At 33.2% G+C, this 72,089-nt stretch overlaps 4 protein-coding genes across 13 annotated transcripts; 1 reads left to right on the plus strand and 3 right to left on the minus strand.

Annotated features, from left to right (window-relative positions):
• Positions 1-745: 745 nt before the first annotated feature.
• On the minus strand, positions 746-16,355 carry LOC114717572 (elongation factor-like GTPase 1). Of its 8 annotated transcripts, none has more exons than XM_028902779.1 (5): positions 7,253-7,446; positions 5,978-6,124; positions 4,866-4,902; positions 4,683-4,782; positions 746-4,086 (listed from the first exon to the last, which is right to left on the minus strand). In XM_028902779.1, the coding sequence occupies exon 5, from the start codon at positions 4,078-4,080 to the stop codon at positions 979-981; it is 3,102 nt and encodes a 1,033-aa protein (XP_028758612.1). In that variant the 5' UTR covers positions 4,081-4,086; positions 4,683-4,782; positions 4,866-4,902; positions 5,978-6,124; positions 7,253-7,446; the 3' UTR covers positions 746-978. The 8 variants fall into 8 exon arrangements, with proteins under 8 accessions (XP_028758612.1, XP_028758609.1, XP_028758611.1 ...); XM_028902776.1 differs by adding an exon at positions 4,479-4,547 and having other exon boundaries at positions 4,866-6,124; XM_028902778.1 differs by adding an exon at positions 4,479-4,595 and having other exon boundaries at positions 4,866-6,124.
• Positions 12,744-18,587, minus strand: LOC114717574 (pre-mRNA-splicing factor SYF1). 3 transcript variants are annotated; one of them, XM_028902782.1, is made up of 6 exons: positions 18,459-18,587; positions 16,429-17,926; positions 15,104-15,288; positions 14,841-15,011; positions 13,528-13,980; positions 12,744-13,421 (listed from the first exon to the last, which is right to left on the minus strand). In XM_028902782.1, exons 2-6 carry the CDS (start codon positions 17,918-17,920, stop codon positions 13,050-13,052), a joined length of 2,673 nt encoding a protein of 890 aa, XP_028758615.1. In that variant the 5' UTR covers positions 17,921-17,926; positions 18,459-18,587; the 3' UTR covers positions 12,744-13,049. The 3 variants fall into 3 exon arrangements, with proteins under 3 accessions (XP_028758615.1, XP_028758613.1, XP_028758614.1); XM_028902780.1 differs by lacking the exon at positions 18,459-18,587 and adding an exon at positions 18,125-18,313; XM_028902781.1 differs by lacking the exon at positions 18,459-18,587 and adding an exon at positions 18,125-18,313 and having other exon boundaries at positions 16,429-17,942.
• Positions 18,588-27,438: 8,851 nt separating this feature from the next.
• LOC114717616 (uncharacterized mitochondrial protein AtMg00810-like) lies at positions 27,439-27,834 on the minus strand. Its single transcript, XM_028902825.1, has one exon. The coding sequence runs from the start codon at positions 27,832-27,834 to the stop codon at positions 27,439-27,441; it is 396 nt and encodes a 131-aa protein (XP_028758658.1).
• A 35,809-nt stretch (positions 27,835-63,643) lies between these two features.
• On the plus strand, positions 63,644-67,486 carry LOC114717617 (cytochrome P450 CYP72A219-like). Its single transcript, XM_028902826.1, has 5 exons — positions 63,644-63,896; positions 64,016-64,236; positions 65,258-65,505; positions 66,056-66,422; positions 67,061-67,486. The coding sequence occupies exons 1-5, from the start codon at positions 63,644-63,646 to the stop codon at positions 67,484-67,486; spliced, it is 1,515 nt and encodes a 504-aa protein (XP_028758659.1).
• Positions 67,487-72,089: the final 4,603 nt, after the last annotated feature.

A 72,089-nucleotide genomic window follows, 5' to 3' on the forward strand; every position in this document is an offset into this window, starting at 1 on the left:
TACCGTATAACGCCAAACTGGATCTTATATAGATAAGAGGGGGAAAAAAAAAGAAGAGAAGAAATTTGTATAAAAAATAGGGGAAAAAACAGGTCCTCAAAATGCAACTCAAAAGACAATTATACATGAAGGAATGAGTTATCAAACTACAATATAGTGGATAGCTTCTGAAACAAACAAGAAAGAAAAAACCGTTGGAGGTGGAGGAGGGACTAAAAAGCAACATTTTGAAAACCTATTCTTTTTTATTCCCCCCTTATGTCATCCACATAAGATTCAGCTAAATACCATTTAGTAATTCCATATCACTACTTTAATACCATTTGACACTTTAATAGATTTTAGCACTACCATACCTTCAGGAATTAACATTTTAACATGAACCAAATTTCAAGAACTAAAATTACGAGGTTTAAAATTTGAAAAACCAAAACTAAAATAAATCCAAATGTCAGAAAGCAAAACATATGTTAACCCCAAATATTTGTGTATAAATGCTTCAATTCTTACAATAGTGTTAACCGATCCCTCTCTTTGTGTCCAGAGCCGATAATATACACTTCTCTCAACTCATGTAATGCACATCCTTCCACTTTAACTAACGAAAATGCCTAAATATGTCGTTTGCATGCAGTATCATTAGAATTTTCCCCTGCTAGATGCTAACCATGGATGTACTAACACAGTATTTGTTGACATCTCTCAAGAAGAGAGTCAATTGAGGATATGGCATGAAATCAAATGGTTTCGCCGGGGAAAAAATATATATTAATCATTATTGAAGTTATGTGTACAACATCCTGTCATCATGAAACTAATTGTAATTGACAAAATTGTAATGAGGCAGTATAAATCAAACTCAACCAAAACTTGCCCCTAATGGTACATTGTACAAAATGTTACAATTGTAGAAGATCTCATACAATGTCTAGCAATTCTTTTTTCAACAGTCGATGACCCAACAAAAAACCAAGAACATCAGACCTTACGAGCTCGTGTCCTCTGCTTTGTTCCATGCTGTACTATTTTTTCCTCCACATGAAGGCCCTTACGGCGTCTGACTGCATTAACTAACTTTCTTGCTGTATTAGGAAGCACGCTGGAGCCGTCTCCAAACTCTTCTATTTCCTCTTCAGTTTTAGGTACAAAGAAAGGGTCCTCATTAAGTGCTTCCCAGTGACTGAGTACAAGAAGCACACTAGCAGCTCCAGAAGTCCACCTCCTAAGCTCATCAGCAAAACCGAAACTTTCGGAAACAGGCAAATATGCATGCACAGTGAAGAAAGGGGAACCTTCCTGCATCTCTTCCTTTAGAACTCTGGCCCGTCTTCGGGCAAGTACAGCATACATGGGACCCAAATATTCAGTAGGGGTATTCAACTCACAAAAGTACATTGCTTCCACAAGCCGTGGCCTATTCTGAAGCACAGCTGCTCTACAAGCATCTTTCACAGTTGTGATTATTTGTCCAGCAAATATGCCATATTGCTCAGATTGTTGGTGTGCTTCAGGTTCATCATTCTGCCCTAAATGGGGATAAATGTATGCCTCAATGACAAATGCCAAACCCCACATAGGTTCATCACATAAGGGTCCAGCTGCAGTGGCCAGTTGGAATCCAGATATGACACTACTCTCAAGACGCTTAGCCTCCATGTCTAATGCTTCATTCACATTTGAGGGTGTCTCAGCCTCTGCATTAGAAGTACTAGAATCATCAGCAAAACCCACTCTTTCAGACACATGACAATCACCACTTATTAGAATAGAGCCGTCACTACTCTCAGCTTTGACGTCAGGAGTGAAGAGAATGTTGGGACCAATTTGCCTAGGTCCAAGTGCCCATATCCTTCTCAAAAGTTTTAACCACTTTGTCTTGCATTTGTCAACATAATCCTCGTCATTCTCATTCTTGCTCAAAATTTCACTCTCCAAAGCATCCATTATGCGTTTTTTTAGCAGTGCAGTTGGATTATCAATTTCATGAATACCTGACCTCTGAGAATCCAAATTTTTAACAGGATGGCCAGACTTTATTCCAATGACATCCCCCAATACATCAGAACTATCATCAAGTACCTTTGTTAGAGAAGATGGAAGTTTCATCACATGCACACGTACAACACATCTACCATTTGGTGTTGTTTTTTCAACATAATCTGAGTTCTTACTAAGAGCTTTCAAATTTTCAAGCATGCTAGACACTTCTCCTTCAATGGTCTCTTTGTAAGACACAAGAGGTGGAGAGACTTCTAAGCTTACCTTAGCAAATCTTTCCTTTAAATCTTTTACACATCTTTCAAGATGAACTTCTCCTGCTGCAGCTAAGACATGTTCCCCTCTTGCAGATACAGTGACCTCAACAAATGGGTCTGCTCTATTTAGAAGCCTCAAGCCTTTCAATAATGCACTGATTTCCGCAGGGTCAGATGGCTCAATTGCAACTCTTAAAGTTGGGGCAACCTGGAAAGCCATGCCAGAGAAAGGCCAACAATTCTTGCTAGATGAGAGCGTAGCACTTTTCAGGATATGTTGGCCAAGGCCTCGAATAGCAACAATATTTCCTGCTTTAGCAGACGTCACTACTTTCAAGCCTTGGCCCATCATTAGATACAAAGATTGTAGTTCAGCCTCTTGAACATGCTTTTGCATTTGTTCCCCTTTTAGCGGATCATACAAAGCTGAAAGGACAAAAACTTTCTGTCTTGCAGACAAAGTTCCACTAAATATCCTAGCAAATGCCAAGAAACACTCATCAGATTCACCCTCTCCATCACCAGAATAGTTCACGACCTCCGTGTATGAACCCCTATCAGGAAGCATTTTAATTGGCACGGCAAACATTTTCGAGACAAAAGCAACACATGGAGCTTCAGGTTTCCAATCACATTCCTCCACTGATTTTCTAACAAGCTCTGCCTCAGCAAGCACATTCTGATCAACCCCATTATCAAGAACCTCTCTCTTTGGGAGAAGACGTGAGATACGAAACGACTGGGCAGATGCTGGATCTGGCATACACTTTACCACCATTGATAAGATTGTATCTGAAAGAGGAAGCCACCGACTCATAACAGCTTGAAGCACAAGCTTAGGGTCTTTATTTTGCAATTCACGAGATGGTATAGACAAATTGAATGACTTAATGACTTTCTCAAGCATTCCTTTGTCACCATCACCCTCTAGAGCTCCCTGGTATACCTGCCATAGTGGTTCAAGAACAAATTGGACAAACATTGGCCTCGCCTTACTTCCCCCACCTACACCTTTCTTACCAACAATCATTTTAGTTTTGGAATTGAAATACCGAGGACCCCACAAGGCTTTTTGCAATGCGGTAACACTAGCCCCCAATTTTGAAGCATAAAATTCAGCAAACTCATGAACTCTGAATCCCCAACCATCTAGTGCGCACACAAATCCCACATTCCCTTTCTGCGGTTGAAACATATCTTCATCGTCATCTTCTATGAGGTCAATGTTTTCATCAACAGTCACATCGCCTGAAGGTCCTGCAAGTATGGAATCTACATCTGACAAATATTTCTCAGACTTATATGTACTAATTATCCCATTGACCTCATGCACAATCCGTAATAACCGAATATAGGCTTCCATGGGACTTAACTTCAATTCACTAATCAACCTATCAATCTTGTTAAGAACCAAGCATGGTGAGAGCTTCTCAATCCAACACTGCCGCAACACAGCGTGGGTTTGAATATGCACGCCTTCAACAGCATCAACCAAAATTAATGCACCATCACTTAATCTAGCAGCTGTGGACACCTCACTACAAAAGTCCATATGACCAGGGGAATCTATGAGGTTAATAGAGTAGTCTTTATAATGAAGAGCAATGGAAGAGCTCTTCATGGTGATGGCCCTCCTTTGTTCCTCATCAAGATAGTCCATGAACCTAATTCGTCCAGCCAATTTTGGATGAAGTAGGCCACCCCCTGAAGCAGCAATCAAATGATCAGCCAGTGTAGTCTTTCCATGATCAACATGTGCCAATATACATATGTTTCTGATTTTCCCGGTATCAAAATCATCCTCCATTCTGCACAACTTTTGCATTCAAGCCTGTTATTGAAAGTACAAATAGAAAGAGAAAGATGAATAAACAGAAAAAGATATGAGCAATATATACACTTACAATCTGCGTTAAAACAGAACAAGACGTAAGAAAGAAATAAAGTTGTGTTCAATGAACCTCCAGCATCTAAAATACCTGTTGTATAATTTTTTGGTCATTTTGTATTATCATGTAACTTAAACAGTATGTTTTGGCTATATCAGTTTTGAGCTTGTTCACTCCATTGACAGCGTTCCTTCACCCCAAGTCAAATATTTGGAGTCAATTAAACCGATTTATTTGATCTTTTATAGTTACTTATCAGAACTTCCTCCATTCCGGTCTAACAACTCATAATCACAGTGAACCAGATAAAATGCATAACAGCTTGAAATCATACATTCATGGCTGTCATCAATATTCTCAAAAGAACACCCTGAGCCCAAGTCATACCAACCATTATTTGTTACTGAACAGTAGAATAGAGGATGACACAGTGCATAATAAATTCCCATCTCTAGCAAAATTTTAGTTTGCAGATAGGCAAGGGAAATGAAGAACAAGGAAGACTATATAAACATTTAAGATTACAAAAGTCTCTTACCCCCTTCAATAGTAGAATGGACAGGAAGTCACGCAGATGGAAAGGGACAAACTCTTCTCTGACAAAGGGTTTTCAGGCTCCAAAATGGTCAAAAGTGCCTCTGGTACAAGAATCAAAAGGCATCAATAAAGGAGGAATGAAAATACAATGCAAATGGATTTGAAGCTCTTACGGGCCTGACACCTGACTGGACATCCTCTGGGTTCAGAATTTGAACCCACTGCCCCCATCCAACCAGGGATAACCCAGCATATGATCGGGCCGGGTTATCATGCACAGGTTTGGCCAGTTTCCGTCCAACAGCAAAATGACAAGACACAAAATTAAGAACCACGAGAATCAAATGCTTATTGGCTAGAAAATCATGCATTTCACTAGTTGTCTTTTTTTACAAGAACCAATTATTCAGTTCATCATGTCAACAATGTCATAATACTGACTTCCCTTACACAGCTAGCCCACTATCAGATAAGAGACAAAATGCATCTTTAGCAATTACACTATTCATATCATTATAGGCACATACAAGCATCACATCACTTTCACATGGTAAAGAAAAAAAAGACATCAATCATCATCCAGAAAGTCCTAATAATCAGCAAGTAAACTACTCAGGAGTTCTGTTACAAAATGCAGCTAAGTTCATGAATCACATACAAATCGTCAATAATGGTAATTAAAAAAAAAATTGCATATTTAGGGATAAAACTGTAATTTCTCCTTAAGGTTTTCTGTAGGACAAAATAGGCTCAATTTAATAAAAACTATTGGTAAGACATTAAGAAATGCACAAGCAAAGTGAAATTAAAATGAGACGTTCTTAACTGGTAAGATGAATGATATACTGCATGACACTATCTTAAGCACAGTTGAATGTAAGAAATATGTTTATATATATGCAAGGAATATATATTTATAGCCATAAGTAAGTCTTGACCAAATTAGGCAGCATAAACTGAATTATCTTTTGGGTTTCATAAGTTGTTTTCCTATTCCTCTCCCACATTTGGTCATACTAAACAATTTTAAATTACCAAAGGATCAGTTATTTCAACTGCCACTGCCAAGTATCAATCCATGTAAATAATCATATCAACACAGACTATGCTAATTTCAAAAACATCCCCTGATTTTTCACATTGATTTTCACTTAAGGACTGTCATTCTCAAGAAGCCATAACATTATCCTAACATAAAAAGAGTGCACATGAAAAGCCAACACAAATATATTGGTCTGAAATATTTGTAAAAAACGACAAATCTGCCAAAGCATAAAAAGAGCCCTTAATATGTACCTGACTTTGATGAGCAAGAACAGATTGGACAGGCTTGCCGATTGATGGAGTCTGAAGATCCCATATAAGCAAGTATTGATCATCACCAACAGAGCCAAATAAGTATTCATGCCTGAAATGCCATGCTACATCAACGCCCTCATGAACCTGGTACAAATCAATAAGCCACTGAGTTTACAAGATAGATTGTGCAGTAGAATTAGAGAATAAGGAAAATGATTTATTTACGATTTATGTTCACAGAAGGTTTAAATACAGTACAAGGAAAATGCCTAGTATAATATTAATATGCACCGGACTCTTTTGTAACAAATTAAGGCATATAGATGGAATTAACATAAACTAATCCATTCGGTAAGCAAATATCTTTAGATATTTAGGTTCAAGTTAGCTCTTCCATAAGCCTCGTCAAACAAAACACATCAAATGCGTCTTCCAAGATTGAGTGGCTTAGAACCCCCTCCTACATATATATACTTATATATCCTATATGTACACACAATTTAAAATCAGATATCACAGTACAAGTCAAAATTGTGTTTTTCATCCCCCATCAACATGGCAAGGTCGTATCTTATTAGTAAGGGATAAAAACACTCACATTTTAAAATTTGAGTTGGTTGGGAAAAGGTAGTTAAAAAGGCACACCCCTTCGTGGAGGGTAGGGGTAGCTCCTTGAGGCCAGAAGTGCTATAAGGTCACTTGCATGAGTGAAGTAAAGTGCATTTAATTTAGGAAAAAAAGAAGAGAATGATATATAATGAATTAAGCAAATCCAATCATATAGCATATTTTGGATTTTGGCGTGTACAACCGTCCAGGGAGTCTGATAAATAGGGTCTGGAAAGGTAAGAGATAATTCCTCCTGTTAATAGCCAAACAACATTATTTTCTGCTTTTTCATAGTAAAAGAACAGCTTATTAAAATAGGCGATGAGTCACCAAAAGGAAGAAGAAAATGAAAACTATGCAATATATTCATAAAGTAACATTCACTCATTCAGACAAAGAAAAAAGCAGATAATTGAAAATATTTACGCAGGGTGTGAGAAGAGAAAATGGCATGTCAGAATCATCAATTCATCAATCATCATGCATGCTTCAATCAGTCATCAAATCACAAAATAAAGAAAGAAAGAAATTAAAACACTTGAGTAAAAGAAACTAAGAAACCAAAATCACCAAAGAAAGATACTAAAAGAGACAAGCCACAATCAGTCACCAAATAGCAATAGCACGGGTAACTGAAGCTTACAAAAGGAAGAAATCACAGACCGTAAGTGAAGAGACGAAGTCGAGACGAGAGACGGAGACGAGAGAGACCGAGTGAATTAGCGAGCACTGAGCAGTGTTCGCCTGCGGCCTTTTCGACTTTGAATTCGCACTTCGCAGATGAGAGATCAGCGAGACAAAGACGGAGTTGCGGAGTCAGAGAGACCTTCGCGACAGAGACAGTAAGCGGTGCCGTATTAGGGCTTTTGAAAAGTAACTCCTTTTAAAATCATAACGACATATGGACAAACCTCGATGATTCTCGTTCTGAGACTAACTTCCATCCATTCTTGACTGTTCAATATTAGTGAAAGTTAGAGCCCACTTTAATCCCATTATATCCCTCCAATCCAATGCAATGAGAATATAATGTAATATCAATTACACAATCCTCTTATAATTCTATTTATAAGTAACTTTTAACATGTTTTATATTAAGAAAAACTTTAAATTTTATTAACTCTAATTTAAAATTCAATAACTTTTCAATAGTATCCTTAATTAATATAGATTATACTTGTATAAATAAAATTAATACAATAATAATTATTTAAATTGAATAAATAGCAAAAGATAATTTTATCCTTACAATGGCAACAACACGCTCTCTCTAGACGAGAAGAGACAATGAAGACGTTTCTTGTTTTCACTGCATTACTGTACTACTTCCTCGCTCCTCCTAATGGAAAATAAAAACTCTCTAATGCAACACTAAAAAACGTACAAATCAAGAAGTTTGGGTGCTCATATATGAAGAGGTGGAAGTACAAGGGACCATGGAGATGGGTCGTAAGTTCTCCTTGTCTTCAGATTTGAAGAGGGCGACATTGGTGATGCTCAGGCTCACAAAAAATTAGGATGGAGGAGATCTCTTGTGTGAACAATGGTGGACATGGTGCTTAGACCTAAAGAAATGCGATAGGTGTGAATGACGAGAAAGTTTGTTGAGGATGGAGGTGGGGTCACGGGTTTTGGTAGTGCTCAAATTCACTCAGGAGAAAGGTTAACTGCAGAGAATGAAGACCAGACGTTACGTTGCCGACAATGGTACCTTTTGTGTTTGTCTCATCGTCCGTCAAAAAGCCACATCTTGTGAGTCTCGATGTGCTTCTGTAAATATGGGTTGAGGGTTTGATGGTGGTGGAGCAGGAGAAGGTGGAGGGGCAGGAAGGGGCATCGCTAGTGGTGAGGGTGGTGGTGATGTTAACGGCGGGTGAATTCCATGGAGGGCGAAAATTGACAGACAAAGGTGGGAAAATGCACAAGTAGATGGGGGGTATTTTTGGCATAAGGCAATGGTAATGAAGATTCACAGTTTCATCTATGACACTCTAATAGTTGGAAAGGATGGTTGGCAGTGAAGGTGGATCTTGAGAAAGCATATGACAGATTGGAGTGGAGTTTCATCTATGACACTGTGATAGCTGCAGGTTACCAAACTTCTGTGTAACTGTTATCATGACTTGTATTGCAAGTCCCTCATTTAGAGTTCTTTTGAACGGAGACCCCACGGAACAATTTAAAGCCTCAAGGGGTATTAAGCAAGGGGATCCTATCTCTCCCTACATTTTTACCTTCTGTATAGAGCGACTCAACCATCTAATCAGAGATTAAGTGGGTGAAGGAGAGTGAACACCAATACAGATCAATAGAAGAGGGCAACTTTTATATCATCTGTTCTTTGTCGATGATCTAGTCTTGTTTGGTGAAGCTTCTAAGACACAGATTGAGGTGATGATGAAATGCTTAGACAAATTTTGTGAAGCATTGGGACAAAAGGCAAATAAAGGCAAAACAAAAATTTGTTTTCTGAAAATATCCATTTCTCTAGAGCACTATCTATGAGTTAGAAGATGGGAGTTGGACTAACCGGAGAAATAGGGAAATATCTAGGCATACCTCTCATATACCAGAGAGCCTCTTACAATATGTTTACTCCAATTCTGGAAAAAACAAACAAGAAACTAGGGGGTTGGAAGAGGAAGCTTTTGAACTTGGTAGGAAGGGTGACTCTGATGAAATATGTGATAACAGCACTACCATCTTATCATATGTAAACAATACTCCTACCCAAAAAACTGTTAGGGAAATCGAGAAGAAAAGCAGGCAATTCTTTTAGGGAGGCAATGATGATGAAAGAAAGATGCACCTTGTCTCCTAGGATGTGATCACAATAAAGAAACAGAATGGAGGCTTTGGTATGAAGGATCTACATAAACAGAATAAAGCTTTCATAATGAAATTGTGTTGGGGTATGATTTGCAGATGTGATGCATTTTGGGTACATGTCCTCCATGTAAATTATAAATGTGGGGAGGAAGAGGTGCCCCGAGTTAGAAGGAAGGTTAATTCATCCGTGACTTGGAGAAGCATTTGTAGTGTTTGGGACCATTTCACTATTGCTTTGGGCAAGAAAATAAGAAATAGAAAAGAGTCATCCTTTTGGTTCGACAACTGGTCAAAGATAAACGTTCCCTTAATTGAACTTGTTTCAGGAGCTAAGGGTTTGATTGATACCAATGAAAGAGTTAATGACTATGTGATACATAATGGAGAATGGAATAAGGAGAAGATGAAAGTTTGGTTTCAACCAAATATTGTTGACCGTATCACCTGTGTGCATCCACCTCGTGAGGAGAGAGGAGAGGATAAACACTTTTGGAAGCCGGCCCCTAATGGCCGGTTTTCTGTTAAATCTGCATACTCTTTTCTTTTTTCAGGTACCACAAGGAGGGAGGATAGCATATGGAAGAGGCTATGGTGTTGGCAGGTACTAGAGAAGATCAAATCTTTCATGTGGTTCTTTTGTCATGACAAGATTCACATAGGCCAACTGAGGAGAAGAAGGGGAATTATGGACTTAACATCATGCCTGTTTGGTTGTGAAGAGGAAGAGAACACAATGCATTTACTATGAGATTGTGTAAATTCAAGGGAGAGATGGAAATCAGTTTTGCAACCCCATATGTGGGGAGAGTTCTTTTCCTTACAAGGTACATAATGGCTGAAGTGGAACCTACAGAAAGAAGCCGGAAAGGACTTTACGCAGAAAGTCCATTGGCACAATCTGATTGGGAAAGTCCATTGGGACAATCTGTTTGGATATCTCTGTGGGGATATCTAGTTGTCAAGGTGCTAGAAATTGTTCGGGGAAGCTGTTAATTCAGAGTATTTAACGGCTGAATCAAGCTTCTTTAGAGCTTGCTCAGACTATGACCTCCGCAAAAGTTGTGAGAGACTGAATGACAAACACCCTAGGGGGCTAGACTACCAAGATACACTGGAAGATTTTATCAAGCTAGAGGTTGATGACTTGGTTTTAGAAAAAGGTAAGAGTTGATGTGGAGGAGTAATCAGAAGCAAGGGTAGGGATTGGATCATGGGATTTAGCTGTAAACTCTCTAAAGTTTTCTCAATCATTGCAGAACTCATTGGTATCACTTGGGGATTTTATCTCAGTTGGGCTAGGGGATTCAGAAAGGTCCACCTCATGTCTAATTATTTGGAGGCACTTAATCTTGAGACTAGGGTTTGTGATAGAAGTCACCCTTTTTATGATGTGGTAGAAGAGAATAGAGTGCTACTATGCAAGAATTGGCAAGTAGTTGTTAACTATTAAGACCGAGAGGAGATGTCCAGTGCAAATCAATTGGCTAAACTAGCCTATGGGATGTTAGGAAGCTACAAAATCTTTGATCAACCACCATGTCTAAACCTGCAGGGAGATGGGGGATGATGAGAGGGCTATCTTAATCTGAAGCTGTTAGCCTTCATTTTGATTTTGTGTATTTTGTAATTAATATCTTGAATTCAGTTTCTTTCAACAAAAAAAAAAAAAGAAGATTCATAGTGGGGATCCTATGCATCCTCATTGCTTCTCCTTCATCTTTCTTTATAAGCAATAACCATCATCTCTTTTTTATTCCTAAATATAAACAATATTTATAAGTTATCTTAAATTTTTGAAGCAAATTTTCTAGTTTGTCCCCATTAATTATTTATTCTAATATTTAATATATTTATTATCTCATTTCCCAAACCATCATCTTTCTCTATTACACATTCTCTCTCTTTCATAATTCTCTTTATTATAATAATTTTCTTATTCTCTTTCTTTATATAAGGGTATTTTAGAGAAAAAAATTTCTATTTTTTTCCAATTTATTATCTTTAATTAACTTTTTAATTTATGTAATGATGTCCTATATTACTTATAATAAGGGACAGAGGGAATATTTTTTTGGTAATCATGATTACCGTTACCAATATCAAATGTCAACCAAAACGCACACTTATATGGCAATGGGATCTAAATTGCCATTCATTACCATTACAACTCTGTAATGCGGTTGAACCAAACGGGCCTTAATCTCTTGTGGTACGATTCTAATTTCAAATTTGTTTAAGCTGGAAATATATAATTACTAATTAAATATTACTACACCCAGTTAACTAAATTGGGAGAATAAGAAAATATTCAAAGTATTTTAAAATATTTGTATTGATATTTTTTTAAATTAATTTGTCTCGTTTATAAATTGACATATAATTTAATAATATATAAGTATTTTAGAAAGATTATATAATGTATATTATAATTTAGTAACTTTTTTAACATCTCCAAATTAATCAACCGTATTTTACATTAAGGTTCAGATAATAGTTTCCATCCAAAGGATTTAGATCTTCTGAAGTTATGAAATTTACAGAAAATCATGAGGTGAAAAGTAACAAGCGAAGCCAACAATTGAGACTTATTTTGAAGCGTATTTCTTGGTCCTATATATAGGAGGACCCTTTGATTGACTGTTGAACGGGAATTGAGAAATTTAATTAATTTAGGTAATTGAATTAGATTTGTCAACAGTTTGTTTTAATTTTTCTTTACATTCTTTACTTTTTGGAAGGAATTGATATGGCCATCTTTGTGGGAGTATTCAGCTAACCTCTTGAATCAAGCTCCCACAACCGCAAAAGAGACACCCCACGAGACGGCTAACCAACCAGTGAATGATTAAAATCATCTTGCAATTATGTGATTGAATTTGCATATTCATTCGTTCTAACCCTCAACTGATACTCTTTTAATTTTATTTATAAGTATTTTCAGCATTTTTCATATAGATTAAGAAAAACTTTAAAATGCATTAATCCTTCATTAAAATATAATAACTTTTTAATTTTACTCATATTTAATATATACACTATTTAAGAAAATAACTATTTATACTATAATAAATGAAAGACAAAATAGTATATTCTTAATAAAAATTTAATAAAATGATTTATAAATAAAACGAAAAAATCTCCTCCCTCCCGTTGTGAATAGAACCGCAAGAGCATTTTATTTTATTGAAGTAGAATTTTAGCTTCTTGTTTTTTAAATGCTTTCAGTTTTACAGTTGAACTCACTTTCAAATAAATGTTGGTTTCACCTGTGTTATGTACTTTTCTTCTGTCACGATCCCAAAACATTTCAAAACCAGTAATCCAGTATAGAATAGTCAAGTTTAATTCAGTAACCTCTTGATTACAACACTCACATAACAGGGTAAGAGGATTTTTCCCCCCAGATAGTATTCCTTCCTGGTTTTCTTCAAACATAAGTTACAGACAATTCAAACATTTGTCGAGTGGCTTTTCCCCCCATGTGACTCTCTCTAAATTGCATGTTGCCTCTTAACAAATGTGGAACTAAGAAGCCAGGAGAGAAATTGGTTTCCTATTAAAAAGATGAAGATTACAAAACTCTACAAAATTCATTAGTGCAGAAGAAATACACGATCGCTGAGCACAAAATTCAGTTAGCCTTCTGCCTCTTTATTCTCTCCAAAGCACCAAGACGTGTTCCTTCTTCATTCTTTTCACCCTCTTCCCTCTTTCGTACTAAACCTCCAAAAACAGCCGATGGGACATCCTTTTGAGCAATTTCAATTTTCTCATCATCCTCAGAGTCACTCCCTTCTGGTAAGTCAATATCCTCATTATTTGCATTTGCTTTAATCCCTCCATCAGTCTGGGACTCTACTCCAGCACTGACAAACCCAACTTTCTTTTCCAGTGAGGCCATTTGGTCCTCAGGTACACCAGCCTGTTTCAATGTTTCTTTGGCCTCATCCAGAGAGACAGTTTGGTCCTTTTGCATTAGGTACTCAGGCAATATAAAATGGGTCTGCAAAAACAATGAAGCATTACAGGTAAGATTTATGATGAGTATGAACTTAAATTAAATCAGGAGTGAAGGGGGAAAAGAAACAAAATAGTTAAACTAAACCAACCTGGCTGTAGCTTGCGGAGACACTGCGCTTAATGCGAAGCATTTCTCTGAAGGTATCTTCATTACCATGCTTCACCTCAAATTCATGCCACTTGTTCCAAAATTCAGCGTCTGATCGTGGATCTGCAAACTGCGAGGCAAAGACATATATTCCACGGGCCCTATCAATTTCTCCCAAGCTTTTCTCCAACTCAGCATACCTCAAGCACATGGTTTTGACATCCTTGTCCGGAAGACCAGACTCAATTGCCTGCTCATAGATTTCCCTTGTTTTGGGTACACCAAATATCTCAGCAGCACGGGCAATGTATATTTCGTACATGCTTAATTTCTCATTATTAGGAACAGCCTTCGTTGCTTGATCATAAACCTTCATAGCTCGTTTTGCTAGCCCATAGTCCTCCTCCAACTTTGCATATTGCAGGTATAAAGGCTTTACTTGGTCAGCAGGAGCCTGTTTTCAAAGCATGCACCCAATACAAGGACAAGGTTAGCGCCGTATGCATTATTAGCAAATGTAAGTTACATTTCAATAGAAGCTAAACTTTGGTGGCCAAAAGAAAACGAAAACAAGAGAAACCAAACTGTTCATCAGAAAACAAACGTCCGCAGCATCAATCATAAGACCAGGATTCATCATGTGTTTTTTTTCCCCCAGGGCACATAATTCCCATGTTCATGGAAGCTAACGTCAGTTTTAGTTACAAAAAAAAATTGTAACAAGATAAAATTTAAACACTTCTAGTCTTTTAATTTTACTTACAGCCTTCACCCCTTATAAGAGAAAGCGTTAGTTTTGTTTTTATATTGTCAGACGAAAGTATCAAAGTCTCCGTACCATATGTAATAATGTAAGGATATATAAAATCAGCAAAAGACTTGTCAAGAACTTTAATGAATGAGAGACAATTTACATGGTTCAAAACCTGGACTCAACCGTTGGTAAAGTTCACTCTAATGCATTCAAAACTTCACGTATATGGTGCCCTAAAACAAATCCTAAGGTTGATCTACGCTCATAAGTCATATCACACATGCATGAAAGTCCATTGATATGACACAGACTGTCATTTACGCTATGGACATAGCAAACCATACTACATTTAAAAGATAAGAAACATAATTTCTCAAGTAGTATGACTGCTATCTAGACTTTCAACCTTCGCTTTCCCTTCATTTGACATCTACCCTCGTCCCCTCCCAACAGTCTTAAAACTCAAATCTTATGATTGATCTGAAACATAAATAAATCCCCAGGGAGAGAAATTTAAACTTAAAATGAAAATGTAGCATCATTTGGAAACAAGTGCGTACCGTTTCAACAGCATTCTCAAACAGCTCTCTTGCTCTCTCCAATTTTGTTTTCCCATATCTCTTCACAAATTTCGAGAGATATGTAATCCATATGTCTTTAACATGTGGGTACTTGAATATCTTCACGCCTCTTTCATAAACCTTAAATGCATCTTCGAAGTATTTGTGCTCCTGTGAAATTAAATGGAGATTTGTCAGTCAACCAGAACCAGATCAAGTAAAAACTGAAAAAGATGCATTAAAATGTAGGAATAGTTCCATACCTCCAGAAAATATGCATAGTTAATTATAATTTGCGGTGTTGCAATTCTCAAATCCAATATTCGCTCATACACAGCCCGAGTAGACTCCAAAGTACCCAGACTTTCCTCTAAGTCAACATAAAATGTCCACAATCTCAAGGATTTATGCAACTTCATTTGAACTGGTTCATTTCCATCAGCAGCCACTAAAAGTATTGAATAAGCAAAAACCTAAAGTTAGTTCACTCCCTGCACAACCACAATGATACTCTCTCTTTATAAGTTCACATCATTCCGTCTCAACAAACACAAAAGATGATCATCCTAGGGTAAACAAAAGCATGTGTTTGGTAGATGGCTAAGACAACACAGGGTATGAACAGAGAAATAAATCAACACGGTAATCTTTCAAGAAGTATTTCACTCAAAAAATAACTAATAGCTAAGAGGAATGTCCAGGAAAACAATGAAATTCTAGTTATAACTTAAGATGCAAGATGCTTCCTACATGCTGACATGTGAATTATTTATAAGTAAAAGAATTCACCTAACTTCCTAAAATATCTGGACTGCTAAGGAATTGACTATGAAAGTGGCATAACAGCCCTGAACATGCTCAATAAAAATTAAAAAAAAAAAAAAAGTCTGCAAATAAGATATGGACTCAACCAATAAACATAACAAACTCCTAAACTTGAGGAACACTCAAAACAAGCAAATAATATTTTAAATAAAGAAACAAATTCAGCTAACTTATGACTGGACTTGTGACTTGTCAACAGTGGTTTTTCAGTATGATAAGTGGTTTATTAGTGTTCAATGTTATCAGCTCATAATGACTAGCATAATAAAGAATATCATTACAAACGGAAAAGCCCATAAATGTCTGTGCCTAAAGTAAATTTTTTCCCCACAGTTAATGGGTGTTACATCATCAGTGATATAACCCCAGAACTGTATTTGAATAACATAAGACATGTAAAATTGGCATGAATGTCCATATCACAAGAGAAATTTATTGGATGTTTAAGTCTCGGGGATCCCCAGTTTTTCCATGAAGCCAAGGGCAAATTTCAAATCCAAATACTTTGAATGAATCATGAACTAAATCATAATCCATAGTTTCTTTAACTGCTCAAAACCATGAGCCCAACTAAGATTGCCAACTGTTCAACAGGTCAAAATCATCTTAAATGATCGTACATACAACATTAACAGCTGTTACATTTTGTATACATACAATAACCAAAAAGAAGAGGGACTCAGACCAATAGACAGTTACACTACAAAGTAGATTAGTAAAAAGGAAAACAAAAATAATGCTGAGAAAATACAATCAAGATTACCTCTTCGCTTGACCTCAACTGATGGCTCTGCCGTGGCCCGCCTCATAAGCTCAAGGGCACCCTTGAAATTCTTATGCCTCAATTCCATTTCTGCCCACTCACACCAGACACTAGCTAGATGAACTACACTCTTGTAGTTGACTTGCACTGCCTTATCAAATATAACTCTGGCATTGGCAAGGTCTTTGTGATCTTCATACAGTTTTGCAAAAGCAACCCACAATGTGTGAGGCTTTCCCACAGCTTTCATCGGATCGACAGTCCTAACAGCCTCAGTGTAGGTCAATATCTGCCTAGTGGGATTTCCTTCAAACAGCTTCACCCTACGGTGCCACTGTTCTACATTATGAGGATTTTGACGTAAAAGAACACTGTTAGCCAATTCTGGTCTCCGGTCCATGAGATGTTCCAATCTGGCCAATCTCAAATCTATGTCATTTTTATCACTCAACCAAAACCCATGAAGAATCTTCTTCTCAAAGTCCTCCAGAGACAATCTTCCCAAGAATCGAACATCTTCATCTTCAAAGCCATTTTCCCGATCATTATCTTCATCTTCGTCGCTTAAACCCATCTCCTCCATCTTATAGGAAAGCATGCTCTCCTCAAACTGTGAGTAAGAATCAAATATCACACTAAAATCTCTCACTGTGACAACAGTTGACATCCCCTCCTCAAAAATATCCCTAGCCTTTTCATGCAAACCCCTCCTAATATAATACTCTGCCAGTGATGTCCAGAGTCTCCCTACCTCATCCGTAAACTTCCTAATCCCCCCTCTAATTATGGCATCGACGTTTAACCCCGAGACCTCATTGGCGTGTCTAGTAAGCAAATCACACAACTCCAACCATAGCCTGTGCTTTGTTTTCCCCTTTATTGAATAAAACTGATCATCATTTAATACTGAAGCCAATCTTTCCGCAGCCTCTTGCCAGAGACTAGAGTTAATCAAGAATTCAATAAAATCTTCAATATGAGTAGGGTCATATTTTAAATACCTCCGATAAACCCGAAGAGAAGTCTCGATAGGAATTCCTTTCTGGCTAACGAAAATGAGATACGGCTCCCATATCCGATCATGCTGGGTCACTGGAAGCGCACAGAGCGCCCTATCGAACGTTCTTCTCGTCCGTGTTATCAACTTCTGCTCAGTCAGACTTTGAAGGTACATAATCCATATTCTGGGCATTTTGTGCATTGTGACAAGCGCGCGCTCAAATGTATTGTTCAGGGTGTCATATTGGGAGTGAGTGATTGGCAGGTTTCGAACAAGGTCAAGTCGTTCACGAAGGTAAGCGTGCCAAATCTTGTAGCTTCCAGGGAGAGCTTTGAGGGCTCGCTCGTAAATAACAAAGCGCTTTTTGAATGGAGCTTCTGATCGAGCAACAAGATAACGCCACCATAGCTTCAGGCCAAAAGGGTTCCGCAAGAGCTCTTCTTCGTAGAGAAGGTCATCTTGAGAAGGGTATAGTTCTTGTGAAATCGACATTGATATCTGCAGGAGAGCAAACCTGTAAATTAAGCAAATGCAAAAACCAGAAAGGATAAAATTTTCAAATAAGTAGCATAACCCTAATCCTCTCCCAAGAATTATAGCACAACCTACTCTAATAAGAGAATTCGGGTAGAGAGAGAAAAGGGATCCAGAGAGTTCAATTTCTATTCAAGTAGCAGCCTATAGATGAATGCTTACAAGGAGGACGACACACAACAAGTAACGGATGAAGAGGCGAACTAGAATGCGAAACGCAGGTAGCTCTACCAAATCTCTTCTCCGAGGATTCTCAAGCTCAATCACTACCTATATCAAGCTCTGAAATCTCTTCTGCGCCTCATCCCAAAACACAAGCCGCTTGATGGCCGAAACTGAGGTTTAGGGCAGAAGGGTCTGAAAGGGAAGGACTTGTTTGGCAAACGGGTTTGGGAGTTATGGACAAGAAAAATTAAATTTACAAAAAAAAGAAAAAGAAAAAGAAAAAACAACAACAACAACATCTCTTCAACAGTAGTCCAAAATCCAAACACACCTTTAACTGAGAATGAGATTTGAAAGTGAATTTCAAATTCGAGACAAGATGAAATTGAAGGCTGGAGGCAAAATGAGAGGTACAGACGACGGCGAACGCTGGTTTCTCGATCTGAGGGTGGTAACGGCAACTCGGCGAGGGCGTGACGCGAGGCTGAGGTGTTCGCTTGGGAGGGGATGTTGCGCCGCCGCGCTTTGTTTGGTTTGGACGGGAGGGAATTCATAAAAAATTGGTAAATACTAGCATACTATATCCTTAATTAGATTTCTTACTTTTTTAAAAAAAATTATTTATATTAAAATTATTAGTATTATTTTCAAAATTTTTATCTAAAAACCTTGATACGCCACTTATATAGAATAAAATGTTTTTATATAATGTTAAAGGATGATTTCATTGCTAGTATATATATAAAAAAAAAAGAGAGGATGATTTCATTAATTTTAATAGAAAAAAAATACTAAAATACCCTCAAAAATGCTAAAAGACAAATTAAGGTAGGTGAATTTTAAAATCCTAAATCAAATCTTTGTATTTCTCTGGTCTTTAATATAAAACCTATTTAACTAATTTGATTAGATTAAAGAAATTAGGTAAATTAGTTAATTATAAAAAATATAACATATTTTTCCTACCATAATCATCTTTTTTAATATCCTTCCTCTCTCTTTTATTTGATTAAGGTTGATGGAGTATCCATATATTTTAAAAGAATTTATAAATATAAAAAATAGGTCTTATATTTAGAACCAAAATCAACTCAATAATTAGGTCCTATATTAATGACCGAAGGAGTACTATTTTGGAATTTTAAAATATTATGAAATGAAAACACTATCTTTATTCTCAGTAACTACTTTCATATAACTATTGACTACTCTAGTTTAACTATTAACTACTTTTATTTTCAAAATTCCGGCGATTACTTTTATATAACTATTGATTATACAAGAGTAATAAATAACTAAATAAAAAGTAGTCATTCGATTTTCAGAAACACTTAATGCATTTTTTGAATTTTTAAAATAAAAATAGTTAATAGTAAAACTAGAGTAGTCAATAACTAAACAAAAATAGTTACCAAAATCTTAAAAATGAAAATAGTCAATCGTAATACTAAAATAATCAATAACTAAACAAGAGTACTCCTTGGAGTTCTAAAAATAAATGTAGTTAATAGGTAAAAAAAAAGTTAATACATAAAAAAAAAAATCATTGGAGCTCCGACGACCAGTCACTGAAGTTCTAGTGACATGTTGCCAGAGCTTTAGTAGCTGGCCACCAGCAAGGTCGCCAATGTTGGAACTCCAGTGGCCAGAAGTACTGAGATGGTAATATATAAAAAAAAAAAAGTAAAAGGTATTTGCATAATTTTACAAAATTTAAAAATTCTAAAATGGCACAAATAGTCTAAGGGTGTGTTTGGGTGACACCCCAAACCATGGTTTGGGGTGTCAATCACCCAAACACCTCCTCTAAAAACCAAAACCATGGTTTTGGGTCAAAACCATGGTTTTGACTCCAAAACCATGGTTTTGGAAAAAGCAAAAAATTTTTGCTTTTGGAGATAAAAGGGAGAGTGTGAGAGCCTATATGATATGTATCTTGTTTTTTTTTTATAAACATATTTTTTGATAAACATATTTAATCTTATATTTTATAAATATATATACACATTAATTATTTATTAATTATATTATCTTATGTATTATTAATTATGTTGGTAAAAAATATATTATTAACAATTTTATTCCTTCAAATTAAAATATATCATAAAATCTATTTTTTCTGTAATTATCATATTAACTTATGTCATTTTTTTAGTAATTTGTATATATAAAAAGTGCTTCTGATAACAACTATCCAAACACTCTCACTTTTCAGAATCACTTTTTTACAAAATCTATTCTTCACAGAATCTATTCTTTCCAGAATCTATTCTCCAGAATTACTTTTCCAAACCACGGATTGGTTTCATCCAAACACACCCTAAATTGAAATTTTGAAATTCACCCACACTGGTTCATCTTTTAGCAATTTCTAAGATATTTTATTGTCTTTTACATTTCTAACGATTATAAGAGAGATATATATATATATATCTATATGTATGTATATAAAGTTGGAAAAAGTAAGATAGATATATATATATATATATAAATATATATAATATACTAATTATAAGATAATCTTACACTAAGCCGAAGTGATTAACTGAAAGTTCTTATTAGAGTTTTTAACCAAATCTCATCCTATCCGCTCATTGGCAACAGAGCAGAAGTTGAAGGGTATGGGATATTTTTCTCTTTTGTTGTCGTCCGTGCAACCTCTCTGCTGCAGTCACGTACTAATGCCTTGTTTGGTACGCTGGAATTGGAACTAGAATCAATGTTTTGACACGTTTGGCAGGTTGTAACCAGCTTCCGTGGAGCTCTCGGTTCCATCAAAAACAATAGAACTGGGTTCCACCGGCTGCCCCATGAAAATGGGTTCCACTTCCGGTTTCATGTTCATATTTTCCCCTTTACCCTTCCCTCTTCCATATCCTTCGTCCTCCTCTACCTTCGTCGCTACTAACCCTTGTTGCCTCCTATCTCCGTCGCCCTCATTTATCTTCTTCTCCAACCAGTGAATGTTGTCACAGAGTTGGATCTCGGAAGCCTCTCTAGCACACTCCATTATGATCTTCAATTTCGACTTTGCTTAGCTGTCAACCTTCACGGAGTCTTCCAGTCATGCCACAATGCTTCGCTGAGGGAGATCAAGTCAACGAGGGTGCAACCAGACTCAGCTTCAACGTCTTCTCCTTCTCCCTCCTTGATTTACGACCTTCTCCCACTTCATCTTCCCCTTTTCCTTCTTTACTTGTTTATTTTGATTATTGATGATGAGCTTTTGATTGATGAATTATCTTTCGGTCTTCCTCATTTTCTGGTTTTTTTTTTTTCCGGCGACGATAGTGAGGCTATGGATGGCGATCTGCCAGCATGAGAAGATGGAATTTTTTTGTTAAGGGGCATTTTGGTATTTTTATATTATAAACACATATTTTAATTAAAAATTAAAGTAAAATACTATAACATCCCTTACATTTCATCTTAATTACATAGACTTCCCTTCTATTTTAAAAACATACACTTAAATCCAAACTATTAACTCTGTTAAGAATATTTCAAAAAGATTTTTTTTAATTCAAATTTATATTGAAATACTTTCTATTTACTAAATTACTTTTTATAATACTAAATCCCTAAATCTTGGTTAAAATTATATTGAATAATTTAAGATTTTCTCTTTTACCTTAAATTTATTTTTTTATTTTTGAAAATTATTGTTTGTTTAATGTTTTTATCGTATTGGGCCAAAAAATTAAATAATTTAGTTAATGTAAACATGAATTTAAATGATTTATATAAGCTTTCAAACTCGCATAATTTATATTATGTGATAAGAAAATAAACATTCAAAATATTTTCTAGTCATTTAAAAAAAATTTTAAGTTTCAATATTTCATGAGGAACTAAAACTATATAATTCTATAATATAATTGAAATTAAAAATTTTGTAACATATTAAAAAGTTTGAAAATACATGTATTATAATTATTTTTTGTTGTATCAAAAAGTTTTTTTATAGATATAAATGTTTAAATAATATTTATGTTAAAGAGAGATATTTTGGTCAAAATAAAAATTTAAAAATCAAACTTAATGGTCAACCAATGGTTAGATAGATGGAAATTGAATTTTAAAAATATAAAGGAGGTTTGTATAACATACATTTTAATTTGAAGGAAAGCTTATATACATTTTCAAAATAGAAGGGAGTTCCTGTAATTTAAATAAAATAGAGAGGTGGTCAATGTATTTTACTCTAAAAATTATATCCCACTTCCATAGCCCTAGCTTTTTTAAAAGCCTATTTCGCCTAACAGGCCAAGCTCAGGCTCCATGAGAAGCCTGTAAGACCTATTAGACTAGCCTGGGCCAGTTATGCTTTTTGACATATTATGTGGATTATGAAAAACATAGGCTTTGAACTCAGGTCCTATGAGTGGGTGAGAAGTTCCTTCACCACTACACCATTACGTTTTGTTGTTACTTTTTTAGCATGATATATAATTTTAAAACCTGTAAGTAAATTGGCTAAAAAATTATTTACTCCACAATCCCTCAGGTTTTTGTTTCCCCCTCTTTTCATTTCAGTCTTCATTTCAATTTTCAACCGCCGGCGCTCTCACTTTCACTGTCTCACCTCTCGGCTCTTGGACTCTCGGTGTCTGCCTCCCTGATCTCCTTCTCCTACCTCAGTCTCACGGTCTGACCTCTCAGCTTGTGCTTTCCAGTCTCCATATCCTCAGCGGCGTCGACTCTGAAGCCCAAGCCATAGCAGTGGAGGCGTCGAGTCATCCTCCTCCTCAGTCCTCGCAGTCACAGTCACAAGCCACATCGACTCTCAAGCCACAGCTCGGAGGTTGAAGCTTGAACCATCACCGATGTTGACAACTCTTCCTCATCAGTCCTTATTGATCATCTAGCCAGTTAAGCTTCCTACAAGCCACAGCTATTCAAACGAGTATCATGGCGTTGGCCGCGTGAATACAGAACCATAGATGTAACTCTATCACCGTGGAGAATTTGTAATGTTTGCTACCGAATTTACCATAGATGTAACTCTATCACCGTGGAGAATTTGTAATGTTTGCTACCGAATTTTGTTTTAGTGATGTAGAAATGATGATAAATTCTGAATTAGGTTTGGGATATACAACGCAAATTTCTTTTATTTTTGTGTGATAGGCTGTTGAAATTACTGAATTCAAATGGTTTAGAAGAGTGAATTAGCAAATAATAGGGTCTACAAGAATGAAGAATCTGTATGTATGTAATTACAGGATTAATTAGGAAATGATAGGGGGTTAAATTTTTCTCTGTTGGTGCTTTTAGAGTTTAGATAGTTTTTTAAAGAATACAGACATGTTAACAGGCCTCAAGTCAAACTAAATCTTTGTAAAGGCCATGTTTAGGCTAAGAAGGAAGCCTTTGACAGACCAGACTCTGGCCTATTTGATACAAATCAGGCCTAACCTGTTAAGACGATAACTTGACCTGGCCTAGCCTGTTTTTATCCCTATTAGTAACCCAAGTTCCCTTAAAATTCTTCGGAAGTTGCTTCATCTATTTCCCACATGAATTTAACTCGAGGGATAACATAAATAAAATAAGTCAACATCGTAGAAATATACCCCTAAAAAAAAAAAATAAATAGCAAAAAAAAAATTCAAATCAAATAATCAAATTTTAATAATTTCAAACCAGTCTGGTAAACAGACTTGAAATTTTAAAATGTTGTGAAAAACGTATTAGTGTCATTAGGACGGGAAAAAAAACCTATTAAAAAATCCCTCATCGGCAGCCCCGCACAAGCTCCAATAAAAAACCCTATTTTATTAAAGATTAGTATATTAGTTAATATTTCATTCCAGAAATTAATTTAAATAATTAATCTCGGTAAACTCAAGTCAATATCAATGATTATTTATTACTTTTAATTTTATGTTCTTTTAATAAATGATAATTTAATATCTAAAAAAAATATTTGGGATCTAATTAACTTGATTAGGATCATCTTCTTCAGTTTTCAACCATATTTCATTATTTTTTTCAATTCTATCTTTCCTAACTTCAAATAATGGATTTATCTACTTTATTTTTAAGTTAGTTAATAAATCATATCAGAATGTTATTCAAATCATTAAAATAAAAGAACTGAGATGTTACAAGGTGAAGTGTCAAACTAGGTTAGATAATAGTCTTAAGAGACTAAGACTAAGAGGGTGTTTGGATTATCTTTTTAACAGTGATTTTATGAAATTCGAAATGATTATGTTAAAAAAGTTTTGTCTTAACTTGTATAGAATTATTTTTTAAAAAAAGTGATTCTGATTTCTGAGGGATACCAAACACTCCTTGAGAGAGAGAGAGAAAGAAAGCAGCTGATGGAGTGTACTAAAGCAACAAGCAATGTGAAAGCGAATGTCCCTTGTTCCCTATTTGATGCCATGAAAGAGTTTTTATGAAACCAGAACTGAAAGTGGAATTGGAAGGAGGAGTGTGTTTTAAGACATGTTTGGACGGAAAATGAAAGAGGAATATAATTTTTAATTAAAAATATGTTTATAATATAGAAATACTAAAATGCCCTCTATCAAAATTTATTATCCCTTCCATGCATCCACAGCCAGTGGAAATTGTCCAGACATCAAGTAGAAGCAGATCGATCAAAGACCACAAAATAATAATAATAAAAAAAAAACACATTATCAATCTAAACAACCAAAGAAAGAAGAGTGGATGTGGGGGAGACTGGGTCGAGAATCGAAAAGAGAGAAAGAGTTGCAGATCGAAACCATCGCCATCACCATCATGAGAAGGAGAAGACTAGTTGTGCTGAGATTGTTAAGCAGTGGCTTTCATGAGCAATAGTCCGCGAAGTCGAGGTTAGAGAAGAAGATAAAGCAAAGAAGTTGAAGCCCAAGATTTGAAAATGGAGACAACGAAGTGAACCATGGTCATTGTTGGTGAGTGCCATTGACGATAATTATAGTTGAATGGAAGAACCTCTTGCTTCTCGTTTTGACAGGGCTGAGCAAGTCGCTCGTAACCTGATGAACCTGCTTTAGCCCAGGGGAAAATTTGCCTGTTTGGGTTTGCCCATAACAGGCTTGTAACATGTGAGTTCATGCATTAAGTAGGCCGCTACAAGCTGCCCGTGCTCACCCATAGATATATTTATTATATGTATAACTTTTTTATAATATATTATTTTTTTATGCTTCCAACATTAGGTACACCAGTGAAGGAGCTATTTTTTAATCAACAAATCTTTAGTTTGATTCTCCTCTCAGCCTCACATGAAACTTATATTATCTATTTCTTCTCTCTTTATGTTCGATTAATACGGGTAGAACTGTGAAAGTTTGTGGCAAGCATAAATTAGTTAGATTAATTTATTAATATATGAAAATCATGTAATTTTTTTTTTATGGAGCCCAGGGTGTCCACCATCGATAGTAGTGACTAATTCTCTTGTATTGTAGAGTTTTTGGAGACGTTTTAGTGCTGGTCATGAGACATTCTCCATACACGCTATCAGGAATTCAACCCCTAACTAGATGCTTAAAGAATTCAACTTACTGCTAAGTGTGCTAGATCTCATGGCTGAAAATCATGTAATTTTATGAACAAAGAAATTGTGATTAAGCTTTGGCCAAAAAAAACAAAGAAAATTGTGATAAGCGATATGAAAGATCAAGATTTTGAGTGTCTTTCATTTTTTTTAAAAACAACGCACAAAAAGCTAGTGAATTGAACTTTACTTATTCTTCTCTTTTTAAATAAAATTTCTGCTAGTCTAATAATAATAATAATATGTTTTATTATTGAAGAAGTTTAATTCATATACATTTGTTATAATTCTATCCGAGGCTATCAAACTAAATAGAGAGAATTAAAATAAAATCTTAAGAAAAGAAAAAAATTTATAAAATAAGTATTAGAAGTTATCATTCTCCCCTCTAAAATTAATTATTACATACTAAATGCTGATGAGTATTGAAATGCGGTGTTCCGAGAAGCCAATTATTCCTTCTTTGAATGAAAAAAACAACAGCATTTAAACGGTTCCCCATAATCATTTAACCTCCCCATTTATTTCATCACAAGCACAGTCTAGCCCGTACCCGTCTAACTCTAAACAGACAGGCCATGGACTACTCGTCCTGTCCATTACAGGGCCCTACAGTCCCAATTTGATGGTGAATACCTTCATTGTGGAAGAATGATTCCAAATCCGGTTGTGGGGCTTACACAATTTCCAACGTTTACGCCAAAAAGGCAGGCTGTTGCTGGTCAAAAAGAAAAGGGGAGGCCGTTAGAACTTGGAGTTAGATGCCGGCCGGAGATTCATTATAACCCAATTCCATCAATTGGCATTTATGGAAATGGCTTTTTGGGATACACCGGAAAGCTTTATGTAAATGGTTTCCAATAAAACAAACGGGCCAAATGTGGATTGCACTTCTAGTTCTAATGTGCCGGATAGGGCATTAAAGTTAAGTTGAAACCAAAAGAAAAAAGGAAAAACATATACACATACATATATATAATTAAGAAAAAATTAATTGACTCAAAAATATCATTTCAAACTATAGTTATGATTAGGGGATTGGAAAGATACTTTATAAAATTAAAGAGTGAAACTAAAATACTGTATTACTATAAAATTAGAGGATCAAAAATAAAATTTTGTCAAATTATAAAATTATAGTAATAGATCAAATAGAGAACTAATTAATCATAAAATATACCTGAAATTTAGTGAGTAGAAAATAGTCTACTTTTTTTATTATTCACTGGAATGTTGCGGCAGTAAATATATAGAGAGAATTAGGGTTTAAACAGATACCCTATCTCAGCAAAATTATTACAATCTAATCAAATCCCTAAACTTAATTCAAATATGCGAAAATCATGGAAAGATAGAATCTGAATTCAAAATTCAAAAAACTAACATTAAACAACAAAGATTGCATATAAACTATCTAACTTAAGTGGACTTGGGCCTAGCAACTTCTAACACTCCCCCTCAAGCTGGAGAATAGATATCCATCATTCCCAGCTTGCTTGTAAGATCTTCAAATTTTGGCCCAGCTATAAGTTTGGTTAGAATATCTGCCACTTGATGCTTTGAAGGCACATAGATTACTTCAACAGTTTTTCCTTCAATCTTTTCATTTATAAATGGCGATCAATTTCAACATGCTTTGTCCGGTCATGATGAACAGGGTTTTTTACAATCCTGATTGTGGCCATATTGTCACATAGTACTCTCATTGAGCCTTCATAGCTTAAATTTAGCTCTTTGAATAATCGGTCCAGCCATAGACCTTCACATAATCCTAGAGCTAAGGCTCTTAATTCTACTTCAGCACTACTTCAAGAACTACAGGTTGTTTCTTGCTCCTCCAAGTAACCAGATTTCCCCAAACAAAGGTACAATAACCTGTAGTAGACCTTCTATCAACAATTGAACCTGCCCAATCTGCATCTGTAAAAACTTCAATTCCCCTGTTAGCCTCCTTTTTAAAATAGAGACCTTTTCCAGGTGAGGATTTGAGGTACATGAGTATTCTGAACACTGCCGCCATATGCTCTTTATTGGGTTGGCTAGAGAACTGGCTTACAACAGTGACAGCATGAGTAATGTCAGGTCTAGTATGTGTGAGATAGATTAGCTTGCCAACTAACCTTTGGTATCGTTCTCTGTCAACCAACGGACTATTTTTATTCAAGCCCAGCTTTTTATTTAGTTCCATTGGAGTAGTGCATGGCCTACATCCTAACATTCCTGTCTCATGCAATAAATCAAGTGTATACTTTCTTTATGATACAACAATTCCAGTTTTAGATCTGGCCACTTCGATCCCAAGGAAGTATCGCAAGTCTCTTAGAGCTTTCACTTCAAACTCAGTTGTGAGAAACCCTTTTAATTTCTCAATTTCACTATCATCATTTCCAGTAAGGATAATGTCATCAACATAGACAATTAAAATAGATATTTTCGCCTCACTATGTTTAATAAAAAGTGTATGATTTGATTGACCTTGAGAGTAACCATACCTTTTAGCTACCTGTGAGAATCTTTCAAACCATGCTCTTGGTGATTGCTTCAAGCCATACAAGGATTTCTTAAGCTTGCATACCTTTCCTCTAGTCTGCTCATTCCGAAAGCCACGAGGGATTTCCATATATACCTCCTCCCTAAGATTGCCATTTAGAAAGGCATTCTTGACATCCAACTGGTGTAGACCCCAATCTAGGTTAGCTGCTAGGGAGAGTAGTACATTAATAGTATTGAATTTGGCAATTGGAGCAAATGTCTCCTGGTAGTCAATGCCGTGGGTTTGGCTGAATCCCCTTGCCACCAGTCTCGCTTTGTGTTTATTAAGGCTTCCATCAGGGTTGTATTTATTTGTGAGTACCCACTTGCAGCTTACAGTAGTCTTTCCTTTGGTAGTCTTGTTAGCTCCCATGTTCCATTCTTCTTTAGAGCTTCCATTTCTTCATGAACTGCTTTGATCCATGCTAGAATTTTTAAGGCCTCATAAACTTCCCTTGGGATCCTTTCCATTGATACATTAGCTGTAAAAGCCTTCATGGTAGGAGACAATTTTTCACATCAGACAAAATTAGCAATAGGATGCTTAGTGTAGGACCTTACCCCTTTTCTTAGCGCTATTGGCCACCATAGATCACCTTCTTGAGGATTTGAGGCTAGGAGAGATGATTAGTGTGATGTGAGTTGTTCGGTTCCCCTTGCTGGTTGCTCAATCTCCTGCTGGGCTGGCTGTTGTGCCTGTTCTGGTTTTGTTTCAGCATGCTGTTCAGTTTCCAAATGTTCCTCACTAATCCTTTCTTGTCCCATAGATGATTTAGGTGGCTGTTCAGGGTTTGTTTGGTCTGTTTCAGGTTCGGCTAATGGCTGGAAGTAGGAGGGCTGGATGTATGTGTTTATATCTGGTAGGTTTAATGGTGTAGATTGGATGGTGTCATAAAAAATAGGCCATTCATAGCTCTCTCTCCCCCCCTGAATGGGCATTTTTGGGTAATATGGTTGGTGTTCAACAAAAGACACATCATAGGAAACAAAATACCTTCAGTTAGGAGGATGGTAACACTTGTACCCTTTTTGTGTGTGTGAATACCCAACAAACATGCACTTGGTGGCTCTTGCCTCTAGTTTTGATATGTTGTGGTTATGGACAAAGGTAGTACATCCAAACACCTTAAGTGGTAGAGAGTTTGAGAGGCTATTGGAAGGATAGGTTTCAAGGAGAACTTGGTATGGTGTTCAGAATTGAAGGGTTTTGGAAGGTGTGCGATTTATGAGGTAGATTGAGATCAACACAGCATCCCCCCCGAATTGACTAGGTGCATTTGAGGCTATTAAGAGTGATCTGGTTATGTTGAGTATTTGTCTATTTTTCCTCTCGGAAACCCCATTCTGTTGAGGTGTGTGAGGGTAAGAGCTTTGGTGGTAAATTCCACGAGTGTTCAAGAAATCTTTCAAGGTTGTGTTGAAATATTCTCAGCCATTATCAGTTCGAAGGGTTTTGATTTTTGTTTGAAACTGATTTTCAATGAGTGTATAAAAGTTTTTAAAGATTGTGGGAACTTCAGATTTTTCTTTGAGGAGATATACCCATGTGAGTCGTGTGTGATCGTCAATAAAGATGACAAACCATCGTGTACCATTTGTGCTGGGAATTTTGGATGGCCCCCAGACATCACTATGGATAAGTTGGAAAGGATGGGTTGGCTTATAAGGACGAGAAGAATAGGTGTTTTTTACATGTTTGGCCAAAGAACAAGTTTCACAATTAAAATGGGATAAATCTTTATTAGAAAACTGAGGATACAATCTCTTGAAGTACTCAATACTTGGATGACCAAAACGAAAATGTAACACTTTATTTCATTTGAAACAGAATCAGACACTAATTGGCTTGATAAGGCACTAGTAGCAGATGCCCTTCGTTTTTCAACAGTATTCTCCCGATAGTAGTATAGGTCTCCATCCTTCTCACACCAACCAATCATCACTCCTGACCTCGCCTCCTGAAATACACAATCACGTGATCCAAAATTAGCATTACAAGAATTTTGTGTGGTAAGTTTACCAACTGAAATTAAGCTGCAAGCTAGCTTAGGAACATAGAGTACATCCTGCTGAACAATATTTTCATATAAAAATGACTGTTCCAATTTTAGCTACATCAACATGAGATGAATTACCAATTCTAACAACCCACTTCTCTTGACATGGTCGAATATTATGAAATAGAGAAATCTCTCCAGTCATATGGTCCGTGGCTCTTGAATCAACTATCCATGTTTTTGAGTCAAGTTGCATTGAGGGGAAAGCAACGGAGATAATACTTGTTTTGGTTGCTACTAAACCAGTGGCAGTGCTCACTTTAGGTGGTTTTTCATAGAGATTGATAAGTCTTTGAACCTGATCCTTGAGTTCATCTATATCTGATTTTTACTCCCCCTTTACTGCATAACTGTGACTTTCTCTCTTTCCCTTCTGCTTATCCTGAGGGTGGCCATGGATCTTCCAGCATGTCTCTCAGGTATGACCCTTCCTATTGCAATGATCATAGAAGAGTCTACCCTTGCCTTCACTCCGGGCAGGCATTGCCACTGGTTCACTAGAATTCAGGCTTGGAGGGTTAATGGTCACCTTCTTTCTGCTTTCTTCTCTCTTCACCATCAAGAAAATTTCTCTAAGGGAAGGCATAGGTGATAGATTCAAGATTCTGCTTCTGACCTCCTTGAATTCTTGGTTTAGGCCAAGGAGGAATTTGTATATTCTTTCTGTTTCAATCCACTTTCAAAAGATGATTATATTTGCATTGCACTTAAGAGCAATTGTATCATAAAGATCAATTTGTTGCCATAATTGAGTCAAAGTATTATAATATACTGTGACTGTCATACTCCCCTGTTTTATCATATGAAGCTTTCCTTTAATCTCAAACAATACAGCAGTATTGGAAGCTGAGGAGTATAGTTCACGAGCGGCCTCCCAAATCTCTCAAGCAGTCTCATAGAACATGAAATTTTTACTAATGTCTAGCGTCATTGAGTTGATCAGCCATGACATAACTTGATTATTCTCAGCTCTCCAATTGACGTATTTAGCATCAACTACAGCAGGACAAGGTGATTCGCTGTTGATATAATCCTCCTTTCCACGTCCATGAATAAACATAAGGAAGGAGAGGGACCATTGAAGGTAGTTCTCTCCATCTAACTTGTGTGTTGTAATCAGATTGGCTAGGTCTTGCGATTGTGATCACAAGTTAGGGTTAGGACCTACTTCAGAAGAGGCGCTGGCCTCTCTTTGTGTGTTTAAAGCCTGGAACCTGCCGAATTTGAGATTTTCGGCAGCCATGGCTCTGATACCATGAAATTTAGTGAGTAGAAAATAGTCTACTTTTCTTATTATTCACTAGAATGTTGCGGCAGTACATATATAGAGAGAATTAGGGTTTAAACAAATACCCTATCTAAGCAAAATTATTACAATCTAATCAAATCCCTAAACTTAATTTAGATATGTGAAAATCATGGAAAGATAGAATCTAAATTCAAAATTCAAAAAACTAACATTAAATAACAAAGATTGCATATAAACTATCTAACTTAAGTGGGCTTGGGCCTAGCGACTTCCAACAATACCCTATCGTATATTTAATCCAAAAATCATAATTCATGGAAATTCAAAACATATGAAAATAGGCCAGTAATAAGATTGCAAAATACAATTTTTGAAACCTACCTTCTTATAAACAATGGTTGTTCTATATCAATGATGTACTATGTAACATCCTGAAAATTTTAACCCTGAAGATAAGGGAATAAACTAGACAGAAGGTTAGTTAGTGTAGAGGGGACATAGATCTGACAAGTTTTGAATTGAAATCCGGGCAGACTAATATTTTTGAAATATTAATTAAAGAAAGATTTGATTGAAAAGTTAGGTTAGAAATTCTCAAAAATTCTCAGAAAATCATGTAAAATAAAATTAACAATCAAGAAGCAGTATTTGAGGCCTTAGAGGAATTATGGAAAGGAAAGTAAATTAATATAGAATTTTTTATATTTTCATAAATTTTTGGTTACACTGAGAAATAGTAAACAAAGTTAATTATTTAAAATATCTAGAGGCATCAATAATTTTGGAAAAAAATATGAAAAATTTTCAGGATTATCATAATTTATAAAATTGTTTCTAACTTCAAATGGTAAGGAGGTTAGCTTTAATAATATTTAAAGCAAAATTATCACTAGTAGAATGCCGATTTCGTTGGAATTGGAATTTAAAGAATTCCGGAGTGAATTAAATTCTAAGAAAAATCATGGCACTTCCTTACATTGAGAGAAGTTAATGATGTGCTGAGATTAATTTTCTAAAATAGTGGATTGCATTGGATACAAGAAAAATTCATTGGCACTGTATCGGTACTCAATGTAATGACAGGATACCTGGGGAAGCAAAGTTTTTGCAAAATTTTCCAGCCCAAATGGCTCATGTGTCATGCCTAAATTGGCCCATTTTGGAGGAAAATATTTAACAGAAACTGAAAATAAAAATAAGTTTCTAGAAGGTGGTTAATTATGGTGATTAAGGAAGTTAACTAAGTTAGGCTAATTAATCTTGGTATGACATAAACAAGTGACATCATCACTATGACATCATGTGGACATGTGGCAATATCACATTCAAGAAGCACAAGATTTGTCCACCTATTTTTAATTTATTTTTATTATTTTTGGAAGAATTTTCAAGGGCTAGGATTTAGCCACCTAGCCCTTATAATTTTGGTGAAAATCAAGAGCAAAAAGTTGATGAAAAGCCTATAAATACCCCCTCCATACTTAAATTTTTAGCCAAGAGAGGAAGACTTGGAAAGGCTTTGTTGTTCTTGAATTTAGAGAGAGAAAAGGCGACTCTAGAAAGGAAACATCATGGTAAACTTTTACCTCTCTTGTGCTTTGATGTGGGGCTGTTTTTATTACATTTCTATGTGGTTTGGATGGCCATTTTTCTATGAGAAAATGCTGCCAAAATTTTCAAAAATTTAGAAGAAAATAACCAAGGGATTGAAACACAAATTAGACACTTGAAAAGTATATGAATTGATTGGTTATGATTGAATTTTGAAAAGAAAATCTAACCCCTTGAACTTGAGTATCAGTTTGACCATGAATAGAATATAGGGATTAGAGTTCAGTTCAATTCAATTCAATTTGATACTTTTAATGTGTTTAAATAATGAAATGGTGTAAGGAAATACTAAGACAGAAAGCTTGGAAGCATTAAAATTAAAAATTAAAATTTTGGAATTTAACCCTTATAATTCAGCCAAGGTAAGTTTAAGAGGGGGAGGAATTGGATTTTTATAAATCTAAGTTAATACTTGGATTCTAAATGGAAAATTATGTAAAAATTGTCCAAGGAAATTAAAGAATTAAAGCTAGAAATAATAACACAAAAATCAAATAAGAAGAGATCTAGGGTTATTATGATGAATTGAATAATAATGTGCGATACTCAATCTATTATGTTAGCAATGGGTTTGACATTAGGAGATTTGCTTAGGGGAAGAGATTGAAGGCAAGAGACAAAGCAATTAGGAGATAAAAATCAACATTTTGAGGCTAAACGTTGACCAACATGATTCTAACCATTTGAGTGAGTTAGGTCACAAAATTTTATAGAAAAAAGATCTTATTTTTCTCTTTAAAATGAATGGTAGCATGCCTCAAACAGATATTTGTACAAGAAATTATGACGTTCCAAAGTTAAGTAAAAATACTAGAAAATTAAAAATGACCAAATAAACAATGACGTTTGGCAATTAAACTGTGCCCAAATCTAAAGGCAAATTGACTAGTACTCATTTTTTCTCAAAAACTAATCCAGAGAGCTTTCAATAGAACTTGAAATCATTTAATTTTAATTTTTCTAAAATTAATTATGAATTTTTAAAATTTAGCCAAATTATGGGTTGCTGTGAATAGTAACTCGAGAACAAGATTTTTCAAACCTTTGGCCATCAAATGTGATTCCAAAGTTATCAACATTCATAGTTTATTATACTCAACAAAGAAATTGGTATGAAGTTGATATATATTACTACTAAACATAATCAAATAAAAAAAATTATCACGAGTTTAAAAGTAAAACTAGTATGATTTTAAGTCAAAAACACAAAAACAATAAATTCGGCAAGTTGACTCATGAGTTCAACTAAATTTGTAGCTAGTACAATTTAAAAGTTAGTTGACATGATTTTATAAGTTGGAAATACAGAGACGATAAATTCAGTAAGTTAACTCAGGGCTTTAAAAATAATTATGTAACAATTTATTTGAGAATGGTCTATACTCTATTGTTTATGTCCAGCATATTAGATCATATCTGCCATCGATCCCCCTAAAAGGTACACTAATTCTCTCTCAAACCATTACATTAATAAATAAGAAATGCTAATTAGCAATAATCAAATCTGATTTTAATGATTCCCTAAAGGTAATTAATTAATAGGAAATCAATCGAATCAATCTCAAACCATTTCTTCCTTCATCACTCATATCTGAGGACAATATAAGTGCAGGAAAACAGCAACAAAAGAATTTACAAAAATTAAAAAAAAAAAAAGATCAGTAGCTGCAAATCTAGCATTATGGATACTTCCCTTCCCCCGTCAACCATTGTTCTTTTCCTCTTCCTCGTTCTTACTGCTGGCGACCAATGCCAACAAAATAATCTTAAGTATTACTAACTTTAGTCCTTAATATAAAAACTAGTTGACCGATTTGAGTAGATTAAAAAATTAGTTAAGTTAGTTATTCGTAATAAATAGGAGTTTTTTCCCCCTAAAATATCCTTACTAATCAAATGTATTGGCTAAAACTATCATTATTAGAAGAACTACTTGAAAAAATAGATGAATATGAGAGACAAAATAATTTGTTTTACATTTGGGACCAATATAACAATCAAACTAATTTTTATATCAAGAACCAGAAGTAATATTAGACATCAGCTTGTTGATGATAGACATCCGCAATGATTTGCCACCGGCAAAACCATCAAAGCTGTTCGTCTGGGGCACATTCGAGGAAACCGAGACATGGATTGCGCCGGGAACTTCCTACAGTTTCACTCCAAAAGGGAGTGACAAGCAGGTGGCCACCTTGACATTGGGTGATGTTTGTGCTCACTGTGTGGTGTTTGATCCGAGTCTGGATTACAAAGAAAAACACATACTTTGGTCTGTAAGAAAAAGTGACATATCGTGGATTGGATCGAACCAACTGGGACAGGAGGTAGATACTATACGTTCCCATATTTGGTGACTTCAGGGTTGGATTTACAGGGAGCTTCTAAGATCTGTGGCCAACATTAAAAATTTGAAGCCTTCTAAAATAATTATTCTTATTCTTTCTTTTGTGTTTTTTGGGTGTGTTGATCGTATCCACATAATAAAATAGTATGCCCAAATAAGGATACTATCAAATAAGCCATCATATTATTATACCCACAAGTCTGATTTCAAACATTTTCTTCTGACATATTCCTATCTATAGAGTGTTTGGATTAACTTTTTAGAAGTAATTTTATGAAATACAGGGTAATTAAGTATATGAGGAGGGTTTTATTTCAATTTGCGTGAAAACACTTCTTTTAAATGCTTATCATGTTTTCCAAACACCCTAACTTGACAAAATATTAATTACTTTTATTGAGAAAAATAGAATAGAAAATACTAAATTTTGGACTGTTTGCGTACATGTGCAATATAAGATTTGAACGAATTCGGTGATCATATTCCAAGAGGACTTTGATCAGTCATCTATAGTTCTCTTCTCATCCTTTTTCTCCTTTTCTTTTTCCTCATCCTATCTCTATCATTGGATTAAATATAACTTACTAGTTTCTTTTTCTATTTTCATGCAGTCTACTAATTGTAAAGTGTCCAGGTTAAATTTTAAATTAAATTTATTTGCTAATTACTTTTTGTGGAGTACTATAATCCTAATTTTACAGATTATCAATCTTAACCGTTGATTTGCCGATCAAATGATAGAGATGGGATGAGAGTAAAAAGAAAACGAGAAAAAGAACGAGGAGATAATCCATATCCTGTGGGTACTAAAACTTGTTTCCTCTTTCCCTTTTCTCCTTCAATTATCTTCCAAACACCTCAAAATAATCTCAATTAGTGTAGGCAATCATCCGAAACACATCGAAGTTTTATGGGTTATTACAAATTGAATCGAGAAAACCAATCAATGGTTACGTTCTTAATTATAAAAAGAGCGTGTTCAAGTTTTAATAAATTTCCTTTAATGGAATATCTAAGACGTGATAAATTGTTTAAATAATCTCAATAAAATCTTCATGAGCAAATTTCAATAGAACATGCCAAGAGCAGATGGGCTGAATCTAAAGAATTCATCAATAGAAACTGTATCATTAATAAAATTCAAATGTTATAATTTTTTGTTTTTTGGAAATAGGTTGCCTTATGAGCAATGACCTAAATTGTGCTTACTTATGTTAATACAATTGTGGGTCTTACAGTTTGGTCAAATTTTAATTTTAGTCTCTGTAATTTTAAATTGTAGTTTTTAGTCTCTATAATTTCATAAGAAATCAGTCTAAATTTAATGGTATTAACTTTTAGTTAACATTATTAAATACAGAGACAAAAATCAAAATTCAATCATCAGTGCAATGTTGGAGCAGTTAAACTTTGATAGGAGCAACATGGCCGTTGATAAAGCAACCCAACATTCAGCCTCCTCACTTAAAGCACTCGCTATATCAATTAATGACCTCAAGTTTTGCTTTCAAATAAAATAAACTTTTAGGTGTGTTCAATGTTCTACTAAGATTACAGTAGGCCTCGTGTTTAAAGGAGGATTATGAATTTGTTATCAATACCAAATAATAGGACAATTACCTCAAAATTTGAAATTGAAATTATTTAAAAGGCCTAAAAGATCCAAGTATTTAGGTTTGTAGACCCAAAAAAGGGGAGAATTAGAAAGAAGGACCAAGAGGGAGTGATATTTATAGGAGATTATCATAAAAAAATAAAATTACTTAAAAGAACCAAATATTCAAATATAAATTTAAAAATACCATATTATCCCAATCCAAACCTCCTACATTTTCTCATATATTCCTTCCTATATTTAATTTTTAAAACCAATACAAATTAATCAATTTCACTAAATTAAACCTGATTTCTCTTGCTGGTAAAAAAAAACCTGATTTCTCTTAATGTTTACAACCTACATGAAAATCAATTAAAAAAATGCAAACAATGTTCAGTGATGTAAAAATTAAAGTTTTATTTTATTTATAAAAATTAAAATTTTATTTTTAAAACCATCACAGATTTTAATTGAAAATAAAAGTTATATAATTTTATTAAAATTTAGACTATTATATATACAGTTTTAAAAAATTCAGAGAAAATTTGTTTAATTTATTTTGTAAGAAATTTATATCAGATTTAAAAAAGAAAAAAAATTCATGTAATGATAAGAAATTTAAAATATTTAGATAATCTATTATAATTTCATAAGACCCCTCCTAAAATCAGTTAACAAAAGCCACCTAATTTATATTATAAATAAAATTAAAATATAGAAAAAATTAACAAACATAAAAGGAATCGTATTTCACTTAAAAGAATTACAACTAGGGGACATATCCCTAAAAAATAATTTGTTTGTATAATAAACTAATTTTAAATATGTTAAATTTTCTAATTAGCAGATTAAGATGTTAAAAAAGCATCATTCTCCACACACAAAAAAAACCTTATTATCGTTTGTTTATATTATGATTTATTATAGGATTTATTGAAATTTTGTATTGACATAAAATTAAGTATTTTCTAATAAAGGTAATCACGGTTACAAGTTTTGCATAAAATTATAATATATTATCTGAATTCTTAATATTTCTTAACATTATATGAATCTTTTTATTTCTAAATCTGATATAAATTTCTTATAAAATAATAAAATAAATTATACAAATTTTCTTTGAATTTTTTAAAATTGTGTATATAATAAATTTAATAAAGTCATATAAATTTTATTTTCAATTAAAATATGTGATGTTTTTAAAACTAAAATTTTGTTTTTCATAAAGAAAATAAAAATTTTATGTTTCCCTGACTGAAAAACTTTTGCATATTTTTTTTTATTGATTTTTATGCAAGTTGTAAACTTTGAGAGGAATAAGATTTAATTTAATGAATTTTATTAACTCATATTAGTTTTAAAAATAAAATGTAGGAGGAAATATAAAAGAAAATGTAGGAGGTTTGGATAGAAGCAATATAATATTTTTAAATTTATATCTGAATATTTGGTCCTTTTAAATAATTTTAATTTTTATGATCCTCTCTAATAAATATCACTGCCTATCGGTCCTTCCCTCTAATCCCCCCCCCAAAAAAAAACCTACGCTAATACTTTAATTTTCCCATCCACATATCTTCGCTTCTACACATTAAATGTATACGTGACTTGTCAAATTAATAATTACTCACGAGCTGGAATTCAGGGCTACATGAATATATCTGTATTTGAAATCAAAATGAAGAAGAAATAGAAGCAAAACAAATGAAATAGAGTAATTAATACTACCCCTGTTCCTTAACAAGAATTTGATTTGTTCCTAAATTTAATATCTTCATACATTTTATCCTCCAAATTTGTAATTTACTCTATAAAGTATCTCTATTGATTTTGACCCAAAAAAAGGTATCTCTATTGACTACATATGTTAAGGAGTTTCTATATAAGAGTAATATGATTAAAAGGGGTATTTTATAAAAAAATCAACTTATATTTGTGACAAATAACTAACTTAATTATTTTTTTAATCTACTCAAATTAATTAAATAATTTTTATATTAATGACCGGAACTAATATAAAGTTACGTATAATGTATAAGGACAATAAAAATGAAATATAGAATTTATGCAATAACTATTGCAAGTCCCCAAGCAATTACACCAAAACTGAGATATGTGGCATATTAATCTATTAATTGATCCTTCTTATATGAATAATATAATTTGTTATAGATTTTATATATTAATACAGTAATGCTCCCTTGGTTTCGCCGTCTCAATTCGTTTGCTCTTCACATATACTCATCTGATCCTATTTATAAGGTACTTCTAGCATATTTCACACAAATCAAGAAAAACTTTAAAATGCATTAACTCTCTATTAAAATATAACAATTTTTCAACTTTATCCATATTTAATATATACATCTTTCAAAAAAGATAATTATCTATATTATAATAAATGAATGATAAAATAGTACATTCACGCTAAAAATTTAATAAAATGACTGATAAATAGGACAAAAAAACTTATTTCTTTGCCTTATAAATAAAGCCAGAGGAATAGATCAATTAGAATTAGTTATTTATTAATGATGGCAAAAAAATTTATTAATTAATGTCTAATAATAGAATATACTTCAAATCGATTAATATAAATGCCTTCATTTGATGCTATAGGTTAGTGAGAGACAAAATTGTGCTCCCTCCCTTTTAATATATAGGTCTTTTTTTAAATTTTATATATTTCTTAGAAGTGCAAAACAGTATTTATTGATATTTTTTCTATTATTATCTTATTTACTCCAATACTTCAATATATTTATTCAGCACATGGATTAGGGACAAATTAAATTACTTTGATAACGTAGTCAATATTTTATGTATTAACTGCATTTCTGAATGTGTGTATAAACTTTAAAAGAATTTTTTTTTGGGGGGGGGTGTTTTCCCAACTAAAAGACTTATGTTTTGAAACGATCAACAACCCGAAATCTAGCCGAAAAGGGCACCTCTAGGGGGTAGTCATTTTGAAGAAACCAAATTATTTTCCGGGTTACCAAATTAAATCAGTCCATTAATTCAATGCTTGCATTATTTTTGCATGTATATATGTGTGTGCGCGCGCGCTCCAAATTCCACAACTAAGTATTAATTCAATATCAGCATCCACTAGTATGTACAATGAACCACCACTGAAGAATTATGAAAATTCAAAAGAGATCCATATATAATTATTAAGTGATTCAATCTGACAAAAGATTTAGACATAGCCATAGGATGGATAACTGTACGAGAACAATTCTGGTCATCATGCTCCTCAAATCCTATGGATGACCAATATTTAAATTTTTTAATTTGCTTTTTGAAAAATGTTTTCTTTTAATTGGTACATAATCCAAAAAATATATGTAATATCTTAACTACTTCCTCCGTTCCTTATTATAAGAGACATTTGATGCTTATGGTATGTTCCCATATATAAGAGACACTTAAAAGTTGTCTCTATATTTTTATATTGCTTTCCTATTTTATCCCTATTTATTTTGTCTTCAACTCATACTCCCTCTCCCTCTCACTTCTCTTTTTTTAATAATTTAATTGTTCTCTCTCATACTCTCTCTCCTTATTAATAGGGGCATTGTTGGAAAAAACATTATACTTTTTATATATTAATTGTCCTCAACTAATTTTAACTATTTTTTTTATCAACATAATTTAGTTATTTGTCTTTTATAATAAGGAACGGAGGGAGTATAATTTTTTTAAAAAAATTTGTTTAAAAAATCATTAGTTGAAAATTTTAAATCTAAATATTTAAATGGTATAGATTACCGAAACTGATTCTATGAAAGGACATCTAATATGTGTATGTAGCAACTTAGTTGGGAGGAATCTATGTTTTACCTTCTGTGACGCTAGGTGATGAGTACTGAAACTAGTTTTATAAAGTTATATCTAGTATGTGCATGTCGCAACTTAGTTGGAAGGCATCTATCTTTTATATTCAATAACTCTAGGTGATAATATTAATACCTATTGGTGGGGCCTCTCCTTAAGATTAAAAGAAGGCGTAAATAAAGATTCCAAATCCTAATTTCAATATGGTTGCCTAATAAAAGATTCAATCCCCCATTTGATATAAACTTGTTATCCGTGCACCACCTTACTTGATGCATTTCCTTAAGGCAAATCATTAGGGAAATCAATTCAATGAATTTAAACACTACATTCTCGCTCAAACCATTCCATTAAATACAAAATGCTAATTGGCAATAATCAAATCAGATTTTAATGATTCGCTGAAGATATATATAGGGAATCCATCCAATCAACTCCAAACCATTCCTTCCTTCCTCACTCTAAGATCAGACCACTGGGAAGAACTATGAAAATAAAAGAGAAAATCGCTAGCAGAAAATCAAGCATCATGCATACTTGCATCTTCTTATCATCCCTTGTTCTTTTCCTTTTCCTGGTTCTTACCACTGCTGGCGACGACCAACACCAACCAATCAACAACTCGTCCATTATCGATATCCTCAACGATTTGCCGCCGTCAGGGAAACAAAGGTTGTTTGTGAGAGGGACATTCCAAGAAAAAGACACTGAGATTGCGTTCGGAACTTCCTACAATTTCATTCCAACGGGAAGAAACAAGCAGGTTTGTACCTTGACATTGGATGAGGGATTATGTGCCCAGTTTGTGGCGTTTGATCCGAATGTGGATTACAAGGAAAAACACGTATTTTGGTCGGCAAGGAATGTTGGTATATATCGTAGTTTGGATCAAACTAACTGGGAGAAGAAGGCGGAATGGAACAATATTGCTCCATGCAAGAGGTAGATACTAAATTGAGACTTATTCTAGAAATCAAGTTTTCTTCTTTTGGTTGATATTATCCAAATAAGGATAACAAATAAGGCTTTATGTCACAAAGGAAAAGCCTGCTGAGAGAGAACTTCTGTGTATCTAAATCTTATTCTGTATCTCACATATAAGTAGTCACAAGAATTTGAATTTTAAATAAAACCTCCCAATCCGAACCCATATTTTTTCTTATTTATGTAATAGTTCATTAGTGTTGGCCTTGGGCCCTACTCCACCAAGAGTGGACTTGGCATGACGTCCCCACACAAACACACCCCAAAAATAATTAATTATTGTCAAGACAATCATCCAAAACATATACAAATAAATTTTATCAAATAGGTGCATTCTTAATTTTTCTTTTTGGCCAAACAAACACATATATGTAACAACCAGTATTTCGAGCACTTCTCCATATATAAAAGCTATATAAGCACACAAGGACAAAGTGACAAAGCAGACCAACATGTTGGAACCCACTCAAAGCAATATAGGCCAAGAACTTTGCCAAGACTCACAACCTTCTATCCGCCAAGCACAAGCCTCTCCATTCTAGGCGGGAGATAACAAGCTTAACCTCCTGAATCAAAATCAATCTTAATCCACCATTTTAAACCATAAAATTGGGGGGGGGGGGGAGCTCAACACATTCTCCAACAACACGCACCCACGCACCATTATTTATAGGACAGGCAATGAAACTTATTCTAATACGTGGAGCAATTCATGTAAAATCACCCAATGTCCACAGACTTAGAGTCACCCAACAAAGATCCCCAGCCAAGCACTACAAAGTGATTGGAGTGCCCCTAAGCCAGCAAATGATCAGACCAACTTTACCAAGCACACGCCACCGTCGTTCCACAATTCCATAATCCAAAAGGAACACTGAAAGAAGCACCGATTTCCAAAGTGATACCATCAAACTCGCTCCCCATTATAAAAAATCAGTGAATTAGAGACAAAATTTAGCGATCTAATTTTTATCACCAATCAGTTTAGCAATGGAATTTCATTCATAATCAATTATAATGATCTTTTTGCGATGGAATTTGCAAATTTCATCTCTAAATTCTATCACTAATTCATTGTCGTCTTCTTCTTCTTTTTTATGGTGCCATAATCTCTTCTTGTTAAATCTAGTCCTAATCGAAGACCTCCCTTGCTTCCAACACTGGGGAAACATCAATTTATCACCGGTATCATCCTTGTCCCAAAATCACCTTCACCGCATTTTGATTTCCTCGATTCACTACCCTAACCCACACACACTCGCGGAATAAGAGATTACTCCCTAGGATGATGAATTGCACAAGAGAAGGTAAGTTACACATAAGGAAGTTAAGTTGCATACTAGAAAAATGGTTTACATAAAACATTATACAAGGAACTAATTTGTACATAGGAAGGACGGATTGCATATAATGAAAGTTCAATTGCACAAAAAAAAATCACACAAGGGAAAATGGAAAATGAATGCACATAAGGAAAATTAAATTACACAAAGTCCTTAATAAGAACTATTTGTCAATTAATTTCTCAACAAGAAATTTATCCCAAATTTTTCTAGAAATAATTGTATGTGATTTAATAAAATCCAAATTCAAGAAGGCTTCTTGTAATACGATCTAATGGAATTGTACGTCGTTGTAATTTAGAAAAAGTTGTTGTTAGTTTAATTTATAAATTATTTAACAAATGAAAACGACATATCTTATATAGTTTTTTCGCTTTTCTGTGAGAAAATAATTTAAGGTATGTTAGATTATATATGTTGTATTTTGAATTAATACGCCAGGTCAAACTGGACTGATTAGTCCCATTTGATTCGGTCAATAAGTTTGATCTGGTTTAGTCGGATCTGATTTGATTTTTTTATCATCGAGTTGAACTAATGAATTGGAGTCAATCACCGAGTCACCGACCCGTTCAAACAGCTCTTGTGTAATTGAATAGGGTTGTTACGAAAAAGAAACAATATTTTTTTGCCACTAATGAATTGGAGTCGATTACCAAGTCACCGCTCCATTCAAACAGCTCTTGTGTAATTGAATAGGGTTGTTAAGAAAAAGAACCAATATATTTTTGCCAGAGAGAAAAAGAAACAATATACTAGTAATTGAAATGGAGGGAGAACATTTATAAAAGCCCCATATCCCCCAAACACATTCTTTAATGGGAAATCTAGTTTTTAAACTATAAGCATCAGCCATGTACAATTTAATATCATAAAATTTATTTTAGAGGATTTAGTAAACAAAATAAAATTAAAAACAAAATAATCATATTTTATTATTATAATAAAATAATAATATTTTAAAGTGAAAAAAAAATGAAGTCAAACTTTCCACTGAAATTCAGTGGAAGGTTGGGAGTTGGGGGTGTTAAATACACTCCCCACGATTCAATTTTTCCCGTCAGACGCAAGAGGGAAAGCGGGAAAGAGAGAGTGCGGGAAAGAGAGCGGGAAAGAGAGCAGAGAGCATACCAACAGTGACTGTGAAGGAGAGGGTAAGTTTTAAAAATAATTTAAATAAATAAAATTACTTCTTTTCATCAAACTTTCTTTATGAATATTTCCTATATATTTTAAGCTTTCTAATGATAGTATTATTATAGTGATTAGAAAAAATTTTGAAACTTATATATGATGTAAGTATTGAGTTTTGATAAAAGATGACTATAAAAATTTAGAGGTAAATGAGTATTTAATTTTAATGGGTTTAGACTTGCCCATTTGTTGGTTTTTAGTATTCAAATTAATTTGTTTAGTTATAAAAATCTGTTATAGATGACATACATCATATTTTTTCTGATTAAATTTAAGTTAAATAATTTATTTGGGTTGCTTGACATATTATTAAAATTTTAATCAGTTTATTTTTATTTATTAGTTGACTGTAGGTTTAAAATAATTATTTTAGCTAAAAATTTTATTATTTATGGGAAAATATATATTTACATGATAGTTATACTATTAAAATTTTGATTAGATTATTTATTTATAAATATTTGAGGTACTATTGAATTTTTGATAGTTTGATTTTTAGGTTTAACATTAAATGGGATTTTTAGAATTTAGAATATAAAAATTTCATATTTAAAAATTTTAAAAAATCCTTTTTATTAAAGTAAATAATTTGGAGGTTGTAAATAAATTATTTGGCTTGTTAGAAAATTATAATTCAATTGTAAAATACTTAATTTTGGATTATGAGAGTTGTGGGAATTTAGAATAAAAATTAAATTAAATTAAATTAAATCAAGAATGCAACTAATATATAAGCTTGTTTAATTATTAATTAGCTCATATTAATATGTTGTTATTAATTATGTAGATTAATTATTGGTTGAGTAAATGATTGACCTTGTGGTAATCCTTTTTATTGTTTTGGCAAGAGGTAACCACTTTCCACTTGTTATATGTACTAATATGTTGTATGTGAGTATTTTGCTATTTTAGAATAATGATGTGTTATTTGAAACTCGAGTAGACATGTCATACCTTTTGAGCTGTGAAAATTGTCTTGTGGGATATTTTTAGAGTTGTGATTGAGAAGTATGGAAAGACATATTAGTTATATCTTATGAATTATATTGAGAAAAGATTGAGACATTTTTTATTATATTGTGAATGATTTGTTGTTATTTGGATTGAGCCCTATTTTACCACATGGTAAGGCCACCATTGATACACATTAGTTGGCTTTCTTCATTCCTAGAGTGAGAGATAGATCATTGTGACTTCTTATTCATCCCCCAAAATGTGGGATAGGCTTATATGTCTGATTGATCCCCTATAGTGAGGGATAGATTTATATGGCTTGTGTGCTAGCCCTTGTAATGAGGGCTTGGATGAAATTATCTGAATATACATATTTTATATTTCTACTGATATATCTATATTTCTTGAGATTTAATAATTGTCCCACTTGACACCTCACGAGCATATATTAGTATATATGATGAGTTGGAAAGCTGGTTATTGAGGCATTTGTCTCACCCCGTGGTTTCTACTATTTTCAGGTGATAGTTCAGGTGGTGACCTATCAGGAAAGGTTCCGGACGCATAGTATGCTGTTATAGCCTGTATAGCCTCCCGACTTTTGTTTTATGTCCTGATTTGTTATATATTGCCACATAGGGCTCATCTACTCTAATGTTATAAACTAATACGTTGGATTACTACCATTCAATATGGGGGTGTTGACTTTTGAGAAATGGACTCCATAGCTTATTTTAAAATGATTTATTAGTTCGTATGTTTGAAAGTATGAATTTGGTTTGGGCTAATGGTTGGATGATATTTCTAGACTTTGAAAGTCCAAGGCCTAAGTTAATGATCGATATTGCTCGTAATATGAATTTATTTCTTTTAATCATGATAGTGATTTTTTAATTTTAAGATTTCTTTTTTATATCATGATTAATCTTTCGAATAAATTGTTTGATTTAATCTAAATGGGTTTTGAACAAACTGTCGTCACATACAACACATCCATGCACATAAAAAAAACAAAAAAACAAAGTGCTCATTTTAATTTGGGATTTCTAGATTTGTTTTAGATGGTTCAGATTTAATTTAAATATTTTTTACGTTTTGAATATTTTTTATTTTATTAGATACATAATTTAAAGTAAAGATAATCTTATAACTGCTATTTCCTTTTAAAAAAATAAATTTATCATTAAAATGTCGCTTATTAAAAATTTTAAATTTGACCGTCCTATCAAATTTTAGATAGTTCATATTATATTATATGAATAAGTACATGATGCTTGTTGCTCTGACGAGCACCGAATAAGAAGAATTGGTAAACGCAAGTCTTACTATTCTTAATTAAATTGTGACAATGTAATTGATGTTTTTATTTTTATACAACGCATACAAGAACTAATTTATGATAATATAAGGTCAAAGTCAATTTATATTGAATGTAACGTTGCTATTTTTGGATACATAAAAACAGTAAATGGGTGCATATGTACAATGAACCAATAATGAAGGATTATGGATGGTCCAAACACAATGAAGAATTATGAAAATTCAAGAGAAGGTCCCTAATTGAGGCATAACCTTTTTTTAAAATTATTTTAAGAACATGGGCAATGACGTCCAAATGACAACAAATTCAAATCAAATCAGAATTAAGAAAAGAATCCTAATGTTGAAGTTTTCAGGATGCAACATGATGTTCGAGCCAATCGGTGCATTTGTTGATGGCTTCTCTGAAAACTAACAGAACAAGAAGGTCCCTAATCTTGACAATAGGAGCTGCAGGCATAACATTTTCACATACATAAAAACACAAAACCCCATATTAACTATAGTTAGGCCCAAAAGGTCAGAATTTGAAAAAAAATCCTTATTTATGAAGAGGGTGAGAATGAGTGGGTAAAAGATATGTTTGAGAGATAATTAATGCAATAATATAACATGTAATTAAAGGGGGTAAAAATGAGAAAAATTGATTAAAATTTCAGGCATGCATGTTTTAGAAATTAAAAATAAAATGTGGAACAGCATATATATGTATAGTATACCACTATAGTCTTTAATATAAGTCGTTTGTAACGTATTCTCATATACTAAGGAATGCATTAAATTGATAAAACAAATTTTTATTCTTATTAAAGTTCTCTCTCTATTTCCAACTCATTTTCATAGTCATATACCCATGCATATCCCTCCCTTCTTTTTTCTCTTTCCAAATTATAATGAGAATTAAGATTGGAAAACAAACATTAAATATTTTGGAACAAAACTTTCGTGGCTTACAGTTGGTTACATTTATGACCAGAAGCGGTATATATTTATTGCATTTATTACAGTAAATGAGACATTAAATGCTGGAAATAGAGTAACAAAAAGAGTTTGTAAGTTCCAGTAATTCAGTATCAACATCTACTAATGCATAGTAATACCATAATGAAACAACCACGAAGATTTATAAGAATCGTCCAACAGAATTCTGCATCCGAAAATCAAGCATCATGCATACTTCCCTCCACCCATCAGCCCTTCTTCTTTTCCTCATTCTTACAGCGACAACCTCAACAAGTTCTATTGGTGTCCAACACCAACGTGGGAACAATAATGATCAAACCATAGACATAAACTCGACGGCGATCGATATTCACAACGATCTACCATCAAACTCATCAAGATTGTTCGTTGTAGGAAGCTTCCAACAGACAGAAGCAGAGATTGAACCAGGCAAATCGTACAATTTCTTTCCGTCGATGAGCCAAAAGGCGACGTGCTTCTTCATAATTGATCAGATATGTGTAGATTGCATGTTGTTCGATCCGGATGTGGAATATAAGGAACACTTCATATTTTGGTCCGTAAGACTTGATGGCATATATCGTACCTTGGATCGAACCAACTGGGAGAAGAAGGCCTCTTGGCAACCTGCAGATAAATGCAGGTAGACGCTATTCTGTAGTACAAATTCAAGGTAAACAATTTCATATATATAAATATATATATATATATATATATATCAACTTATGTGAAAGGTTATAAGTTAATATCATGAGTTATATTGAATTATATTTAAATATCACACTAATCCTTGATACCAAACTCTCATACTACTCCATCTGGTCCTATTTATAAGCTTCAATTTGAAAAATGGTGTGATTCATTTTATAAGTTACAATTTGGATTTGTCTTAAATTTAATATTTTTTTTAATATTGCCCTTATTTATTTCTCTTTAGTCATGCTTTCTCGTCCATTCTTTTTTATTTTTTCCCATTTAATCAAAAGGCATATTTGAAAACAAAAGTATATTTCAAACCTATATATTGATTTTAAGTAATTTTAAGTAATTGCTCATTATCGTGAATTAGTTATTTGGAACTTATAATAAGAAACGGAGAGAATTCTTCACAAGGATCAACAGAAGTAATTAAAAGCTACTCCCTCCGTTCCTTATTATAAGAGACATTTGATACTTATAGCATGTTTCTATATATAAGAGACACTTAAAAGTTGTATCTATTTTTTTATATTGATTTCCTATTTTACCCCTATTTATTTTGTCTCCAACACATACTCTCTCTCCCTCCCACTTTTCTTTCTTTTAATAATTTAATTGTTCTCTCTCATACTCTCTCTCCTTATTAATGGAGGTATTATTGGAAAAAATATTATACTTTTTACACATTAATTGTTCTTAACTAATTTTAATTATTTTTTTTATCAACGTAATTTGGTTATTTGTCTCTTATAATAAGGAACGGAGGGAGTATTTGTATTGTTATAAAAGTAAAAAATTATTACTAATACTTCTCAAGATTACCCTCCAATTAATATCAATATAATGCACCTTAATTACTTGTAGTTATTTTTTTTCCAACGCTGGTCAAAAAAGTTATTCTTTCTTCTAAAATCTCTCTCTACGATACAATTAATTAGGGTATTTTTGAAAAAGAAGAATTTAATGCTACTGATTTTTTGCAAAGTGACTTATATTCCTCCAGACCATTTTACAAAAGTTTCTAACTAATTCAGATGTATTAATAATAATAGTTAAGAGCACTAAATTTGTTATAAAATTAGAATGATTTTTAATATTATCATTATTAATCATGCCAAACTCCATCATCATATTAACTTATATTCTCTCACTATATGGCAAAATATATTTAATGCTTATTGCAATTACTCTTTTGGTTCAAAATATAAGCTAAATGTTGCTAGAGGAGCTTTTTTTTTTTTTTTTAATAAGATAACATTCACTTTTGTGTAAGTATTTAATGATTTTGTTTTAATTTTACCCTAATATATTCTCTTTTGTCTTTGATTCATGTATTGCATCTTTTACTTATTCTTTTAATTAATAAAAGCATATTTTGAAAAAAAAAATACATGCCTTATGTATTTATTATTTTAAATTGATTTTAATTAATTTCTTGATACACATCAATGGATAAAGTTTATCTTATATTTTGAAGATGGTCTAGAAATATCTTTTAGAAGATACTACTCTGTTCCTTATTATTTTTCACTTGCAGAAGTTTTTCACATTCCAAGAAAAATATTAAATGGATAAAATCTTTTACTTTTGCTTTTATTAATTGGAAAGTATTAAATACTACTCCCTCCATTCTTTATTATAAGAGATATTTGATGCTTATGGCATGTTCCTATATATAAGAGATACTTAAAAGTTGTCTCTACTTTTTCGTGTTGATTTTCTATTTTACTAGATTTGTTGTCTCCAACTCACATTCTCTCTTCCTCCCTTCTCTTTCATTTGATAATTTAATTATTCTCTCTCATGCTCTCATTTGATAATTTAATTATTCTCTCTCATGCTCTCTCTCCTTATTAATGAGGTATTTTTGGAAAAAAAATTATACTTTTTACACATTAATTGTTCTTAACTAATTTTAACTGTTTTTTTATCAACATAATTTGGTTATTCGTCTCTTATAATAAGGAACAGAGGGAGTAGTATATTTTTGTCACTTATTCCCTCACTCTTCACCTTTACTATAATTAATAGGGTCAGAATTTAAAATGAATCATTAAAACAGTACAAATAACAAATAAAAAAAAGACCAAAATTCCTCTCTACAAGGGACAGATGATAAAGACCAGAGTGGTCTATTATAAAACGGACAAGAGAGAGTATTTATGATAACATAAACCTTTTAGAAAATATCTTATATTAAGGATCAAAGAGATAGTTAAAAAATAAAATTTTACAGGGACCGTGAGATTACTTGCTGCTAGAAAAGCACATTGGAATTTATCAAATACAAATTTACTCCTAAAGGTAAAGAACAATTGGCGTCTCCTTATCAACCACCATCAACCAAGAGGTGGAACTTGATACGCTATTGTAAGTCCAGTATATCTCTGTGGACTGTGATACCAATGGAAAAAAAACATTTATTAGAGTATGAAACGTCTGCTTTTGCCAAAATAAATCGCATTAGCAGCCATGAACCACAAAAATAGAATGGTTCATATCAAAGTATATATATGATAGAAATCAGATAAGATTGTTTAAAAGGTAACAAAAAAGGGTTAAAAAAAAAAGCCTTAACATTGAAGGCATTGAAACGTCTAGTTCTGCCAAAATAATCTGTACGAGTAGCCATGAACCACCAAAATAAAATGATGATATTCATAAATGTTTATATTAGAAATCGGATAAAAGGGGAACAAAAAAGCGGATAAAAAAGCTCTACACTGACCTATGCATATCCAAGCTGCATTTTATATGGATCAGAAGCTTGGGGATCTAATTGACAATGTAAAGTGGTACAAGCTAAATAAACCAATCGATCTTTGGCCGCAGTTCTGTGATGGCCAGTATGCTTGCAGAAGTACCTGAGATAAGTGAGAACGCAATGTCCAATCATTTGTCCCAGAAACAGAAAAAGCCAATTCGTGCCTCTCTTCTTGTCAGAGATCACTGGTTGAACACATTTGCTTTTATTACACAGTATACAGTCTAAATCCTCAGGTTTTAACCAAACCTCTGGTGCTCGATTATGCATCTTGTCGTTTTAATTGACCAGGAAGCTAACAACTTCGGAGAACTTAGAAAGCAAATCGTACTCCATCTGGAAGTGCTTCTTGCATTCTCTACAGTGAACGTCGCCAGTTATCACAAGGATATTCTTGGATATTAATTCCTCAATGCTTAAAACTTTTGCCCTCATGTTTGAAGCCCATGGATATGGTGGCTCTATGGTCAGCACCCATCCCGGCTTCGTGTAGTTACGTGCCCGTCTGGCACCAGACCCATGAGCTTGGCCTTCTGGGGTTGAGCTTGATCTGCTGGTGGCCGTGACCTCTGTTCTGGTTGTTCTAGTGGTGATGGCTGCGCCGGCGATTTTGGGGTCGAAACGTTCTCTATATGCAATTGACGGGAGGATGAAGCCATTGGAAGATGGAATCCTGGTGGGGGTCCTATGTGCGGTGAGGAGGATGAAGGCAGTAGAAGAGACGGATGGAATTGTGATTTTGGTGGCGCCGGCACTGGTAGGGCTGGCTGCTGTAGCTGGGATGACGGTAAACCAAGTATAAACGGTGGTTCTGGAGACCTTGATGAGGAGGAGAATTGAGACAATAGTTGTAAGAAAGATGGATGGGGTTGAGATTCAAGCGGCGGTTGTGGTGACCGTGAGGTGGGGGCGGAGGAGGATGGAGGCATTAGCTGTAAAAGAGACGGTGGGGTGGTGACTCCAGAGGCGGAGGAGAGGGTGGCTTTTTTGGCGGAGGCTGGTAAGAAGAACCTGTAGCGAGAGTAAGTCGAACTAATTCTTCATGTTCTGGTGGTACATAATCGTCCTTCAGTCGTAAGATAGACGGTGGTTTGGGGGGCGGCGGCGGCGGCGGCATCTGGTCAATGGCTTTTCGCTTGTGGGACCCAATTTCTGCGCTCATGGTTAAGAAAGTGGAGGGAGAAAGAAGAAAGAAAGAAAGGTGGAAAGTGGAATGAAACACACAGAAGCTCTCTGAGACATCGGTCCTATAATGGCGGAGGCCGGAGGGAGTATTTATAGGTTATCATAGACTGGGTTGATTCATTATTTTAAATTTAAATTTCTTCCGTTTTATCTTCTTTTATCTTAATATCTGATCTTTGATTATTGGATCATGACAATCAACTTTTACTCTCATTTATTTACAACTATTTTTCACTAAATTTAAAATTATATTTTTTAATAAAAAAATTTATATTTCTATGTAACTTTTTTGGCTAAAATTATCTTTAATTCTTCATATATAATCCGTGTGTATATATATCGATAAAAGTCAGTAATATATATATATAGATCGTTGGTGTGCGTGTGTGTGTAGATTGGCTTAAGTATATTTTATTTTTAAGAGACGCAGTGTATTCGCATTTCGCAATATAATGGCAGCAAATGGAAGGTGGAGACTAATTTTTAATTAATTATTCATATTTTTCTTTTTTCTTTTTCAATTTTTATAGGAAACTGTACAAATTAAAATTTTGCAAGATGCTAACTCGAATTTTCAAATAATTTTATGGGAAATAAAAAAATGAGTACCATTAAATATTTTCCTCTCAAGTTATTTCAACAAGTGCATTTTATAGATTTAAATTTGTATTCTTCTTCTTATAGAAGTAAGAGTTCTTATTATTTCAACCAACAGCTTGTTAGTACTATTAAAGTTTTGAATTATTATAATAATATCTTAATACATTTCCAAATTAAATATTAGAAATACTAAAATTAAAATAAAATTGAATAAAATCTTCTAGCTAAATAAATTATTAGCATTATTGAATGCACATTGAAATTTCATTATAGTCAAATAATAATTTTATGATCTTTTTCAAAGCAATTCATCCGGTCCAAGCAAACATTTCTTTAATTAAATTGTAGATAAAACTTGATTAAAAGTTATCAAAAATTTATTCTTCAATAATTAGTCCATTAATAACTCTTCTTATCAAAATCACCTGCTAAAAAATAAAAAATTTACCTCAATTAATAAAATTAGTTATTTCCTACAAAATATGAAATTTATTTTAAAAATAATTAGTTAGAGGAGTTTGGATTAATTAGCTAAAAGTTGTATAATTAGAGATATTGGGTTAAAAAAGTTGGGATCTTTTATGGAGGAGATAAATTATTTGAGAATTAATTTATTAGTTAAATATATTGAAGTTTTGATCCGTAACTTGTAACTTATTATTTTGAAACTTTATATATCAAATAGGGAAGTAAAAATTTTTAGAATTAAATTAACCTAAAACCTTGGAAAATATGTAAACAAAAATTTACATATATGAATAAAAAGTTGGGAAAAAATTAGAAAATTCTCTAAATTAAATATGTAATCCTAAAATAATATTTCACAAAGGATTTAAATTATGGTTAAGTGGTAAGTTTCAAATAATATGGAGGGAGAATGACATCACCAATGGAGTTTATAGATGTTTTTCTTGACATTATATTTTTCTTATCAAATTACCATATTGCCCACTGTTATCCTTGCTGAATTACGTGAAATAGTCCTTATTACTCCTCTAGTTTTATTTATAGGATAGAGAAAATATATTTTTTAGTCCTATTTATAACGTACTGAGAGAAATTTTTCATATCGATGTACAATTTTACCCTTCATTTATTATTCTGTTGATTTGTTTACATGAGGTATGTTGTATATTAAATAGAGATAAATTGGAAAGTTGTTAAATTTTAAATGAGAGTTAATAAATTTTAAGATTGTGAAACATATTGAAAGTGATTTATAAATAGGACCAAAAAAGTATTAAACTTATAATTATCATTAGTTATTACTAAGATTATTATTTGTTATGCTCATTAAGCTGGAAATGACTTCTAAGTTCTAACCCTTTATTTTGCCGGAAGTTTTTGGCCCAAAAAAAAAATACCGGAAGTTTAATTTCTAAAAAATTGTCATATATAGTTGAACTTGTAATTACTTGTCATTAGGAATAATCAAGGGTGTTAATTGTTATTCAAAATCACTATTAAACCTTAAAAGCTAGAAAATGAATTTTTGAAGACTAGCTATCAAGATGATATTGTAGATTTGTAGTTATCGTCATTTATAATAAAAATTATTCTCCTCCGGTCCTAAATATAAGATCCTTATACTAGTATGTATAAAAGTCTTATATCTTATACTAGTATGTATAAGAGTCTTATATTTAGGACAGGAGGAATGCTGTTAATCACACTAAATATGTCATTAAGTTCTAACACTTGAAATCGAGTTGTTATTTATGAAAAGCTGTTGTCACTGCTGAATTTATAATAGTTATTAGTTATAATCAAAACTGATAAAAAAAAAAAACTCAAATCTTTTGATGAAGATTTCATAAATCACAAACTGCCAAGACCTGATAATTAAGATGATGTGAAAAGATGCTCAATATCAAGGAAAATAGATTCCAAATCTATTCATAAGTCTCATTCTTCGAATTATGATATTATTTACTTTGTCATCAACATCTTTATGAATATTTTTTAACCATCAATGATATTTTCACGCTTAATACATATGGCTTTTTTCCTTTTGAAATTACACTTTTTATGTTTATAAAAGCGAGAAAATGTATCTCTTTTGATCTTCAATAGGAAAATCTTCCAAAATTTCAAAATGACTGTGCTAATGACATCTTTAACGAAATGCTTTTTTTTTTTTTTAAGAAATGTAAGATTTAATTAAAATAAATAATTACAAAATTTTAAAGAGAAAAAGGAGGTATAATTGTGGGGAGAATAATTATAATGTTATAATTGTTAATATATATTTTAAATATAATCATAAAATGTAATCTTGGATATATTAGTATATTTATTAATTTGTAATTATTGAATATATTATTGCTCTTATACAACTAGTCTTCTCTGTATTATAATTATATTCTAATAAGAGATTTGGGAAGAGTGGGCCTAATGTTAAGTCCATGAGTTTGTTTTTTGTTTTTTTGGGCTACAGAAGAGGCTAACGCCGAAATAAAACTAAACGATAGAGGGATCATATCCCATATAATCTTCCTGCACGAGGGCCCTTAAACTAGTCTGGCAAATATTAAAAAACTGAGATTGTGAAATCCCCATTTTAGCCAACCCATTAGCGATTTCCCCCTCGAGATATAATCCAATTTGACAGTCCAATCAAATTGCAGCATCTTTTTTTTTTAGCTAAAGCATAGGTATCCTCTTGGAGGCAAGCCTATTCGATATACCGTCGGATACTAAATGTGGACACTTCTTCCAGCGGGAATTTAAATCTTGGTTTGAACTAGTCTTTTCTACAAGACCCAATCCTCTTCGGTGACTGCAGCATCTTTTGAATCTGAATAAAAAGGAGACTGGAATTGTTACTTGTGTGGTGTGTAGAGAGCTGTTCTACCAGAAGTTTGGCATGTGATTCAAGTATGACAGCCTTGAATCCAAAGTCCCGGGCGAGTTTTAACCCCCCATAAATGGCCCATTCTTCAGCCTCTTGTGCACTGCAGTTCTTGGGCAAATCCAACAATCCCATGGCCCTCAAAGTCACGTAATAAGCCTCCACAACCAGCTTTGGAGGAGTTCAAAGCCACAGCACCATCCACATTTAATTTAATCCATTTAGGAGGAACGGGAATCCAAGAATAAGAAGTTCAAGTATCATGATTTACATTCATATTTGCCTCATCACAAATGGTGTTCATGGCATAGAGTTTCCAGCAATTTCTCAAATAAGCAGAAGGATTAGAAACTCTAGTAAAATTCGTGTCAAAAGCTATATTATTCCTCCAGTTCCATAATTTCCACACAGCTACGCCCCAGAACATATTTCAGCTCTTATTGTTGTTATGTCCCATATTAAGTTTAAGATTAGTAGAAATCCAATCCTTCAAGGGAAGAGAGAAATGATTGTACACACCTTCGTTCAATATTTTCCAACCACATACCTCGAGCAAAATGACAATCCTGCAGAATATGTAGCATGTCCTCAGTTTTGTCTTGACAATAAGCACAAAGGGGTGAAGTATGTGCCCAAGTGCTTCTCCCTTCATTTGTTGGCAGACGATTAGTATAAACTCTCACTGCCAGAAAAAAAAGTTTTTAATGTCGGTTATTTAAGGTTTTTTACGGTGGTTTTGGAAGCAAAGTGGATACTGTTGACATTAAAAGGAGAATAAAATACGGTGGTTGTAAGCTGCCATAAAAATTGACTTTCCACAGCGGTTTTGTATAAAACCGCTGTGGAAATTCATTTTTTCAAAATAGCTATATTAATAACTGACATGATAAATGTTTTTATACAAATAATCACTGTTAAAAACTCAATTTTTTTTTTAAAAATATTGCTTGGATTTCTTATACTACCTTCTTGCAATTTACATAAGAAAGTTCTAATCCTCTCAGCTCCTTTCCATTGTGAGATTAAATTGAACACCGGGTGATATTTATCAAGAGGATTTGTCTCAATCATTTGATAAGCACTCTTGATAGAAAATAAAACATTCGAAGAACCTTTCCAAGACATCACATCATATCCTGCATTCTCCATAGGTGGCATAAAGCTAATTAGCTGTTGTAAGACACTCTGTTCCACAATAGAAGCAAGTTGTTGAAAATTCCAAGAGCCATTAAAAATCCAGTCCACTACAACACTGTCATTTTCCTCTTAAGTGAAAGGTTGTAAGCAGAGGTCGGGTGACTTTCTTCCCGAGGAATGACCACAAAATCATTGAAGAAATTAACATACTTCCCATTTCGAACTTTCCAAACAGTTCCCATCTCAAGAATGTCATTTTGATGATAAATGAATTTCCATAAATTGGAATCAGCAGGGGAGTTATTGAGTAAGTGTCCTCATCTCTCATCATGCACTTCTTATTTAAGATATCAGACCAAAATCCTTCTACCCCAATAGCCAATTTCGAGGTGATTTTTGCTCCATAAGTTTTATTAGCTGAGATCAATCTTTTGAATCCCACGCCTCTAAAATCCTTCGGAAGAGTGAGTTGCTACGAGCTTATATGATGATACCCACTGCTAGAATCATAGTGACCCCAAATAAAGTTCCTTTGTAATCTTTCGAGTTCAATATGGATTTTCTTTGGGATCTAGGCTACTTGCATTGGATAAAGAGGTATAGAGCTCAAAACAGATTTAGAAAGTGTAATCCTACAAGCCACAGATAAATTGTTGGCCTTCCAAGCTGCTAGCTTTGATTGAACCTTGTCAACAATGTAATGAAAAGTTTCACTTGGTTTTCTTTTCTTACTAAGAGGAAAACCTAGGTATTTACCAATTTCAGAAGAGATATTCATTTGAATGATATTTTTAATTTTTCCTTTAATAGAAGCTACCACTTTCGGAGAAAGGAATGTAGAAGATTTGTTCACTACTACAAATGAGTTCATTTTTGTCTCTCATTTTCATCTGTTTTTCAAAATAGAGGAAAAAAAGGCCATTATACTCGTCTGTTATGGCATAACAGACGAATATATAAACACATACTCATCTATTATGCTCTAACAGATGAATATGTGTATATAATTCGTACTCTTTTGTTATGTTATAACAGACGAGTATATAGATATATACTCATATGTTAAGTAACAAACAAAAAACTTTTTACTTTAAATTTTGAAATTCCAAAACATAGCGCCGTTTTTTCATTAGATCAGGATGACCCCTAGCAGCATTTTCTCTTTTTTCCTCTTATCCTTTGCCGCAAGCTTCCTCTTCTCCCTCTTCCTCTCTTCTTATGCGACGACCAGCGTTCTTCTATCTTCTCCTTCTTGGCTGATAATAGCTCCTCCTCTCTTCTCTTTCTTGGCGACACAATAGCTTGACGACACAGTGAACTCCATGGCCAGCCTCTCTTCTTGATGGAGGATAGCTCCTCCTCTCTTTTCTTGCGTGCTTGACAACACTTTCTCTTTTTTTACCCCACGGCTTTAGCTTTGCAAGAAGTAAAGTAAGTTATGTGGTTTGGTGTTGAATGTTTTGGTTGTATGAGATTATCATATGGGTCTTAAAAGTGGTTATTCGGATATTTTGCTGTAGAAAATTTTCTATTTAAATTGATTGTTGGTGAATAATAGCTTTTGAAAAGCAATGATAGTGATTGAGAAAGTATATTAAGATTAAAAGCATATTAAACCTGTTTAAATATTAATGCAAAATAAGGTGTTTGTGAAAATGTCTAGGAGAGAGAATTTGTTGGAATATGATAGTTAATTAAATGTCCTCAATTTTTAATCTCTAGGTTAAATTTTAGAAAGGTATGGGATTCTAAAAGTTAAAATATCTATTTAAATAAGTTAGAATGTCATTAGATTTTCTAGTTTTAAACTTTCTTGTGTTATATGATTGAGTTAAGGTGTTTATTTTTTTTTTTTAACTAAGCTCATTTAAATATTATTGTTATCATTTGCTTTTACGCTTAAAATTATAACTTATATGAAAAGTGTAACATGATTTGGTTCTACTGAATTGCTGTCTTTATTGCTCTATTTTGGTTTTGATTCATACACTTTAGAATTACATGTTATAGTAAAAACTAACAACGCAAATAATTTTACTTTTTTTTAAAAAAAGTCACTATATTTGTTTGTTTTGGAAAAATAGACGAATATGCAAAGCATATATTTGTCTACTTTCCTGAACAGGTGAATATGTGCTTTACATATTTGTCTGTTAGAAATAGAAAATATCTAACTTCTATCTACGTCTCCTTTGTCTATATCTTTTTTTAAACAAACAAAAAAAGGCTTCTACAATAGACAAAAATAAATCTTTTTGTAGTAGTGGTTCTTGTTAACAAGTTCTCTAAAAGCTTTAGAGAAAGTATCAACACATTCCACCATGCAACAAGCTTTTTCCTCCGTTGCAACTCTGAACAAGAGGAAATCATCCGCAAACATAAGATGAAAAATGTGAGGACCCCATTTAGACATTTTTTTGGGTTTCCATTTCCCTTAGTCCATAAGTTTTAATGATGAAAAGCCTCTAATTAAATATCTGGGCCCAAGAGATCACATTGCTTTTAGAGGCAATTTGTCTCAAATGGGCTCTAGTTTGGCTAACGCAAACCCGTGAAGAGCTACCCCAGTTTCCACCAAGAAAGTGTTTTTGTTGGAGGGACCCAAAGAGAAAAGAGGAAGTGGGCCTATTTCCATTAGTAAGGATCCCCATGGCGCACGGGAAAGTATTTCACAACAAACTACATCTAAATTGTTTGCGAAAATAAATTTGATATTTTGTGCCTTATTCAAACTAGAATTAGTGGTACTTGTGCTTATAAGGTGTTTCCAGAATTGGGCTTCGATAATTTGATTATATTGGAGGCTTTGGGGTATTTGAGTTGTCTGAAATGATAATCTGACGTGTTGATGAGCAAATTAAACTCAAAAATTGTTTTAAACTCGAGAGTAAGCCGTGACAAGAGTGTATTTAATAGAATATTTGGATTAGCTTTTAGAGAATAGTTTTCGAGGAAAAGTGATAAAAAAGTTATTTTGAGAATAGATTTTGTTTAAAAAAATGATTTTGAAAATTTGAGAATGTTTAGATAATTGTTATCAGAATCTTTTTTTTTGTTGAAAAATATATAAATAATATATATGTATATATGTAAATGGAAGACCAATTTAAATGAAAAGATTAATAACTATATTTTAATCTAGTTAAAAGTTGAAAGACTGAGTCATATTGAGTTATAATAAAAGAATTAAGTTCAAAGAGTGTTCTCCTCCTTGCGAGTAGAGCCGGGAGAACGGGTCGAGCCTGTCGGGCCGGCCCTTTTAGGCCCTGAAATTATGAGGGCCGAGCTTGATATTTTTCTCTTAAAATGAGAAATAAGCCCTGGAGGGCCGAGGGCTTAAAAGGGCCGGCCTTGGAGGGCCGCGGGCCGGTCCTTTTAAGCCCTTTTATAATTTTTTTTAATTTTTTAATTTTTTATATAATATTAATGTTATTAATTTCTTACATTGTTAATAATATTTCAAATATTTAGTTATTATTATCATTTTAAAATTAAATTAGTTTTAGACAATAATTTATCCAATTAAATTTTAAAAAATGGATTAATTTGGACTTTAATAATAATTTGATTTATATTATATGCGTTGATATTTTTAAACTATATATATATTTGATAATAGAATATTTTTATACTTATATAACTTGTGATTCTATAATTTGAATTAGAAATTCATGAGTTTCAACAACAGTGTTTCTCACATTAAAGTAAAATAATAGTTAGATTGCAAAATTTAAAAATAAAATTCTTATAAAGAAGAAAAACTTGATATTTTTGTTACGAAAGAAAAGCATACTTATGAAGAAAAATAATTAATTATAGTGATGATGAAGTTTCAAAAGATTAATGATAGTGTTTATTTATTGCACAATTGTATTATAGATAAAACTTTTAGATGTTGTTATTTTGTTAATGAATGTTTTAGATGTTCTTAGATGTTGATGAATATTTATATATGATAATATTTTATATTTGTTACTTAATTTTATTCATATTTATGTCTTTTATTAATAATTTCATTGTTTTATTTTTATATTTTTATAAAAATATGATAAATATAAAAAATAGTATTTTTTCTTAAACGGGCCAAAAGCCCGCGGACCGACCCTGGCCCTGTAGTTTAAGGGCCGGGCCTAGCAAATTGGGGTATTTTTAAAATTTTAGCCCTGGAGGGCCAGCCCTTTTAAGCCCACCAGCCCTGAAAGGCCGGCCCTGGAGGGCCGGGCCGGCCCTGGAGAGCCGGGCCGGCCCTGATTCCCGGCTCTACTTGCGAGGCCAGACTGCCAACCACCTCAAACTTTTGGATCATCATTTTAAATACTCTTTGGACTTCAGACTGAGTTTATACCAAAGTTTTTTTGAAATGATTATAGTAAATTTAACATGATAAAATTGCGAATTTTAGCACAGTATAATTGCAAAACAACGGTAGCAGCGCTTCCCTCCCTCCCTCCCGTCACCTTGGACATCTCTCTCCCAAATCACGAAATGGATTTTGTTTCTTGCTTTCTTGAAAGAAAATTCCATTATATCTATAGATTTCTTCATTCTCGAAGAAAAATCTGCATCGCCCGCCGTATTCTACTCCTCAAGCAACGCCCGATCTAACAAAATCTTTAAATTAGTTTTGCTGATACCATCAGTCTTGGGATCTTTCAGTTTGTAACTTTTCTTCTGTTGTTGCATCACTATCCCAAATGAAAAATAAAAGCTTTTTGTATTTGAGAACATATCGTCATGATGTAATAGAAAATAGGGACGACAAGTTATTTAAGCTAGCATGATTACAGATTACACTCATTATACACGCCTGATGCTAATATAAATATTACAATAATATGTAACAATTGAATTGTATCTTTCTTAATTAAATTAATAGATGGAAACTAATTGATTAACACGTATAATTTGGATCAACCATCACTATTGGTACAAAAGTCGTTGGCCCTTTTTTTCCCCCTTAAAAAATGTAGGCTTAAGAGTCAACATCAGCCCTCGATGTCGATTGGACAGTGGACCATGGATCCCTATCCTCCAACGGCAAAATTAAATTTTCCATGCAATGCACAAAAGAGAACAATAATTATAATTTTTTTGGCTAAATTATACATTTGGTCCTTTAGTTTTGTATAAGGTTTCGATTTGATCTTTTAACTTTAGAACGTATGCTTTTAGTCTTTTAATTCTAAAATTTTTTTAAAAAAGTGATGAGATTAAGATCTTAAATGTTGATACAATATTCTCAAATGCGAACATATTAAGTTTAATTTTCAAAACATCCATGATTATTACAAAAAATCATCATTGAAGCCTAATAATTTTAGGGTTAAAAGACCAGATATATGTTTTTTAAAATTAAGGGACCAAATTAAAACTTTCTATAAAGTTAAAGGACCAAATATATATTTTAGCCTAATTTTTTTAGTATCATACTTCAATTTTTCATAATCGGATTATATTTTATCAAAATAAGTGAAGAAAAATAAATAAATTAAATAACACAAATCCAATTATCTTCTTTCAATTGCATGTAGTCGGAAAGAAGCTGTTTTAATTCATGGTTTGTGAACATTATGGCTTTCGAATATTTTTAACTATGAGAGTATATATAAAATTCTATATATACTGTAATTTTTGAATGAAAAAACATAATAAATTATATCTCAATGAACTTATCTAATTTTCAACCATGACAACAATTATGCTATGATTGCAGTAGTGATTTTTTTTCCCTTTCCGGAATACTATTCTTATATCTCAAATCTTATGAGAACACACACACACACACACACACGTAAAATAACACCAACGAAAAGATACTTTCTTTTCCCTGCCGTACTAAATTCTTATAGATTCTTACTATCTATGCAGCAGTATTGAATTGTCGATTTTACCAAAATTAAAAACATTTGAAATGTATTAATCGACATTATTTACACGCATGTGCTTGCATCCATGAAAAATTATGCAATATTTAATTAATCATGACGGCTCACTATATATTACAATTGACTAATTTTAAATTAGTTACTACCTCTGATCTTTAGAACCACTTGACTAATTTAGGTGGATTAATAAAGTTTGTTAAGTTAGTTATTTGTAATAAATATGTGTTATCTTTTTTACAATACCCTTATTAATCATATGGATTAGTTAGAACTATTATTTAATAAAATTTTTAACATGTAAAGACAGGAGGTACTGAGGTAGTAAGAAGAAGAAACTTTGTAGCCCGCCTCAATTATTATTGATGTAGGGGATCCACTATTGATAGTTAATAAACTGTCAAATTTTGTTAATTATGATACGTATCTGGGAGACTGTCACGCTAATAAATAAAACCTTAGTCTGCAAACATATATAGCCAATCATGGAACTTTGTTTTAAGTCCTTGACAATGTCACAGCGCGCAGGCAGTTTTTGAAGGATGTGTCTATCAAGCTTATGTATTATATATATATATATAGAGAGAGAGAGAGAGAGAGAGTATTCATTACTGATGGGCTGCTGTACTAGATAAGTTTTTGCCAGCATTTCACAAATTTGAAGCCTTGAACGTCACTTTTTATATCTTAAATAATATAGGGCAACATGACTTCCCCAACAGCCAAAAAAAATATTGAGGGAAAGCAAGTAGTGGAAGCAATCTTGCATAAATTATTCAAACAAAAAAAAATTAATTTCAGCCAGTTTATTATGCCCATCATAAACAGGCTATATTCCTCAGACTCTATCCCCAGGTTCTGAATATGGAAGATCACATGTTCAAAGTCATGGCGACCTCTTTTGCTTTCCTAGTTCTCTTTGTTTTGATGAAACTAATCCATAATTTGTGGTGGAAACCCAAAAGTATAGAGAGAAGATTAAGGAAGCAAGGGATCAGAGGCACTTCGTATCAGTCCTTCAAAGGGGACACGCCAGAAATGAAGAAGCTTGTCAAAGCCTCATCTTCTAAACCTATCTCCCTCAACACCCAAGTTGCCCGTCGAGTCATCCCTTTTTATCACAACATGGTAAAGCGATATGGTAAGAAAACCAACCTTATAGTGATCATATGAACTAAATAATATATTTGGCTACCAGTTTGCAAAAACCCAGTTTTACAAAACTCGGTTTTGGGTTAATATTCCATTTTATTTGTGTAGGGAAAGTTTCGGTGTGTTGGTTTGGAAGTAGTCCAAAGCTGATCATAGCGGAGGCAGAACTGATAAGGTTGCTACTAGAAGACAAGAAAGGTGAGTTAGTGCATCCACCTCTTAATCCACTGGTGAATCTTCAGCATTTGGGTTTTGCAGCCTTGGAAGGGCAAGAATGGAGTAAACGCAGAACGCTAATAACCCCTGCTTTCCACCTTGACAAGTTGAAGGTACATATATACACCACCCAATCAAGGCAATTTTATTATGTTGTTGCAAAGTAGTACTACTCACAGTGCTTAATATAAGATTAATTTGAGTGGATTAAGAAATTAGTTAGATTAGTTGTTTGTAATTAATAGATGTTGTCTTCTCTAAAATATCTTTGCTAATAATATGTATTAGTTAGAATTATCATTTGATAAAATCTTTAACATGTGCAACTACTAAAAGAATTACTTTAGTAAAAAAAAATATAAAAGACAAATTAGATTAGGAGTCTTATATTTAAGATCAAATTAAATATCAATCTAACTTTTATATCAAGACCCGAGGGTTATATATATGTTTAAGAAATGTAAAGTACCCCAACCGGTCCTAAATCTAGAAGTTAGATAACAAATTTGCAGATATTAAGAAAATTAATGAAGTTAATTATTTATAAAAAATGTGTCGGCTTTTCTAAAGTACTTATTTTAATCATTTGTATTAAAATTACTTCATTAACATGTGCAATTAAGAGGGAGAGGAAAAATTATAAATTTGAGAGACAAAATAGATTAAGGATCTATATTTATGACTAAATCCTTTTACTAGGCCTTATATTTAAGATAAGAGGGAGTAATATATATGAGAAAACTAAAGAGGTAAAAGATGAAGGGAGATGTTCATATGTTTATGAACACATATTGCAAAGTACTCCTTCCGTCTTAAATTAATATAGAAGTTAATTGGAAAATTTGTTTTGATTATAAATAAGATTTTGATCCACTTTGTGTTTGAAATTAAAAGTATTTTCCACAAACTATCCTTATTAGTTATACATATTAAAGAAGGGTTTCCATATGTGGTAGTTTTCATTACAAATGATTAAAGGGCCGTCTTAGAGAAGTCAATAAATTTTTTTTTTTAGAAATAACTAGTTTAACTAATTTTTTTTAATTTTTCTAAATTAGTTGTCATCTTATTCTTATATTTAGGATGGGAGATAGAATAGTGTATATGAGAAAACTAAAGGGGTAAAAGATGTAGGGAATGGTTCCAGCGTTTTCAAGGAGTTGTTGCAACCTGGTGGAGCAGTGGCAGAAACTAGTAATGGAATCGCAAGGGAAGTGTGAGATTGATGTAGCACCACAACTCAGTACTTTGGCCTGTGACGCCATATCTCGAACAGCCTTTGGAAGTAGCTACCAACAAGGAAAGCAAATATTTGAACTCCAAAAACAGCAATCATTTTTAGTCCGCGAAGCCTATAACTCCATCTATATCCCGGGCTTCAGGTGACCGTACAACTTCACAAATTAATATATAATAATAATATTGCATATAGATTCTTTCTGGTTATGAATACTTCACAGAGAAAGTCATATAAGGAGCACTGAATTATGATAATCCCAAAAAGGTCTCTCAAAATGACTTAATTCCTATTAACTCCTTGGGGTTATTTTAGAATTAAGTTTTTTTGTAAAATGACGTAACTGCGCTCAATGAAATTAAATATATCACTATCTTAATTGTTTGTTGTTATTTGATAAGTTAAAATTGCTACTTGCTAAACTGTTGTTGTCATTTGATAAATTAAAGTTGTTACTTGTTAAATTATTGTTGTCATTTAATTATTTTTTAGATTAAGGTAATATATATACTTTTTCTATAAAATTTAATCCTATACTAGTTGTGATTAAACCATTTTGGGGTCCTTAATTAATTGATATTCATATTTTGAAGGAATCTGTGTCTTTCTTCCAATAATTAACAATCAGCTTGTCATCTGAACGGTAAATAGTCTGACACATGTTTCATGTGTGGTTGTATTAATTCTATCCCCAGATTCGTACCCACAAGGAAAAACAAGAGAAGGTACCAAATATACAACCAAATCAAAGCAATATTGAAGAATATGATACGACAAAGAGAAGATGCAATGCAAAGAGGAGAGGTGGAGGGAGAGCTTGATTTGTTGGGCTTACTTTTGCAGTGCAAAGAACAAAGCATTAATGATCTGACAATTGATGATGTGATAGAAGAATGCAAAATGTTCTACATCGCTGGCCAAGAGACCACCGCCACCCTCCTCACATGGACTATGATCTGCTTATCTATATACCCGGATTGGCAAGACAAAGCAAGACAAGAAGTTTTAGAGATTTGTGGTACAGCAAAGCCTGACTTCGGAGCCATTAATCGCTTTAAGATAGTAAGTTCTAATAATAAATAAATCATATTGAAATACTCCCTACATTTGGTTCAACATATCTATATCTCTAGTTGGAGAAATTCATTAGTTCATTATAAGATCTTATCTTAGTTAGGATTATATATGAATTAGTTATTGACCTAAATCTATACACTCCTTCCAATCGACAACATAATTAAGTCATTTTAACTAATTCATCAATATCAAAAAATAGTAGTTAATTCATTAAATGTGTTTCAAATTAAATTTTTTTTTTCAACTTTGTTCATATTAAATGAGGTTCTAAAGAAGAGAGAAAAATACAAGGAGCTACATTTAAGCCTTAATTGCAGGCACAAAATTGACAAATAAGCATTAATTACTCTTCAAATAACTTATATTTTAGACCGAGTCATTTTTCTAAAAGCGACTTATATTGCAGACCAGAGGGAGTAAAGGTTTTATCGGGATATAGGGACGTTGTAAAATGTTACTCCCTCGTGTTATTACCTCTAGTAGTTCTTGGGATTTGGTCATTATCTTTCGAGAAGGAAGAGCTAATTGTTTTTTGTTGAATATTTTGTTAATAAGATTGGTTTTTATCAACACTGTTGTTTATCAAGTTAAATAATATATATATATATATTTGACTCTTGCAGATACCAATGATTCTTGATGAAGTGCTGAGACTTTTTCCCTCTCTACCTTTTATCTCGAGATACACAACGCGAGAAACCAGGGTAGGAAATTTGTTGATACCTGCGGGGGTTGAGCTGTGTTTATTGGTGATGAATGTTCATTATGATGCCGATTATTGGGGTGAGGATGCAAATGAGTTCAAACCAGAAAGATTTCGGGAAGGAGTTTCAAAAGCTTCAAAGGATCAAATGGCATTTTTCCCATTTGGTTGGGGTCCAAGAATTTGTGTGGCCCAAAAATTTGCATTGATTGAAGCAAAGATGGCTTTGGCCATGATTCTCCAACGTTTCTCATTTCAACTCTCGCCTTCTTACACTCATGCCCCTTGCCTTCGTATTACTGTTAAGCCACAATATGGTGCTCCTATCAATCTACGCCCTATCTGAAGAATTAATGTGAAATGTATGAATAAGTATCTTAGGTATCTGTGTATATGCGTTGAAATTGAAAATTGTAGTTGTTCTTGGTTTCAGAAAAAGTCTCAAGGAATCTATGCGGGGATTAATTGTAAATATGGAATTAATGTGGTTAGATAAGTAATCTTAGGGGTTTCTAATAAAATATCCTAAAGATGTACTAAAATATATAAAGTAATAGGGTTAAAGGTTATTTTTGTCCTAAAAGCATTTGCAAAAAAGTACTAATGGATATCCATAAGTTTTCTTTGACTCAATACACTTTGAAAGTACTTAAAAAAAAAAAGAGCAATATTACCATGTTCGTTACAAATAATTACGGTTAATGTTAGCTTTGACTCAATACACTTGAAAGTACTAAAAAATTAGTAATATTACCATATTCATTACAAATAATTACACTTAATGTTAGTTTTTTAATTATTAGAGTTAATTTTTTTTAATGAAAAGGGCAACATTGCTCCTTTTTAAACACTTTTTGAGTGATATTATGCAAAAAAAAAAAAACTTATATAAATACTTATAGCTCTTTCAATGACCATTGACCCTTAAAGACAATGGACTTCCATCATAAGTATATAATTAGTGGTGTTAATTAAGAAGTGTATCATATGAGAATCTAATACCTGATATTAATTTATGTCTGCTTGTCTACACAATTTATTTTTTATGGCTAGGTATATATATTTTTCTACTAGAAGCAATCATGCTCGCTACTCACGTGGACATTTCCCGTGGGAATTCAAACTTTAATTTGTCACGTTATAAAAAAATATCTCCTTCTATTATACCCAAATCCCGTCATCTATAAAATTTAATTGTCTGTCCCCAAATAGCATTTAGCCGGCTCAAGTATGGATCCAGATCCTCTCAGTAGCAGTTTTCTCAGCATCTCTCAGTATCCTAACCTCCTGCCCGTTGAGATGATCCAAAGGCTCACAGTAAACCACATCATCAAACCCGTTGTCCTTTCCTAGCGCAAGCCATTCGACATCCAAACAGCAAACAGAGGCATGGTCATTCTACTGGGCACTGTCATGGAGATAGAATTTCAAAGGCAAGAATGGCTTCGCCTATCATGTATCTAAATGCCTCTTCTTCCTCCATATTCTTTCCCTTTCTTTTTCATCCTCTACTGTTCCTCATTCTTCGATTTATCTTAGCCTTTGCATTCCTTTTAATTTCTCCTGGTCATTCTTCACCGTACTGGAAAACAACCATGTAAAATCAGAATCTTTGTCTACTTGTTTCTTTCATCTCTAATTTGTTGCCCCATATAAAATTAATGCGCGTTTATTTTTGTGGGTATTACTACCTTCAAAAATGGATTATGCAGATGATGATGAATCAATTGCTTGCTGAGAGATGATGGAAAGGACAGCAAAGACGAAACATATATTGTTAAATAAACTAATATAAAGATTTTATTAGTTGTCCAGACTCGTTCCCCCAAGACTTTAATTTGACCCTCCTTTATTTGTTCTTCTGCTCTAAAATCTGATCAAATTCGAAACCTCCATATTGGAGGCGCACTCTAAGCCACCATTTAACGGATACACCTATTATCCGATTGGACTATCCATCGGGGTCCTTCTTCTCCCTTTGCATTCATCACCGTAATTCGTGCTTGGCCATGAATCTGACACAACTGTCACAAGTTCGCAACGCAAGCTTTGGCTTACACACATTGTCGTCGGAGATCCTCCGGCGACAAACAGCCCATATGTGTGGGTGACGCGACCTTGAAGAGGTATTTGTTGCTGTTATACTCCGAAGTGATGAGTGATCAGAAAGGTGGCGCCGGTGGTGATCCTACGGCTGCTTGTTCGATATGTTTGTCTTTTTCCCATGAGCTCTGTGCTTGCATCGTCGAATGGCTTGGGGGGGGGGACAATGGGCCTGATGATGTGGTCTATTGCAAGCCATTGGATTATCTGAATGGACAGGATTTTAAGATACCGAGAGACGCTTAGAGAAACGCTACTGAGAGGATCTGGATCCTTCAAGTATTTGTTATATTAAGATGGACTCTGTATAGTTGAATCCATCTGTCGTCCTAAAAAAGTCAAGGCCCATAGCAAATATAGGAATTTTCATTTAAACTAAAATTATTTGGGTATTAGTAACTGGAATTGATCTAACAAAAAGCTAGTCTCTCGTATCGTGACAAACAAAATTCAAATTCCTGCTAAGAGATGAATCCAGATTTAGTACCTGATAACACTTTGAATAGGAGTGTTTTTAATAAGAAGATATCTATACATGATAAAAAAAAAATTGTGTATTAGTCAGTGAGGACTTTTGGCCCCAAAAAAAAAAAAAAATCAACGGCGATTATTTAGCTGTGCCGGCTCAACGATCCTTGTTGATTCGCTCGTTTTGTTGTTCATGACTACGCGAAATGCCCACATGGTGTACTTAGGACTAATATTGCTGATTAACCGTTTGAGGGAATGGAGTTAGAATAAATCTTGTTCATTTCTCCTTTAAAGTATGCCCACATGGTGTTTGAGAAAATGCCAACTTTTTTTCTGGGTAAAGCAGTTAGTAATTATTATATACAACATGGTATATACAATATGGTTTTTGATCGAAATATATGTAAATAATTATTATATATACTTCCGAACATTTCAAAATGATTAATATTTTATTGATCAAAAGAATTTTGTTTTATTGGTTCATTATACAAACACACGCGCACACTCTGCGGTGGGATAGATGCTAGGCAAATGAGTGGAGAATACGAGAATTGGGCAGAACAATCTCTGAAACGCCTGGAAATAAAATGCCTGATAAGAGTTAGGTGTGTAAACTATTTGAATAAAAGTCAATTTAGTATTGCGGAAATAACAGATTATAACATCATGATGTGTTTAAAGCTAAGAAAGATTGGTCAAGCTGATGAGATTTGGTTAAAATTCACAAAATTGTAAATTCAAATTCCACGACTAATATAAAACTTTATTAATAGGTGACCTATAAGTGCTTCTGTAAATACTTTTCGAGTCATAAAACATAACCTATTCTTGATGAGCTTTCAAGACCCAACTCAACCAAAATTTTTGTGAAAAAAGAGGTATATTGAGCCATACAGTAATTAAGAACAAACGGGGGATAAAATTAATAGCAACATAAATCATACCGATATATATACACACATATCTATGCTCACATTTAATTTATTTGGTGATGAAGAAGCATAGCTAAGACTCTTTTCAGTAATTGAATCATCGTCCTTCGAGCTTTAACAATTTGAAGAAATCCCCAGAGAGGTGCGAGAATACAACATAGATATACATTCTTCATTGACAACTAAAATTGCTAATGGATTTACAATATCGATTCACAATGGTGTGTTTTGTCTACGAACAATTTTAGACGCCCATCCTATTTATAAAGAGCTTGTATCACTGGTAATTCATGGAAGAGAGAAAATAAAGTTCAGCAATTGTATCCAAGTTTCTTCTTAATTTAGTTGAAATTTCATAAGCTTACGTTTATTTATTTGGATTGGAAGAAAGAAAAAGAAGCATGACACACGCTTTTGTTTACAGGGAAAATGTTTTGCGAAATTCTTTATTGCAACAGCAAGAAATGGGAGAACCTAGACATATACTATACCTTTAATATAAGACTCAGTTTATTAATTTTAGGAGATTAAAAAAGGTAATAAATTACTTAGTTATAACATATGTTACATGATCTCTTTCAAATACTCATATAAGTCATTATATTATATATCAATTTATAAGTGGGACAAATTAGTTTGGATAAAAATAATAAATATAAATATTTTAAAATAATTTAAGAATTTTTTTAATTTTTTTAAATTAGTTAATTAGCTCGTATATTAAGAAATGTAAGGTAGTATAGAATTACATGTCTTAGAACCATTAACTTCTTAATTTAGCTTAGGTTTTTCTTATATTTTATTTGACAAGTTGCAAAGTAAGTAGGAGAATACATTCTTCTTTTTCAAAGATGTATTTGATGTGAAGTTTCGGCACAAAAGAGTCCAGTTATTGGTGGTTGCCACAAATATAACTCGTCAACATATAATAAATTGCATCTAGTAAAATTCAAATTAAATCTTACTAAAGTAAAACGTAGCATAACTAATTTAAAAACTAATATTTTCTTAAAATGTTATACTAAATTTTTGAATTAGATTTTTAATATGTAAAGTGACTAATTTACTTGAAAATATGATTTAATGTCCATGATTTTGTTCTCATAGTATATTTTAAATATGCAATAAATATAAACTAATTAATAACACTTCGAAAATAGGAAAACTTCCTTTAAAGCCTAATTCGAGTTCTTGGGGCAAGAAAATGGCTATTTCAGGTAATAGCAAAAAGAAAAGCAGGAAAAATTATACAGTAGTACTCAAGAAATTGCATTAATTGGCGGATAAAAAAATACCGTGTTATATTGCTACGACGGCTAACTTACGTACTTTGATTTGAATGGGTCCAACAAGCCAAAGACATATGCACAAACATCAGGCTTAGATTTTCTGTTCATTGGTAAAATACAAATTAGGGATGGATTACTAAACTACTACCTC

Source organism: Neltuma alba, unplaced genomic scaffold (genome assembly GCF_004799145.2).
Source record: "Neltuma alba isolate B1F8T4 unplaced genomic scaffold, ASM479914v2 tig00011756_pilon, whole genome shotgun sequence".
Lineage (NCBI taxonomy): Eukaryota > Viridiplantae > Streptophyta > Magnoliopsida > Fabales > Fabaceae > Neltuma > Neltuma alba.

What these genes read in the sequence shown, in the direction of transcription:
- LOC114717572 (XM_028902777.1), bottom strand. Translation starts at nt 4,080, where the DNA reads ATGCAAAAGTTGTGCAGAATGGAGGATGATTTTGATACCGGGAAAATC.
- LOC114717616 (XM_028902825.1), bottom strand. Translation starts at nt 27,834, where the DNA reads ATGGAACTAAATAAAAAGCTGGGCTTGAATAAAAATAGTCCGTTGGTT.
- LOC114717617 (XM_028902826.1), top strand. Translation starts at nt 63,644, where the DNA reads ATGGCGACCTCTTTTGCTTTCCTAGTTCTCTTTGTTTTGATGAAACTA. An exon ending in ATCTATATCCCGGGCTTCAG is followed by an intron (nt 65,506 to 66,055) that starts GTGACCGTACAA and finishes TTCTATCCCCAG; the next exon opens with ATTCGTACCCACAAGGAAAA. An exon ending in CCATTAATCGCTTTAAGATA is followed by an intron (nt 66,423 to 67,060) that starts GTAAGTTCTAAT and finishes TGACTCTTGCAG; the next exon opens with ATACCAATGATTCTTGATGA.
- LOC114717574 (XM_028902782.1), bottom strand. Translation starts at nt 17,920, where the DNA reads ATGTCGATTTCACAAGAACTATACCCTTCTCAAGATGACCTTCTCTAC. An exon ending in AGTTGAGGTCAAGCGAAGAG is followed by an intron (nt 15,289 to 16,428) that starts GTAATCTTGATT and finishes CAATACTTTTAG; the next exon opens with TGGCTGCTGATGGAAATGAA. An exon ending in ACTATGCATATTTTCTGGAG is followed by an intron (nt 15,012 to 15,103) that starts GTATGGAACTAT and finishes TTAATTTCACAG; the next exon opens with GAGCACAAATACTTCGAAGA.